Source organism: Gouania willdenowi, chromosome 11 (assembly GCF_900634775.1).
Source record: "Gouania willdenowi chromosome 11, fGouWil2.1, whole genome shotgun sequence".
In the NCBI taxonomy this organism is placed as follows: domain Eukaryota; kingdom Metazoa; phylum Chordata; class Actinopteri; order Blenniiformes; family Gobiesocidae; genus Gouania; species Gouania willdenowi.
The window spans coordinates 19,658,902-19,730,990 of record NC_041054.1 but is presented as its reverse complement, the minus strand read 5'-3'; the positions used below and the strand labels follow the sequence as shown (position 1 = coordinate 19,730,990).

At 39.0% G+C, this 72,089-nt stretch overlaps 2 protein-coding genes across 6 annotated transcripts in view; both read left to right on the top strand.

The window, feature by feature from the left end:
• Positions 1 to 6,426, top strand: part of topaz1 (testis and ovary specific TOPAZ 1) — a 16,833-nt gene extending 10,407 nt beyond the window's left edge. For all 5 annotated transcript variants that reach the window (XM_028461352.1, XM_028461353.1, XM_028461351.1 and 2 more), the window contains 12 exons: positions 21 to 78; positions 191 to 342; positions 533 to 625; positions 696 to 820; positions 929 to 992; positions 1,987 to 2,158; positions 2,252 to 2,352; positions 2,456 to 2,621; positions 3,834 to 3,986; positions 4,107 to 4,310; positions 5,269 to 5,455; positions 5,559 to 6,426. In XM_028461352.1, the coding sequence (XP_028317153.1) occupies positions 21 to 78; positions 191 to 342; positions 533 to 625; positions 696 to 820; positions 929 to 992; positions 1,987 to 2,158; positions 2,252 to 2,352; positions 2,456 to 2,621; positions 3,834 to 3,986; positions 4,107 to 4,310; positions 5,269 to 5,455; positions 5,559 to 5,757 (1,674 nt within the window). In that variant the 3' untranslated portion in view covers positions 5,758 to 6,426. The remainder of the gene's footprint in view (positions 1 to 20; positions 79 to 190; positions 343 to 532; positions 626 to 695; positions 821 to 928; positions 993 to 1,986; positions 2,159 to 2,251; positions 2,353 to 2,455; positions 2,622 to 3,833; positions 3,987 to 4,106; positions 4,311 to 5,268; positions 5,456 to 5,558) is intronic.
• Positions 6,427 to 12,151: 5,725 nt separating this feature from the next.
• trim71 (tripartite motif containing 71, E3 ubiquitin protein ligase) lies at positions 12,152 to 60,140 on the top strand. Its single transcript, XM_028461453.1, has 7 exons — positions 12,152 to 13,889; positions 37,609 to 37,776; positions 45,725 to 45,859; positions 51,736 to 51,978; positions 52,923 to 53,420; positions 54,634 to 54,774; positions 55,602 to 60,140. Exons 1-7 carry the CDS (start codon positions 13,161 to 13,163, stop codon positions 56,172 to 56,174), a joined length of 2,487 nt encoding a protein of 828 aa, XP_028317254.1. The 5' UTR covers positions 12,152 to 13,160; the 3' UTR covers positions 56,175 to 60,140.
• Positions 60,141 to 72,089: the final 11,949 nt, after the last annotated feature.

The window sequence follows — 72,089 nt, the reverse complement described above, 5'->3', positions numbered from 1 at the left end:
TTTCTTCTTTATACTGTTAGTTCTGTATTGAAACCGTGGGGAGGTTCTTAAAAAATCCAATATGCCTCCATAAAGCCGGTGAGTTATTTCCTTTAGCGAGATTTTATCTATTGATTTCATCAATGAGTTTATTCCTTGCAGTACAGACTTGCATTGTTTGCTCACACTGCATCTCTCGCCCCGTCCTTAGAAGCTGTGTATACAGGATACTACAGAAACAATGCACCGGGAGCGTATTTCAGCAAGCCGTGGTTCCTGGCCCTCCTCTGGACTCTGCTTAAAGCTGGCATGGTTGCAGAAGTCTTCTCGGTCCTCAGCGTACACCTGGCTCACAAGATAGTGGTCAGTGTGGCTGCTTGTCTTATGTCAACTTTGATTTTACTTTGCACTGCTGAGTGTTGTCCAGCAGAGGGCACAAATGGCTCCTTCAAAGAGGAAAAACCCTTCAAAAGTTCATCCAAAATGAGTTGGTGTCTTTGTGGGAACATAACAGCAAATAAGCAAACTTCTTTTCATGTCCCCCTTTGTGCAGCCCAGCCATGACTTCTTGCTCGCCCTCTTTTGCCACGTGAGAAAAAAGGGCCTCGTCAGCTTTGGGCTAGAACTACTGCAGCTCACATTAAAGGTATGTCAGGTCCAACATAGTGTTTCTCACGAGATTGAATGAAAAACTGACCGTATCTGTGCATTGATAGATGGTGAACGCTGATCTGGACCTGAGTTTGGACTGCCTTGACTGCATGAAGACCGTTCCAACGTTTAAGCAGATTTTTCCTTCAGACTCGATAGTTTCACCGCTTTCAGTTGCTGGTAACCACAAGTAGGTGAAACTTCTCTTCTGTGACTTGGTTTGTTGTTGTTTTTTTTTTTTTTGTTTTTTCTTTTTCAGTAATTGGCAGCTCAGTGACTTTGTGTGTGTTTATAAAAGGTTGATGAGCAGTGCAGCCTTTCAAGAGCACCTGAGTTTAGCGAACTCCCTGGTGGAAATGGAGGTTTGTTCCTTTATCTTTTGTCCACAATGGCCACCTTTACATGAGAGCTTTAATTCAGAATAAAAGTTAAATCCTCTTTAAACTGACTTTGTAAACATCTAATTCCAAATGAAAATGACAATTCCGAATTAAACTTCAATCTGAATTAAGTGGCTGGTTCATTCTGAACTTAATTCTGAATGGAATAATTCCACGATGACGCGCTCATGACGACATAATCAAAAATAGCCGCCCTAAGTAGGGTTGGGCATTGTTTTGATTTTAACAATTCCGATTCCAATTCTCAATTTTGATTCCTGTTCTAAACTATTCTCGATTCCGATTCTTTGAGTTGTGCAGGTCAACAGGTTTCCAACTGTAACTGTAAAACTGAAAACAACTACAAACAAGTTGACAGCAGTCTAAAAACAAAGAGCTGCAGCTCAGGTAGATGTGAAACTAAATAAAATAAACTAAAACCCTGGAGCAGTCATGTGACAAATCAACCCTAGCCCTAAGCAAGCGGGACTCGAGCCAAGACTATTTATGTGATAAGAACCTTAGAAGATTTGAATAAAATGAAGAGTGGATGGACGGAAGCATATATGGAAAAGTGAAAAGTGAAGCATTGTGTTATTGCTGAGCTGCTGCTTCAAAACTACAATCAAAATAAAATTGAAAGTAGTTCTTATTATCTGGTCTTTTATGTTGTAGCAGAAAAGAAAAGGTTTGTTGTGTGTTTTTTCCTGATAGACGTGAATACTGTCCAATCAGTCCTAAAGTGGAATTCAATAAAGGCAAATAAACACGTTTCCATGTAAACCTCAATTCGGTATTACTATTTCCATGACAACACGAAGCAGAAGACTTTAATTTGGAATTATTTTTTTGGAATTATTAATTCTGAATTTAAAAAATAAATAATTTAACTGTGGCCAGTGTTGTAGAATTAAAAAAAAGTGTTTTTTTTTTTATATATATTTAAACTTTCCTGCTGATATTTTTTGTTTTTCAGTTGTCCATCAAGCAAGAGGACTGGACACACATGGGGGAGATCTTCAGTTCAATCCGCTGGTTCAACCATCACCCAAACCAACTGGAACACATCAGCGGTCGCATTACCATCGCACTACTGGCCGACGGCAAAGACAAGCAGGCTGTGCCTTTCGCTGCCTTCGCTGAAGCAGGTAAAGCCCTCTCGCAAAAGTGTTTTCTGTTTGTTAATGTTGGACGTGTGTCCTTTAATAACGGATGTGTTCTGTTTATCATTCTTTGCTCAGCATGTCAGAAAGAAAGTGAGGATAGTCTGATCAGAAAATTTGCAGGTCGAATCGGAGTCTCTCTGCTTTTGCGATACCACAAAACAAGTCAATGGGCAAAGGTAAGTGGACAGTAAACTCACGTTGTATATTGTGCTTCATCTTGATCATGAACATCAAATGAGATACTCAATTAGTTTGCATTTTGTGTGCCTGCACTGATAGGGTCGTAAGGTGGTTGAGTTACTGTCATTTTACAAAGTCAGCTACTCAACAATGAAGAGTTTGTTTGGTAACGAAGACGTGGTGTCGCGCTGCAGCTTGATCACAGTGGCCACGGAGTTCTTCCTCCAGAGTGGGAGTGTGGAGGCAGCGCTGAACATCCTCAGAGGTAACCACTGTGACTCACCATGTTTACTAAACTAAAGTCTAAGAGGACTTTAACGACTACTAGGGGTGTGTATTGCCTGGCATCTGGTGATACGATTCGTATCCCGATACATATGTCACGATACAATATATCCCGACAATAAAATACAAAGGCCGAAAAGCTTAGAGTTTAAATAATCATTTGTCTTCAAAACAAATGTATTAATTTACACTTCAAATATAATCTAGTTAAAGTAAAATGCAATGTAAAAATATCTGAGCTGGCACATGGTATTTTTTTGCACTGGTCCTTATTACCCTGTATTTTTAACACAGTATAACAAATATGATCAAAAAACATATTTTAGATAGAAAAAAAGTCTCTGGGGTTGCTAGAAATTTGTGATACAAAAATGGGGTCATGACCCGAAAAAGGATGGGAACCACTGCTTTACTGTAACCAGGCTGATGCACCGCTCTGTCTTTCATTTGTCCATTTGGGCAAGAAGTGATGCATCAGTCAACCAAGTCCATTTAGTCTCTGTGTGTATGCTTTTAGTATTTCTAAACCTTTGTCCCAAGCAACGACTCATTTTAATACATCCTTCACCTCACTAAATATAGAGAATAACCATCTAAACTCAATATTCTTGCTTTAGTTCAATAAAAATAAGATTCTACCACATTTTGTTTGTTTGTACAATGGAACTCCAATGGAAAGTAATGAGCTACTGTCCCACTGCAGGTCATCTACCCATGATGCTTTGCAGCATTTCAAGATGATGAATCGCAGACTCTATAAAGCCCATCTTTAACACAATACAATGGATAATATGATGCATAATAAGACTCCTTTTTTTAAGCACAGATCTTATTAGTTCAATTAGAAGCCTTTAGGCCAAACTTGTAAAAACGGTGACAGGTCCCTTTAATAAAAACTTTAAACATTGTTTAACATATTTCCCTCTTCATGCAAGCTAAACAGGTTCAGTCATTACATGCTTTGCCTCTGAATAAGAGACAGTTTAACATCCTGTTGCTCTCTTTTTTTATTTTTTCCCCTTTATTTTCCTTTTTTAACACCTTTAGCTTTTAATGCAGAAGCAAAGGGATCAGGTAATTGATGTTGGCTGTATTTAAAGTGTCGGGGACCTAACATCTGTGTTGAATGTTTTATTTCTAAAAACCAAAACAGAAAATTAGGGGTGTACTGGTTTGTGCATGTTTATCTTAGAAAATAACTGGTTCCTGAGTTCGTGCCTGTGGCCATGTGAGCCTGTTGATCTGGAGAACAGGACTAATATCCTGATGAATCTGTTGGAGAAAACCTCCCTCAGAGATTCGTTAGAGGTGCTCTCCAATCTACCTGGAATTAAGGAGTCAAACGGTGAGCGGGGAAATGAAACTCGTACCATTATTCATGTCCATGTTTGTAAATTCTATGATTTTGTTTTCATTAACTCACATTCACTCCATGATACGCTGAATACCTTTTGTTCCCACTCAGACTTTGTAGATACCTCCAGGTACTGTTCCCTGTTTAACGCTCACCTACAAATGTGTGTGGAGAGGCAGATTCTTCCTGTCGCTGCAGATACCGTCGCCTTCATGATTTGTAAAAAACTTCCTGTCAAATACACACTGCTGCAGGTGTTATTACACAAGTTGGGCAAGCAGAACATCTGGCTGAGGGCGCGTGAAATCTTCAGAGGTAAGTGTTGTGTATGTTTGATTGGATAATTTCTCTCTGAATTAAAAAAAGATTAGTATAGAGAAGTGAACTTAAAGACAATGTAAATAAATCAAGGCAAAAGTTCATTCTTTTTATGACAGCTTTGCATGTTTTATTCTTGTAATTAAATAAATGCATTTATTTTATTGCATAATTGTGACCATTGTCAGCCCTCCCTAAGGAAGGGAAAGAAAACTTAAAACTGAAGTATGTACTGCTTTTTTTTTTTTTTTTGGCATCATTTTGTCAAAAATCCATAATCATCTTTAAGCACATTGTAATCCAAAGTGTTCTGAGTGGACAGTGAATCTCTGCTCCTTCTCCTGGCTCTGTACATGAAGTTCAGAATCTAGTAGTGTGACGCTGGATGTCAGCCAATCATAGATCTTTCTACAAACACGTGTGCTCCATGAGCTGTTATGGGCGTTCCTATTGGCTGCTCGAGTGAAGTCAAGCGTATTCACATACCATTGGTAGTAAAAGTGTAATGACGGACGCTCTAGCAGAAGTTCCCATCAGTAACTAGAGAGTGATACGTGCATTCATGTCAGAGTCTCTAATATGCCAGAAAACTCTCAACAACACAAGATAAAGTACCTACATTTGTCACTAGTCTCTACTGTGAAAAAAGTCACTAAGAGCTCCACAGTTGTGCGCGTTAACAAAGATACCGGTAAAAGACGATACAGAACAGGGAGGGGAGGGTGGTTGTTTCTATATAGTTCTCATGATTTTACATACTGCAGCTTTAATTAGAGGGAAGCTATAGAAAGAGAGTGCAGTGTTACACCTTGGTAAAGGGGAGAGGAAGTTAGGGTGGATAATGAAAGGAGTGGGGGAAGTCAGCAGAGTCAACTATTTTGGTTGTGCTGAAAGTGTAATGTAATGCTACTGTTGTGCACATTGTGTGTAATCAACTTATGTGTTGATGAATCAGATTCTCTGCGTGAGGGCTACTACTCTGGGGTGTCTGCCCCCCCAGGACTTTCAACGCTGAATGTCCCCTGTTGGCTTTGTGAGGTAGAACTTGCACTCACATTTGAGATGTTCATCACCGTCAATGCTCGCACCATAATGAATCCTTCAGAGACGCCCACTGCTCAGCTCAGCATTACTCTCAAAAGGTAACTTTGGTTTGTTTAAAAGAAGGAGCCTCGTTTCGGGCATGGGTCACTTTCTACTCAACAGAGAAATCGTCGCATCCTCTCATGCAGCGTTTTTTTCCAGGACTCAGAGCGATGAGAGCAAGTACCTCGCCTCTGGCAGCCATCTTCTCGCTGCCGCAGGTATCCTGCAGCCTAAAATCATAATCCACTACACAGCAGTAAACTCTTCCCAGGAGCAAACGTTCATAGTGGAGCTGGCCTCCGCTCAACGGTGGCTCAGCCACAACCACTCACGGGCAACAGAGTTGTGGACGCGCTGAAACAAGCCTGTATTTCTCCTGCTTTCTTTTCCCTTTCCTTAGAAACTGCTTTTTATTCTCCAGCAACAGTTCACTCACAAGATTTAAACGTCTCATGCAGTCAGGAAAACAAGATAATAGAACATTTCTGTTGGCAACGTGTTCATAGTCCAATTCAACTTTCAACTGAGAATTCAAAAATCCCCATGAAAAAACGACAGCTGATGTTTTCCTTTTAGTGCTTTGATATCTTTTTAGTTATCTTGTTTTCTGAATTCTTCTAGCTGATTTTTCCACTGTTTGTGGAGAAAAGTCTGATTGTGAATTCTGGCATATTTTTGTAAAGTTGTTCTAAATGCTTAAGGAAGTGTAAATAACAAGATGAGTATATGTTTGTGACAGTGTTAAGTTGTCTTGTGTTACTCTATAATAATTTTATTAAAAAATACAGTCAGTTAGTTTGTAATGAGTTTTTAGATAAAGAAGTCTGTTAAGACTGTTGTTAGTTCCTTTGGTTGGCTCTTGTAAAACTTGTTTTAAGGGATATATTTCCAAACTTTACACCACAATATTAAAATTAAAATAATTGATGAAAAGCCAAGCTATTTTTCATTCATTTCATAATTTTATTAATTTTATTTTTTAATGTTCATCGTTGCTGCCGTGTCTGAAGGTAATGTATCTCTCTAGTCCCTGTAATAACAAGCAGTTAGGAACACTAAACAGCCAATGAGTAAACATTTGACATTTATCTCAGGATCTATTCCCACATTTGTTGTTGTAGTTAAATAAATATTCATTACTTTCTGTTGTTGCCATTTCTTGTGAAAGTTCTGAAGAAAACTGGGGATTTATTTTGTGTAATTGTTTTTTAAGGTTTCTACTTATGTATTCTGTTTGCAAGCTGTTGATGTGTATGGTTTTTAGGGTTGTCTTCCTGCTTTTAGGGTTGTTGGTTTAAACCAAGATGTCAGTGCTAAAGCTTCTTGAGCACAGAATTCCATGCCTTGCTCTGAGTAAATTGAGAAAGGCTCTCATAGTGATTTGCTCTAATTTGATGAAAAGATGAACCTATCTTTAATGAGTGTACTGTACTGTTTAGCACAACTCACACTACATTCATACTAGGAAATGTGTTTTGCCTAAAGACACGACTACCGATGCCACTAGAGCAACTGTCCCCCAGTGTGGCACCTGGAATTCTCAGTGGTCTCCCATCCAACTATCAGAATCAGAATCAGCTTTATTGACCAGGTACAGTTTAGAACAATACGAGGAATTTGACTAGGTAGTTGCAGTGAAAGGAGACACATCAACACACCGGAGCAGCCATTTGCGGCGCCCACTAACCTTGCTTAGCTGCTGAGAAAAGACGAGATCGGACAATGACAGGCTGGTACGGCCAAGTAAATAAACAACAAAAATCACACAGGATAGATGGAAAGTGTCTAAAAGGGCAGAAAGATAATGAAAAGCAAAGGACAAAAGTCAGTGCCCTGTGGAACACCTTAGAATGAAGTGGATATTATCCACATAACCAAGCAAGGTGTTATCTCAGTGACAGGTGAATAACAGCAGATCATAGCCACCATGAGTGGAGATGAAAAAAAATACCAGAAAGACATCCAGTATGGGAGAAGGAAGCATCAGATGCCCAATGGCTAGTGGATCCAAGAATTGGCCACAGCAAATTCCCAAAACAATAACCAGTAACCATGTCAATGTCAGAAATCCATGAAGAGCCGGAGCACACCGAGCGCCGATATATATACGTACTGGATGAAGAAGCTAACGACACTCCATGAACGCCTAGCAGCACAGATGAACCGCTGCTGGGTGATGGGACTCACCAACAATAACTCAGATTCATTACACCATGGGCAGAGACAAAAGTCCCAATTGATTTTAGTTTATTTTAACACACTAGAGTGTACAATGATTGAAATGTTCTGTTGACTTTTTTTAAAAAAAAAAAAAAAACCAAAAGTGATAAATGACAGAATATTACTTGGGTAGTAACCAAACAGTGAATTAATGAGCAGTTAGGAACCAAAACTGGGGCCTACTAGTGAGTAGGGACATAATAAAAAGTAACCACCTGTGAGGCACTGCACATCACGCAGATGTATAGTATAAGAGGAGAAGCCACCACCATGGGAAAAAAAAGACTGGTCCACATGGAGGCCCACGGCACCGACCTTAAAACAAAATAGTGGTTTAACCAAGACAAAAGTCACAAGTACCAAATTAAGGATTTTGATGTATGAACTGACTAATTATTGTATTGTCACCTGATGTCAGAATTGCGGTTAAATGTCTTCTAGGACATGAATTTATCCTTTTTCAAGATATTACATGAAAAAATATTTTTACTGAGCAATGCTACTGTTAGTTTGTAGTAAATTTGTCCAAAATAATAAAATAAAAGGCAGATAGGAATGTTTTCATATATATATATAGATTGAAAAATGTTCCCAAGTACCCCTTGCAACATGCTCCTGTACCCCTACGGGTACATGTACCCCTGTTTGGGTATCACTGTGGTAGAGAATCTGAGTTTATGGAAGACAAACATACCAGGATGAGCAGGATGGTTTAGATATATATATATAATCTCCAGATTTAAAGAGAGCCTATATCCTCTGCCTCCACGTCGCTCACACTAACATAACCCTTTAGAGCATCCAATGTAGCTAGCAGGAGAAAGTAGAAGTGAAAGAGAAAACATGAATCATGGTGTAAAGTTACTAATTTAGTTGTAGATCTTTCAGTCCATCCAAATACACAAACTCCAAAAGTATTTACAGGCCTCACAGTTTTTCCATGAGTATATCAGATGATGGCAGTCTTTTAATCACAAGCTATTGAAAATAATTCCATTTTTCCAAAATCCTTACATTTTCCTAAAATTATTCCACAAAAATTCCCCAAATAGAAAATATGTTTTAACACTTATTGCTTGGGTGACACCCTCTGTACCAACTCCACTGCAGTAGATGAAAAATAAAGGGAAATATTTGGAGTTTTGGTTTTATGCTACACTAAGCACTAATCCACCACTGGAGGGCAACAAAACACTTTCCTTGCAGATGTTTTGGGGAATGAAATCAGGCTCTTTCTGCTCAAGACAAATTCCTACAGGAAAAAAAATAAATAAAAATCTTCAGGATCTGAGAGAAGCTGGCACACTTCATAGATCTACAGACCAAAATCAAACATCTGAGAAGTACTTTGCTGAAGAGCCATGTGGATGTATCGTGGTGATGTATGAGACAACCCTGCAAGAAGAGGTCAGAGTCAAGTAAGACAACTATGATAGACTATGGTTCATACATGTCCATTCATTGAGATGTTATTCTCTATTAGACACCATGCATGGAGGAGAAACCAGGCCTCTGTGCTTCTCCTAACGTCAGATTAATGGGTTTATGTCTTACAGTTCTCATAGAAAGTCCTTCATACAGTGTACCATTATTATAGGCTTGATGTTTCATCTGAAGCATGAAACAATGAGCCTTTCTCCAGACTTAAATATCCTTATTCTGCCGTCAGGATCATGAGCTGTGTGACCAATTCTGCTCATATCCCTATGAAGGAGGCCTGTGTAGAAAACACACTTAAGGATTACTCTTTTCTTTTTTTTACTTTGACATATCTTCATAACCTCTGACATGTTTTTAAGCCATTCATCCTTTTATCGGCCCCTTTGCAGACTATGATCACCATTTGAGGTTGTTGTAAATCAACCAGGGTCTTCTTTTTTCTTTTTTTAAACTTGACTCAGTGTTTTTCCTTCTCTTTAAACCCCATTAATGGTTTAACATGCGTCACAAGTGTCATATTAAGTAGCTGCAGTTTCCTACATGACTAGTTCCCAAACATGAAAACCTGACACCGCAGTTTTGACTCTTTTCATGAGCTCTTTTCTCATTTTCAGTGATTAAAAAAAAAAAAAAAAAAAAGCAGAAACATCATCATAACATAAAATTATAAAGATTTGCCAGATTTCTTCTTTACTGACTCATTTATCTTAGATCCAATAGCGAAACATCCATTAACCCAAAAGGACCTGGGCCACAGTTAAGATGTGTGTAAACCTCTAAATCGGGGGTGTCAAACTCATTTTAGTTCAGGGGCCAAACACGGAGCAGTTTGATCTCAAGAGGGCCACAGATTTTTATGCAAGGAAATGAGCAATTTCAACATTATTGTCGCCTAGTTTACACTTGTGCCAATACATAAAATACAAAATATGTCAGAAACCGACCAAATCAAAGCATTAAGTGACATATATCAGTCCCAACCGGGTACTTTATATTTCCTATATTTGTAACCAATTTCTATTTCATTAAGGAAAATGTTATGTAATAACATTAAAAATGACTGCGATCATGCGATATTAGAACCAGGAAAACTGAACCCTTACAAATATTATTGAGTTTCATTTACACAATGATTCATATTTTATCTGTCATTTTGACTTTTTTCCGTGGGCTGAATTGGATACTCCAAAGGGCCAGAATTGGCCCCCGGGCCTTGAGTTTGACACGTACTCTAAATGAAACAACTTATCTGACACATTTTTTTTTTTTTTTTTATTTTGGTAAAAAGTGCCCATGCTACATCTATAATCTGCCCTGAGAAAATGCAATTTATTATTCCCTTGACAAATGCATATATATGTTTTTCATTTGTTAATTATTGCAGTCATATATCAGCTGTCATGCATTGTCAAGTCTAAACAAATCTGAGGAAGCATTCAGAATAATCACTACGGTGGACGAGCAACATTTGCCTAAAGATAAACAACAATATTACTGTTGCCAGAGTTTGAATAGGTAGATTTTAAGTTGACTAGACCATGAGTTTTTATACAAATACATTCCACACATCACATCATTTCATCAGATGACCAGAGACCAAATGTCAATTAAAAAAAAAATAAAAAAAAAAAATCAAACATGTCATTAATAATATGACTTGACATGATAACAAATGAAGCTGAAAACATATTATCAAATAAGCAAAGTAATGCAAGTATTCTTGAGGAAGGAATGCATAAATAAATTGCGTTTTCAACCGTAAAATTGTTGTATTTGTAATTCTGACTTCATTATTGTCATTTACAAATATTATATCAATCGTTTATTTTTTTCTTAGTCTGGGCTTCCCTGCTCAGGATGCTGCCCAACGACTTGACTACGAATAAGCGGCAGAAGATGGATGGAATGTATTTTTTTTTTTAATTCTGTCAAACCAAAAGCTTTCCCACTGTTAATTTTGTTGGTGTTGATGATAATATTTCTGCACAGTATTAAAATTTGTATTTTTTTATTATTATTATTATTATTATTATTATTATTATTATTATTATTTAATTGAATTCAATTTTATTTGTATCTATCAATCTAGGGGGGAGGACAGAGAGAGAAAATTAAACAAAAAGAAATATTATATATTTGCTACAAATGCAGTCAAATTCTTTGTTTGAGGATAATGATGAAAATTATCTTTGGTTAAAAAATGATATTTTTTAATGTAACTTTTTATTGAATTTCAGCAGCAAACAATAAATGGAAACATTTTACAGGTAGATGAAATAAATATATAAAGAAAAGAAGGAAAAAAAACGGGTAAAATGCCAGGGGTACAAAATACAGGAATCAATAAATACATATTTCAGATGAAACAGTTGAATAAATGAAAGTAGTCAATAATACCGAATGAGATATAGCAGTTTATTTTATTTTTATCTTATTTGAAAAATACAAATTTACAACAAGTCAGAAGTGTACACTATGCAAAGATACAGAAAAGAGACAAGCAAGCAAGAATCATACAGAATTGAAAGATAATATCAATAATAATAATAATAATAATGGGGTATATCAGTCATCATCCCACTTCAAAAGAATATTGTTGCATATTGTCACGGTTTTGATGCTTGTTTTTGTATGAATAAGGGATAAAATCTTGATATATTTTTTAAATTCACAAAGAAAGCTTACAAAGAGGGAAGAAGATTTGCTGAATTTAGATTTGTGAATGTTAATTTACCATATAAAATTACAATGAAATGTTCAAAGTACACAATGATACATTTATAATTAAAGTGAATATTATTAATCTTGCGCTTTAAGTGATTTTCAATTTAAGCCCAGAAACTAATTGAATAAATATAGTAATAAAATAATAAAATGTGTAGGGATTCTGGTTCGTTATTGCAAAAACTGCATTTATTGTTTTTGTCTTGAAATTTGGAGAAATACAAGTTGGTTGGTAAATACTGTGTAAGATTTTAATAAATACCGAACCATAGTGTATAATGCAGGAAGGACAGTGTGACGTAGGTCCGAGCGTCCACCGCACGTTACAAGCACGCGACCGCCCCTCGGGAGCGAGCGCGAGGGTACCGGTGGGTAGTGCAGGGCGGAAGTGTGTCCATGTTTTTTTCCGTCAGTAGGAGAAGAGCAGCCCGAGGAGCTGCATCGGAGCCAGAGGGCGTCCACTACACCGTAGGATGTGCTAGTTTATCCTCCGGAATTAAACACCACCGAGCAAGACGCAGGACGCAGCCTCACGCGGTCGGTGGAGCGACTTTTGCTCCGTGGTGTAGAGCTACGTATTCGGTCCCAGCCTGGCCGGGGGGAGCCAGCGCATTCCTCCACGCAGAGGGGGGCGGAGTGGGACGCGGCCTCGGACGCCTCGGCTGATGGTCGTGCTTCGCTCCGGGACTGGACGGGTTTACAGGTTTGCTCGCTCAGGGAGCTGCAGCGCGAGACCGCTGCTTTGATGAGTAAACCACCGTATCTCGGTCCGACTACTGACCGACTGCTGGCTGCGACCGACGCCGCCCGCACGGACCCCGATGGTGGACTAAAGTGAAGAACCGCAGTAAACGTGCAGGGAGAACCACCTGGAGAGGAGAGAGCTTTGGGACCGTGTGCTGCTTCAAGGGCTGAGCCCTGTAATCATGCTGCCGAGCTGCTGGGGGAGGAGAGACGGAGAGCCCCGGACTTCCACACCGATACACGCTGGACTCCGTTTCAGGTTAATTTAACAGGATTCATCTAATCCGAATCGGATTCTTTCTCTGAATCGTCACCATAGTGGAGAGAGCTGGACTGGGATGGTTCCCTGTAGACGCTTTTGGTACCATAAAGGAAGTTTTATTTTTGTTACTGTTTCCAAAGTATTTTGAAAAACTGTCTACCTCCTGACTTTAAATCCAGCTTGAACTTTTAGTGAAGAGAGAGATCAATGCTAGGTTTTCACTGCTGAACTGAACTAAAACACCTCATCAATCTACCTCAAATGCAACAACAGTATCTTCTCCACAGCACAACAGGCCCATGGGTGGCCCAATGAATACCTCATCCTCTCCCTTCTATGTGTTGTGAAGAGTGAGCCTTAGAATCGCTCAGATGGCTTCCTTTCCAGACTCAGACCTTCAGACTTGCCCGCTTTGCAAAGAGCTATGTGGCTCTTCCACTCCCATCTCCTCCAGCTCCTCTACCTCATCTTCCTCCTCTCATACCTCAACCTCCTCCATCCAGACCACCAAAAGGCTCCATGTCCTGCCCTGTCTGCATGCCTTCTGCCGCCAGTGCATCGAGGGACAGCGAAGTCCAGGCGACCCGCTGAAGCTTAGGTGCCCTACATGTGACCAGAAGGTGTCCATTTCTGAGGCGGGGGTGGACTCCCTGCCGTCCTCCAACTTCCTCTTCAGTAACCTCTTGGACGTGGTGGTGAGTTCAGAGGAGCAGATCCAAAACAAAAATGGCCACCACCACCACAGAGGAGGTCTAGGCGGAGGCTCCTCTGGCTTCCATCACCCCCATGGAGGCTTACTGCACCCACACAACCTAGGAGAGCCTCAGTGCAGCTCCTGCGATGAGGAGAACCCAGCTTCCTCCCACTGCCTTGACTGCCAGGAGTACCTTTGCGATAACTGTGTGCGGGCGCACCAACGCGTCAGGCTTACCAAGGACCATTACATCGAGCGCCTGGGGGAGAACCTCCACCTCGGCCGGATCAACACAAATGGCAACTCGGGCCAGTCTGTGTCTCTCGCCCAGTCCCTGCAGAACAACTTCGCCTTGCTGTCCCTGTTTCAAGATCGCATGAGCTTCTGCCAGCACCACGACAGTGAGGTGAGTGGAAGACCAAAACCAACCTAACCGTAAAGCAGTGTCAAAGATGCACTCTCAAATGTTTTTCTCTTGATTTGGCCTCTAACTTGCCTAAACATACTCTCCTCTAGTGTATTATCATTATGTGTTTAGGACCATACTGGAGGCCATATGGCCAAAGGTTCAAAGGGAGCTGAGTGGCTCTTCACCTAGTTCCCTGGAGACAAACAGGCACGTGCGTGGAGCTGGATTTTCACCCACAGAGATCCTGCACACACACACACACACACACACACACACACACACACACACACACACACACATGCACACACACATTCGCAGAGACACATGCAGGGTCTGGTTAATCTGTACCACACCAGGGCAGAGAGAGGCCCCTGTAGTAACGGCACACATGTTTCTATGACTGATAGAAGTCTTGTAGCTGGACATATTGTGGAGATCTAGTAAAAATGTATTTGAATTCTGGGCTTTGTGTGATCTGGGTGAAAGAGAACTACAAAGGCCTATAGCAGCAAAGCAGCTTGGTCTTGTGTTAGTCATATGGTCAGAAGGATCACACATAGCATAAGAAGGAGGTCATGGGTTGTCTTTTGTTGTACTTCTGCTGGTTTTTCTTACGTACCTTAAAGAAGTTCTTCCTGCTGGTTAAAAAAAAAAAACAACCAAAAGTTACATTTGTGGCACAGTTAATGGAAACTATTCCTTTCTACGGTGGCTCATTAAATTTCAACCAATTTTTTTCATGCATCATAATCAGATGAGTGGCGTATTTAGCGTTTAAGGCAGATACAGTTGCATGTGTAGCCTCGCTGCCTGCCCCAGCAGTAAAAGCCTGCAGGCACAGCAGGATGCCATTCATGTGAGTAGACACTAGCAAAACACACAAGTTCTGGCCACCATAACTTTAAAGATTGTGTGCACAGAGGTACCACATTGACCTCGTCATTGTTTGTGAAACGAGGGGAAATAATGTTCTTTTACTTTGAACTGAGCTGTTTTGACAAAAATGAATATTTTCATTAATTGAGTAAAGCTTCAGTCATAATGGAACACTTAAAAAGATTGTTTTCTGGTTCTGGAACCCTTCAGAGGAATTCCTTAAACAGGATACACACACAAAGACAATCACGCTGTAGGATGGCAAACAGCAGAATATTTGATGTCTTATAAGCTTGTCCTGTGGTCTATGGCGTGTTGAGAGGGAAGTTGTCCTATATTTGCCTCTGAAATGGTTTGAGGCCGACAACCGTAAATATCGAAAAAGTTTAATATCTACGACCAAAACTTCTCATGTGCGGGGAAAGCTGACAACTCCCGACTCATGAACCGGTGATTTGTCACGTGGAACAAAATGGTCACAGTTACATGATGTTTTTTTATTATTTCTGAGCTAATTATTCTGAATTAAATTATTTGAAATTAAAGTGTTCTGCTTTGTGTTTACATGGAAATAGTCATTCCATATTGAGGTTTCCATGGAAAACAGGTTTATTCTGCTTTATTAAATTCCGCTTTAGGTCTGGGGGTTGGTAAGGCTTCTGATTGGACAGGGGGCGAACGTAACGTTTCACGTCTTGTCAGGAAAAAATGCACAACAAACCTTTTCTTTTCGGCTGCAACATAGAAGACCACATGATAAGAACTGTTTTCACTTTTATTTTTATTGTAGTTTTGAAGCAGCAGCTCAACAATAACACAGTTTCACTTTGGTCGACTGAGCAGGAGAAGGTAGATAGGAACTAATCGGCGGTAAATAAAGCCCAGCAAAACTTCGGAAAACAATATAATAAATATTTGCTCCCTGGTAAAAATAGCAGCTTTAAAAACCGGTACAATGATAAACTTCGTGATATTACAGCCTGTACATGTAGTACGGGGACGCATTTACTCCGTCTCCGGGTTTTAGTATCACCCGTAAGTGCCTGTGTGGTTGTGAATGTCCGCATGTTCATGCTTCCATTCATCCACTCTTTATTATATCCTTATCTTTTAAGACTCTTATTAAATAAATAGTCTCCGCTGTAGTCCAGGCTGCCATCTTGGATTACGTCATCACTGCGCATCATCTCGACAGGAGCATGTGCAGAACAACCGGAATTCACTTAGAGTTGAATTAAACGTTTTCAAGATAGAGGAAATATTTAATTCGGAATAAACCAGCCACCTAATTCGGGTTTAAGTTTAATTCAGAATTACGTTTCCATTCGGAATTGAGTGTTTACCAGGTCAGTTTAAAGAGGATTTAACTTTCATTCTGAATTAAAGGGCAATTAAAGCTCCCATGTAAACGTGGCCAATGTGTCTATCAAGAAGCGAGCTGACTGAGAAACACATAATGCTGGATTCCAGGAAACTCAGAACTTGGCCTTTCCAGATCAAAAGTTCAGCGACAACACGTCGAACTATCTCAAACATGGCTGACTGCTATAATATTTGTGTTTTTTAATTTTCTTTTTTCAGGTAGGACAGAAAATCCAGAGTTGCTTGGAATGCAGTATTAGATCATGTTGTTGGATTTCATTTGATCACGCAGGAGTTCTGTCTCGGAAGAAGATGGGTTGTTGGACAGATTCGTTATGCGTGTGCTGTGTTTTATCTGAACACATGCACACATGGTACGATCAGAACAGTTCTATGCCGAATATCTTTTTAACCTCGTGTGTGTGGGGGGTCTGATTTTTAAAAAAAAAAAAAAAAAAATTTGGGTTGACATGGGTTCACACCATCTTTAACTTGCTTTAAACGGGCCACAGTTGTTTTCTCTGAAAAGTCTGGGTTGTGAGGCCAGGTGTGAGCGCACAGTAGGACAATAAAGCAGGCTCGGCCCCAAATGGAGACAAAAGGTCTCAGCACAGTTGTAAACAAACAAACATCACCTTTAGCGCTGCATTTTTGAGGCATAGCAAGGCACAGGTGATACAGGACGTTAGGGTTGTACGATTATAGTCAAAATGATGATCGCGAATATTTGGATACATTTTGTAATCACGATTATTCTCCATGTTAGTCTAAACGTCTGTATTTGTTATTTAACTACTTTTTAACATACAATATGTGAACAGTTTAGAATGCTTAAGAAAAGCAATAATGATGAATACAAAAATGTACCCAATCATTTTAAATTGACTATGGGCTAAATATATAAATACACTGCTACACACTCATAGTGGAACTCTATGAAAACAATTATAGTGTATAACAAAAGGTTTAGAACATCAGGTTTTGAGCAAGAAACAGCAGCCTGTCAACATTTACTGACTTGAGTGTCCTATTAATAATAACTAATTGGATATGTTTTTCTTAAAGGGGGGTATCATGTGTTTTTCATGCATATATTACCATTCTATAGTGTACTCAATTAACTATGCTACCTAAAATTGTTTGGAAAATACAGCAAAAAATTACTTAAAAGAAATTTCCCTCTGTTGCAACACTGTTCATGACGCTTCGATTTCGCCTCTGTCTCTTTAAGAAACTCCAAGCTTATTAATCCACTTTCAGAGTAGACTGATCGACACGCAGCTCTCTCTCTGCTGTTTGCTGCGACTGAAGCTGTTTTGACGGAGTGAGGGGTGCAAGTTTTTTAATTTTTTTGAATTTTAATGCATACATAAATGAGTACAGACAACATAAGCTAGGGGTTTCTTACAAAAGTAAATCTGCAGAGGCAGGTGCTGTGGGTTCAACTGAGGAAGATAACATAGGATGTGCCTCGTCCCCAGGCGGAGCCTCGTCCCCTTGAGCAAAACAGCAGTGAAATGGCTGCTGGCAGGAGATTTAAAGGTTTAAAAATACGTGAATCACTCTGAGCAACACTTGAGGTGTGTTTTTCAGGATGAAATGACACACTAACATGATATAAAGCTTGAAAAAAATATGTTTACATGATTTACCCCCCCCTTTTAATAGAAACCACATGACTCGCTGTCATCATTCTAGTTTACAATGTGTGAAGCTTTGCTCGCTTGTTATTAAGGCAGCTTAATAAAGCTTTAATCGTGTGTTCGCTGACTACTGGGGCCTGTTTAGATATGCAGGAGAGCCCACATTTTAAATGTCAAATTTGCCGACGATCAGATAATTTTAACCATGTAAGCCAAAATCGTAGTCACTATTAAAATTTTAATAATTTTGCAGCTTTACAACACGTGTGAACATTTCCTGAACCAACAAACTTGTGTTTTATGCCTGTATATGGACTCTTTTAAATAATGAGCAAAATGTTAAGCATCTCTAAAAAAAAAAAAAAAACATCTTGGTTACAAACCCGTCTCACATCTTTCATGGTTTTTAATAAAGGAAATATTACCCCCCCCGCCCACTACCAGTAAATGTGTAGGTTCAGTTTTCCACTGAAGGCTTCCTTTCCCACTCACTCGCTCAGTCTGTCTGAGTCCGGGGGGAGTGGGGGGTGGGGGCACTGACACAGGAGAAGGCCAAGCTTTCTTTACCTATAAGCTCAGAGGGAGCTGAGCCATTGTCCTACAGCCACCCAGCTCTATGTTACGTCTCCATGTGGATACTCACTCATTCTGTGATGAAGACCAGCTCAGCCTGTATTTGTGTTTGTTCTCCTAATCCATGCTACCCTACAAGTGTGGGTTACATTGCCTTTTAAACCTTTTCACAGTTAATGTATAAATGTATGATTCAGCCAAAGCACATTTTTCACCAAAACAACTCGAGATCTTCTGCACTTCATCGCACTTGATCCGCATTATAAAGATCATTACTTGGGGAAATTAAAGAAACGCACACAAGGAATTACGCACGCCACAATGGATGCACAGAACCTGGTGCTCTCAGTCAGTTATAGGTATGTAGATTATTATTTAATGTATACATAAGTGGGGTCAAATTGAACATTTTATTCCCATTTTTATATATTGAGCATTGTTGGAACGTCGGCGCTAAATTAATATGTTCAGATATTTTTAATTGATTTATTCTTTGCAGTATTGATATTGATTTACAAAATTGCAATGCTTTAATTTTAGTGAGGTTAGTACACATTTGTAACCATTAATGCAATGGTGCTAATAATTGGCATAATCATTTCTTTGATCATTTTCAGTTTTGGCCGAAATGTTACATTTGAATGCATCCCTAATCATCATATATTTACACAATATTTTTTCTTGGTAAACTTGCATTAGAATGTGTAGCAAAGACACGGCAATATCAAATCTCACACAAAATTGTCATTTTCCACAATCACAAAACATCGGATGCCCTAGGTGGCTGTTTTAGAATGAATCGTATGGCCGATAATAACATTTGGTTCTTCTGATTTAGGCATTTAAAAAATTAATCAGTAGTTTGTTTTAGGGATGGGTGATTTGGACCAAGACTCATATCTCAATTTTGGCGATATATGATATAAATCTATATATTTTTAACCCATTTATTAACAAAAATCTGCACAAAATGTGTAACTTTTGGCTTTTTCTCCTATAAGGGACAGCACGTGTGAGTGAGTTTTGTAGTGTGGCTTGTTTAGTGAAGGTCTGGGTTAGGAGTAGACTCACTCAGAACTCCTTTTACCGTGCTTTCCTGCTGTTCTGAGAAGTACCAAAAGCAGCGACTCCTAAAACAAGTTTTTTTTTTGATACTAAATAAGCTATGAAATCGAAATATATCGATATAGTCGACATTGTAATTTTCCATATTGCGAAAATAGAAATCTTGATGTGTGTAGAATCTCGATATATTGCCCAGGCCTACAGTATGTTTGCTTCTTTGTTTAGCTTCTGTTCTATTCTTGGTATTGGATTCTTAGACCTCTGACTTACTATTGTTATTATTACAATTAATAGGGAGAGTTATTTATTTCCCCTCCCTGCATGTTTGGCACTCAGCTGGCTGTCAGCTGGAGCTTTCTCTCTGTATTCGGGCACAACTCACTTTTACTGGTGCTGGTTCTGCAATCTTGGTGTTTCTCTCTTGTTTTGTAAGCTTGGCAATGGATTTCACTTGCATTCAAAACATTTCTGGGATGCTCACTGTTCATTCTGTGTTGGTGATTTGAACCCTATATAAAGAAATTCACCACAGGGTTATTTTTTTCAACCATGAAAAAAAAGATGGTATGCATTATGCAGGTATGGCAATCAAGAGATTTGTGCAGCATTGATTTAGCTGAGGGTGAAACAGGGTATCGGGTATCTCCGGCATTTTCTATCCAGACCAGCACACTGCATTATCAGCGACACCACGTAGAAGCTTAAGTCGGTGATGCTATACTTGTGGCTTTTTGTCTTAATTTTTTTTTTAATCCCCTAGAAAACTTTAAAAGGTGGGAACTTTTTAATCCCCTTTTTACCTATTTTCTTTGGCATTTTGCAACTTCCTTTATCCAATTTTTACCCCTTTTCAAAAAGGCATTTTGCCTTTTTTCCTCTATTGTTTGCCGCATTTTGCCGTTTTTCACTATTGTTTGCCACATTTTGCCCATTAAAGCCACCCTTTGCCATTACATACCACCTGGTTCCTCTTTATTTGTCCATTTTTTGCCCACTCATGACTGCTTTTGTCCCATTTTAGTCACTTCTCACTCTTTTCTTGCCACGTTTTTGCCTTTTTTGGACCATATTTGGCCACCTGATCCCATGTCTGCCTTCACTTGCTCGGCTCACTGACTAATTGTATGTGGGCAAAGTGCACGATGGAGTGGATATATTGGCCAACTTAAGCAGAATAAATGTCAGTTTTTACTCATCTTGAGCGCGAGCAGCCAGTGAATGACCCGCGCTGTGTGTGAAGTGGAAATAGAAAATGGGATTACATCAAAGGAGCGCCCTTTGCTCGCTGTGATGTCGGCCTCTGACACCACGTTACACACGGAGCACCGCCTGAGACCACTAATGATATGATAATCCTACAAAATGTCACTCTGCGCTTTAGATTGAATTGTTGTCTCGATGGCTACGTGCTCTCGCTTCTACACGTGCTTCTCAGCAACAACTCACACAAATGGGTCTTTTCCTAGCGTAGGGTGGGGGTTAGCGGAGCGGCTTTGCTAGCGGTTGCCTGGCAATGTGTGGAGCTACGAGGATGAAGCTAGGGTGAACTAATCAGCTTGACAGCCCACTGACGCTCTGTGCAGTATTCAAGTAAGAAAGACATGAGTTGTGTGATTGCACTGAAGGGTCTGGGAATGTTATCATTATAGTGGATTCTTTTTTTTTTTTTTTAAAGAAGGAATAAAAACATTTTACTACTTTATTACTGCGCAAATCCTTTAATAGAAGGAAAGATGATCAGTCAAAAGGCTCGCTCGCTTGGTTCTGTGTTCCCCTGTTCCACTCCCCCTCGCTGGAGCTCACAGGCCGAGAATGTTTGTAAGGAAACCTAACCCAACACTGACGCTGATACAAGGCCAGAGGAATTCCTGTAACTTGAGTTTATACCTCATGGGCTCTCTTTCCACTTCTCCTTCTCACACACACACATTGGGTATTTCCTCTGTCGACTGCTGCCTTTCTCATCAGGCCTTTCTGTCTGTTCTGTGTTAGAAACAATGGACATAATAAATGCAGAAAGTCTTCTCAGCGTGATTTAGCAGCTGTTGGTGTGCGGGGCCTAGTGATGACTTTTCATCACTAGGCCCCGCATTGCACGAGTGTATGGAAGCAGCAGGGTTTTCCTTTTCAAGAGCATCTCCCCATCTGTTGGTAGTTATCCTTGGAAGAGCATTTGTGTGTGTGTGTTTCCACACAGCCAGCAGAGCTGGATTATACGAAGTTGGACTTCCAGTGTTTTAATGTGCAACATGTGCCCAGTAATTAGAGAGCATTCCCAGTTTCCTGTGTGTTGTGACTGTGTTTTATGTAGACTAAAGGCGAGTGTATGTGTGTGCGTGTGTCCGAGCTTTGATGTGCATTTCAGGACGTTGAGCCGTGTAAATTTAATGGATAGAAAGGAAAGCATTTATCACATTCTCTTTGACAACAGGATTTAAAACCCATTCAAAAGCTAGACCGTGCTAGTTCTTACTCAGTGGTTGGGCCCGAATGGGGTTTTAATTGGCCATTATTTGACCTCACCCCACAGGATTGTGCTATTAACACATTTGCCTTTAAAGCCCTATTTAAGGGACACTGCACAGCTTCTAGTTATAAGTCCTCCCAGGACTGCTCTCATGTGTTAGCGGGTGGGGTGAATTGTTAGCACAATAGCTTTGTTTCGCTATTTAAATGTTATTTTTAAGAGAGAAAAAACGAATTATTGTATTCCTTTTATTTACACTCAGTCAAAAAACAGTCAATGGAGCGTAGCGTTAACACACCACCGCAGTGAAAGTATTGATACTAAAAGAATGTATTCGGATACGATATTCGTTTGCAAAAGTATCAATACACTGTACACAGTATCATTTTTGCACAACTTTTTTATTATTATTTAAACTGTAGTTTTGTTAATTGTTACATGTTGTAATAGAGGGTTTTTTTTTTGTTGCATTTTTCTTGTTGATAAAAATATTTCTGGTAAATTCTGGGGTAATTTTTTTTCCATTCCTGTGGCATCAAAAATAACATTGAATACTTTTATTACTTATTTTGTATTGTGGAATGTTAGAAAAGGCTTGATAAAGTGATGTTCCTCAAACAGAGAACAATAGTCAGCAACAGTAGCTTACTTTGTTGGAGTGTGAACCACAGTCACCTATGGATAGAAGTGCTGGAGCGGAAAATTTTATCGGATCACTTTTATCGGTGATTTCAGATGCAGTCCGATAAAATCCAATAGTTGTTGGTATTATTTCAATTATTCTTTCTCAGTCTGTGTGTTTTTGGTGTTGTTTGGTTGTTTCTCATGTTGTTTTGTATGTTTATCTGTTATTTTTTGTGTATTTTGTTGTGAACTTGTGTGTTTTTCTGTCATTTAGTGTCTTTGTTGTTTTGTATGTTGTTCTTTTTTTAATCAGTAAATTTTTCTCTTTTGTGTGTTTTTGTCGTCGTTTTGTGAGTTGCTGGTAATATTTAGCATGATTATCATTTTTAACTAAAAACAAACATTATAAAACCCCATATTTAAATGCTTTCATTTGTTAATTTCCCCTTTTTTCTCACTCTCTCCAGCTCTCTCTCTCAAGTACCCCTTGTAGTGCCATTGCGTACCCCCATTTGAGAAACAATGCTCGAGATAGATGATCAGTAAATGCATGTTTTCTCTAGTATTTTAGTGTTGCACTAGCTAAGAATAGCTTGCAGAATTATTTTCTCAGACCTTTCCAACAGGCTAACTGATTGCTTCACCTCCCTCTCATGTCTCTCTGGTAACTTCACCTTGTTTTTAAGGTTTTCCCTCATTATCCAGTTGTTGTATCAAACCGATCTTTCCCACCACTTTTCTTCTTCCTCCCCACGTGTTTTTTTTCTCTAGTAGAAAGCACACAACATTCAGTCACATGCTCGCTGGGTAAGGAGACCAGCTGACTAGTTTGTTTTCCTTCTACGCTGTCCAATCCGATCGCTGGCTTGCAGCCACCGCCCACTCCCCGTGTCATCTCTGGCAGTGTTTCAAAACATCGACAAGACTGTCCGTGGGTGGGTGTACAACACGTCGCATGCACGGCACCAACACAGTCAGGATTGCCACAAGAGGGCGGAGCAGTGGGCCCGAGTACTGGAAAAGAGGGAAAAATAACAGCGGGGAGAGGAAAGAGTCTGAGGGAAGGAAGAGAGGGATGAGGGAATGTTTGTGAGCAAATCATGGAGACTGTTTGGAAAAAAATGAGGGGAGGTGTCTGGGCTCCACATAAAAGGAGCTTTTGTCTGCCAGATGGTTTTCCTGGGAATGTCGGGATCAGGTATTCCACAGCTTATCCTGCCTGGACATACCAGACTAGCTTAGGTTTGCTACTGACTGGTCAGTCTCTCTTGATTCCCTCCTTTTCATCATTTTCTTACTGTAATGTGTGGATAAGCTTCATAACTTACATAGTTTTACAGGTGGTTAGCTTTAGTTTCAGCTGTTGTCCCAGGTTAATGGGTTGCATGCTAACCTTTTCCATGGTTTGCCCATGTCTTAAAACAGTGGTTCTCAACTTGGGGATAGGCACCCAGAAGTGGGACCAGTTTTCAAAGGCACGCGCGTATTTCCTTGTCCCCAGCAAGGAATATGTTGTGCACACTGTACAATTTCTTCATTATAAACCTGTTCATATTGATATGTGAAAGTTAAAATTTTCTGTGCTTTGGAAGGCTTTTCTTTTATTAGCTAATTTTTTTTCTGATAAGGAACCGATGCTTGATTTAATTTGCATTAAGTGCATAAAAAAAGCTTTCAGTTTTCAATTGAAAATACCTGTAAAATAGAGAAAAATTTATATTTCTGTCAATGTTGACTAGTATACAGTGGGGTTGTGTTTGGTGATATTTTGTAATAAATCTGACTTGGTTAAAACACAGGCTTTCACCTTGTGACTGATGTAGGGATGAATGAGGAAATGTCTCTTTGTGAGAAATCATGGCTAACTTGATGAAACCAGATGTAAATGAAGCCTTTAACGTTGGTTTGTCTCAGGATGTAAACAGTGTGCGTAAAGGAATAATTTAACTGTGCTCCCTTTAGGCAGAAAACGTCAGTTTTAAAATAGAAATTACTGTTTGACTTGCAGACATGGGGAGAAGCCTTTAGGAATGTCACCCTAAAGTGTTTGCTTGTATTCCTTCCTCCTGACATGTTGATTCTGGCTGTTGATGCACAGTTAGAGGAGGAGCTCCTTGGGGCCTAAGGCTCTGACACACATTTTGAATGGCGACGTTTCCCACAGGTGGAGCATTTGCTTGTGTCGGATGCAAAATTTGATCCAGGTTTCCGATACGATTCGATTCACAATACTGGGTTCACGATACGATTCTCTCACGATTTATTTTACAAAATGGGACTGTACAAATGATGACTGAAAAATATTCCTTTATCTTTTTCGGGAAACAACTAGAAAATACTCTACTATTTTCCTTTTATTTTTCATTGTCAAAAGAATCCCTAACGTGGGTTTGGATCCCACAATTGACATTTTTTTTAATTTATTTTAACATATTTAACACGGCAAATTAAACTTTTAAAAATACATATCCGACAAAAACATTTTAAGGTTAGAGTTTGGGTAAGGAATAGAGTTACAGTTAGGTTTACATTTAGGGATAGAGTTACAGTTGGGGATAGGGCTACAATAAAAGGGTTAGCGGGGTAGCTAAAAATAAATATGAGCTACACGGAACTTTAAGTCACCTGGTGCACCTATCACGTGACCTAAACTGGCCATTGAGGGGCGCTGCGTATCCATAAAGGGGCAGTCTACGTATACGTTTAACGTACCCGTAGCCACGGTCTATAGTTTTTCAAGCTGAAAATACAAGAACCTAGTCGAGACTTGCAGGTCATGGGCTTTCAAGATGGCGACTTCCGACTACTACGGCAACAGTGTTTGGCCAAAACACACAAACTCACCCAGACCTTTACAGTCTTTAACACGATCCCAACAGGAAACAACAGTGACCCCAACTTACAATGTATTACATAGACAGCACAAGGAGTGTGTGTGTGTTTTTGTTTACTATGAATTAGTGTTGGAGCAGTCGAGTCCGAGACCTTTAAAATTTGGTCTCGAAACCAAATTTTAAAGGTCTCGGACTCGGAAGCATTTTGACTTGGTCTTGTCTCGGACTCAAGATTTTCCATCAAGACCGTTCGAGACCAGCATTAATTCCTGCTATTTTTAAACTTTTTTATAATGTGATAACACGGAGAAGAACAGGATAAAACAATCCTTTATTCATTCTTTAATCCACCCCGTATAATGACCACAACCTTCCTTAATGTGACTGAGTGACGTCTATGACACACTCGTGTCATAGACATTTTGTCCGTCAAATGTATTTAAAATAAACTAAAATTAAAGAGAGAATGTTATTTAACTGTCGAACCTTGTCATAATTTTATTTATTTATATATTTTTTTAAATTGAAAAAAAAAATGTTTATGGTTTCGGTCTCGGCTCCCGAAAGTCTTGGTCTTGTCTTGGTCTCGGGCAAGTCTTGGTCTCGGATAGTGTGGTCTTGAACACAACACTAGTATGAATAAATGTTACTTTTTGTTTTTAGTTTGCCTTTGTGTGATTACATCATTGGAATCAGTTTTATTAAAGTATCTTATACAAACTGCATTGTTTTGATGCCATAATTTGCCTTAATACACTATGCATTGTAGCAATTTTTAAAACGAGAGTCGATTTTGAATCGAATCGTGAGACCCCCAAAGATTCACATCCCTAATTGATTATGTCGACTAATCGTTGCAGCTTTAAAATACACTGTGGGAAAGTCCATCTAAGGGGAAAAAAATTGCACCCAAAACAAAAATCTGGGTCCTGACAACAGGAATAAGCCTTGAAATATGGAGAAGCTCACATACAACCATTGCTGATGGTTACATATTTTTCTTGCCTCTTTTCCAGCTGCCCTGTGTGTTTTTTCTTCTTCTTTTTTCCTGGCACCATAATGTCACATTTGCACACCCCACCCCTCACCCTCCCTGTGTGCACGCAGGCAGCGAGTGCTGCATGGAGGGATTTCACTGGCTGGCCGAGCCAGTGCCCTCTCCCCCAGTTCCCAGTGCGTCTGTAGAGTGGTGGGGAGGGGTAAAGGAATGATGCTACTACAGCCTACTGCAGCTCCCAGTCAGCGTGCATTACTATTACTGGCTTTGGGGTTTTATATTGTTCATCTTATTCATTATAATAATCCATTTGTAATAACGAATTCATCATATTGAATGTATATTTTTAACTTTGTCCATTTATGTAGATGGAGAACCTTACTCTTTATCAACAAACTAAATACCAATACTTGTGATTGTGGACAGCAGATTATTTAAACTTGTATTTGCCTTTTAAAAGGTTTATTATAATAGCAAAAAAAATAAGGATGCCTCAAACAACCATTGGTTTTTATTGTTTGAATTAAAAAAAATCAACATTTCTGCTTCATCTTTTTAATAAAATATATAAATAAAGTAAACGCCTATGCTAGGCTAATGCTATCGTTAGGTTAATACTAACACTAGGCTAATGCTAATACTAGCTAATGCAGAGCAACGCGGGCATTCACCTGCATCCTCACTTGCATTTTTGTCAGGAAATGCAAATATTCTAGTTTAAACTTGTATTTGCCTTTTAAAAGGTTCATTATAATAGCTGTATATCAGATTCAAATAATAACAAAAATAGGATACCTTTACCAACCTTTAGTTTTTATTGTATGAATTAAAAATCTACATTTCTGCTTCATATTTTTGTCAGAATATCTTTAAGTATTTTTGATATATCTCTGATGTAAGGCTGCACAATTAAACACATTTTAATTGTGATTACGATGAAATCACTGTTCATCAGTGATTTTTTTAATTTAACGTGAAGACTGCTGCATATCTTTTTTCTTTTTCTTAATGTTTTTTTTTTTTTTTACTTTGCAACATACATACAAGACAATGATAAAAACAACTCTATAAGATCCCGAAACGACATTTAAAAATATTTACACATCCTCCTCTTTACTTGATGAAAGCTTTTCTTTTGCACTTGAAACTGTTCACATATTGTTTGTTAATAATGTTTTCCCTAACAGGATGAATAATTGTGATTAAAAATATTGATCAAAATAATGGTCATTATAATTTTGGTCATAATCGTGCAGCCCTTCTCTGATGCTTTGTTTTCTATTGCAAACTGCATTGTGTTTGTGTCTATGTGTGCAAACTCCTAAGGGACAAGTTTACCAGGAAGAAATGTACACTGACAAACATCCTGCGCACTAATGAAACACAATAACTCCCTTCCTCCCAGGTAGCTGAGACCCATTGGTTTATGGCAGGCAGTGCAGCTTCTGTTCCAGCCTATTGACTGAGGCTTTCACTCTGTTTATGTTCACATTGCACGTAGAGACTCACGGTGCCTACATGCTGGAGTGTAATAAACGTGTTCTGCCCCTACGCTCCTCTGTTTTCACTTTGGAATTTACAACTTGGTTTGCTTGAAGCCACGCCCACTTCACTTCATATCGAGTCGATTTCCAGCCCTCTGTACCCATAGCTTGATTTCAGTGTCAAAATCCATCCAAAAATCTGATCCGTTGTATTTGTACGGCCCCTGTTATGTTTCATTTGTCTTTTTTTTTTTTTTTAAATTCTGAATAATGCTGAACAATTAATTGCATTTGCGATTTTCTCGCAATATCAAAAACGCTATTTTCTAATCGCAAAGGCTGCAATTTTTTTTTGGACCGACAAGCTACATCCTTATCGGTCCTGTTACCGGTATTTTTAAGGTTGCATTTATCCTCAAGCCTCAGACAAGCATTGATACTGCCGTGCTGCCTGTCAGTCCTCCTTAAGAACCCACATGCGGAGCTGACTGATGGGAGGGGCTACTGTAGACAGTGCTCGCCTGTTCACCTCGCTTCATGAGTAGGCGTGTCTGTGGACGCTATCTACACATTTATTATTGTTTTCAGCCAAAAAACTGCACATTACAGTAAAACACACTATTTAAGTGGCTATTGTGATTTTGAGTCAGAAAAGTGTGTGCCGCTGCAGAACCAGATGTGTTGGATGTGATGTGTGTGCGCCGTGCGGGGTTCTCCACGGCTTAGCCTTTAGCCTAGCCGATAGTCCTCTGTGGCAGACACGCCTCTGCGAGTGCTGCCAGGCAAACCCACTGCTTTGTGGGCCGCTGGGTCGTCTTGCCGTAGCAGTCCTAGTGCATTAAAATTTACATTTCATATTTATTTAAAGTTTAAATGAATCTGAAATTGTTCATTATGAAACAGATTTATTGCTTGTGTTCATTGAAAAATACATGACAAGATGCCCTTGAAAAAATAAATGCATTTTGAATCGCAATATTGAGGAAAAGTATTGCAATTAGATTATTTTCCAAAATCGTTCAGCCCTAATTCTGAATCTTTTTACTCATTGTGTGAGTTCAGGATTTTCTTAACAGAATCTAAGGCAGTTACAGACCGAGGCAGGCAGAAGGGGAACAGGACATGTCAATGCTGCACTTTAGGAACAGATTGTATCCTGTATCCAGAGTCAATATTATTGACTACGGTTTCAAGAGGCTGACATGTTATGCAATCTACAACCTTCTCTGTGTGTGTGTGATGGGTGGACAGTTGAGATGTTGGTGACACATAAGCAGCAAATAGCATTAAAGATATCTGAGGTGTTGGTACAGCCATTTGTTGTATGATGGCTAGTGGTCATCCTGGTGTTTAGTTCATACATAGCTCTCCACATACAAGCAGAGAAAAACCAGAAACCCATATTTGAATGAATGCAATGGCTAAAACTAGGGCTGGGTGATAAAAGGATGATGATATATATCGCGATAGAGATGTAATCAATATCACCAGATAATGTTGATAATTTCACTGATTTCTGTTAGGAAATAAACACGGAAATTTAAATTTAACGTCTATAGTCATCTGTCAAATGCAATATTTTTAAATTACATTTCATGTGTTCACTAGACAAAGCTGGCCCCATTACACAGGAATGTAATTTGTGATTATTACATCAGAATATCCTGTTAGTAGGGCTGCTAAAGTAATCGCGATTATTTTAGTCATAATTGAAATCACGATTATTCAAAAGATTATTTGTCAACCAAAAAGTTATTTATTTTTTGTACAAAACAACATAAAATTTATTCTTTAAACATAAATGAAATCCTTCAAACACTAAAATCAAGTATTTTCAATTTTGCAAAAAAGGAAAACACTTCTTGTACGCTATGTGTCTTTGCTGTTGGTCTTCATCATCAAACCTAAAGTGTTCCCATATCAGAGAATTTGACTTGCAACTTGTTTACCAAGTGTTTTTGCTGCGCTTCTCCTGCCATGTTTTAAGACCACTGGCAACAACTTTCCTCATGTTGACCCGCAGGCTAGCTTTAGCTTTGAGAGGGGCGTGGCGGAGGGGAGGAGCTTGCATGTGTGTGGATTAAACAATTCAAAGTTAGTGCTAATAATGTGTGTGCCAAGCTTTATTATTTATAGATATCAGAAATAGTGGGTTTGTTATATTTAGTGAATAAAACATGTAAAAATAAATAAAATAAATAAAAATAAAAAATTTCTAATAATAATTTTTTCTCAATTATTTTATTTTTGTAATTGTTGGGTGTAATAATCAAAATCGTAATCAAATTTAGATTAATTAAGCAGCCCTACCTGCTCTCAGTAGATTAATGATTAAATCATTAGGAGATATTTAGCAACCAAAATAAACAAGTTTTGGCAGTAGTGGTTTATATTAAACAGTAAAAACACTACGTTATTTTTGGTTTTCATGTGATTTTTTATTTTTAGAAAATAATTTCATTATAAATGAGGGGATGAATGCTAAAATTGCCCCATAATATATGGGTATAAATGGGTATCGTGCAACTATAGCTGTTATATCGTATGGCTAATCAGCCGTTTGGTTTGAGCTCTTAAGGTTGTGCTTTGGAAAACATCCATTGTCATGGTAATATTCACTGTTTTATTTGGCCGTTGTTACAAACGTGTGAAAGCTTTAAGGACGAGAGATTTAAATACCAAACACACACATGACGTAATTTTATATAATATATAAATATTCACGTTACATTCTTACACTGATTGGACAGAGCTGCTATGCAAGTAACTTAGGTTTCAATGTCCTTGGGCAGGACACGTTAACACATAAATAGGCCTACGCTGGGATTGAATCCCCAACCTCTCTATCAGAAGACTACCCTACAACTACCTAAATTGACTTGTTGTTCAGAGAAAATGGTATTGAACTTTATTTATTTATTTTTTTGGGCTTGAATGAAAATTGAATCATGGAGCAAAATTTTAGCATCTGTTGAATGCCATTAGGATGCATTTTGGGAAATAGTCTGAATCAGAATCAATCAGAATACTTTTAAAGTAGAAAAGTTTTTTACAGATCAACTGCAATAGACAGAATTTACTTTGACCGATCCTTAAACAAGTCTTTACACTAGGGATGTAACGATTCACTCAACTCCCGATACGATTCGATTCACGATACTGGGTTCACAATATGATTCTCTCACGATTTATTTTACAAAATGGGACTGTAGACAAATGACTGAAAAATATTCCTTTATTTTTTGGGGAAAAAAATAGAAAATGCTGTACTATTTTCCTTTTATTTTTCATTATCAAAATAATCCCTTGATAAATTATTCAAAACAATGCAATTTAATTAAAAACAGATCTTGAATTAAATAAAGGAATAATACAAATGAAGAGGAAGCCTATTCATTTAAATTCTGGTTCTATAGTAAACAATGAAAAACTGCATAATAGTTTAACAATTCGACTTAAAAAAAAAAACAGTCATTGAACTGATTTACGTCAGATATTTGTTTGGACCAGCAGAGGGTGCTGGTAACCCAGTGGTCGGTTGGCATGTAGTTATTCTAGCAGTGAAGAAGAGATGCTATGCTAGCAGACAGAGCTAATAGAAAAACGTGACTTTTACAGATATTCAGGTAATATTACAGATATTCTTTCGGTGCTAAAGCGGTGAAGAATCATTTATGAAGATATTTAAGAGTAGAAGGCGGCCAGAAAGAAAGTAGTAGCACATTCTGCCCGCCACATACTCTGCTGGACAAGCAAAGGGATAAATATATATCGATGTCAGCCGTGATACATATGAATTGATTTTTAACTGACTTACGATTAATCGTTACATCCCTACTTTACACAGTGACATTTTAAACGCAGTGAATTTTGTGTCGTTTGTGGTCAACACAAAAAGAGCGGCATCTCATTAATATTAATGTGTAAAATGTGATTGTATTTTGAATTACAACAACAAACATCAGTCACAAAAACAACAACAATAATTAAACAGCTTCTTAGTGCGGCTGATATGAGCGTCCTATAACAGTAATGAGCCCATCCCTCATCAGAGGCCATTCCCTCTCCTGCCCGTCCCCCAGCACTCTTTCCATCATCACCCCCCCCCACACGCACACACACACACACACACACACACACACACACACTGTCACCTTCCTCCTCCATTCCAACCCTGCTGCATTCCTCCCTTTTGTGTCTCTGTCCCCCAGGAATTTCAGAGTCCTTGAAGGGGGAGGGATGTCACAGAAGCCGTTGTCACAGAGTAGTGCTACACTTTAGGGGTAGGTGTGGAGCAGAAGGAGAGACGGTAAGGACTGTAGAGCGGGGGTTTAGCCATATTCAAAGAAGGGAAGGAAGTCAAATAAAGGGGGAGGTGTGTGTGGGGGCGTGTGGCTCATTAGATTATGCTGCTCCCCAGGGTATCAGCTCATATTGATGGATTGATTGCAGGCCCCACCCTTTCCACTCGGGTCATCTGCCACTGAAGGCCATTGATCTGCTGTCTCTTTGGGAGATGATGCCCAGTGCATATTTAATTAATCTGCCATTACTACCAATCAGCCTTCTGACAAGGGCGTTTAAAACAAAGCTCAGTTTGGAACAGGAAACATTGAATGACATTTTTTTTTCCCAGAGGGAAATATCACCCACCTGGATTTTTCTTATATTATTATATCACAGTAGCTGTGTTTCCATTACCCTTGGAAATGCGCAAAATCTAAATAGCGCATTAAAAACTGAACCTGAATTTTAAAAAACACTCAAATATCACTAAAAAGTTTTTACGCTTTCATGAGTAGGAATTTTAGACATTTCGATATTGAAATGTGTCACAAAAGTGCCATCAAAACACTTTTTCCACAAATACACGTCACAGAACGTACCTGGTCACATGACCACTTCTCTCTGAGAAAACATGACGCGGTACGTGTAAACAGAAGAGGAGACTGGTGTCATGTACTGAGAGCACATCGTATTGGGATTGTATATGTGCATATGCACGCACATGCGCACTACCGAAAAATGAATTTTTGCTATTAAAAAAAGAATAAATTTTTGTTTATTTTTGTTTTCACAGTGAACAGACACGTTTTATTTGTTTATTGGATTATGTTAGGGTTAGGGTTACAATCTCAGGTAAACTCAGTATGTGACACTGGGACATTTCTTAGCATTATACTTCAAAATTATTACTGCCACATTAGATGTGAAACAACAACAAATAAACAACAAAGGAATACAGTGTCATAAGGAGGTTTGGAGAGTCCGTCTTCCTGCTGCAAAGTCTCGCGGGATGAGATTTAACGGGAGTTACGAGGCACCTGCCCAAAACAACCTTCAATGGAAACGCGTTCAAAGCGCAGTTATACTTTGTCCACATTTAGAAATATCGCTTTTATTTTGCAAAAATCTGTAATGGAAACCCAATTATTGTCTTTATTTCTATAGCTAAGTGTGAGAAAGTAATAAGTGTAATCACTATTAAAGAAGCAAACAGGTTTTAATTTGAGCCCAACAACATCCTGTATTACAGTAATTTGAGTTTAGACAATGTGAAGTGGTAATTGAATCATTTTATCGAATTCACCCACAGATGAATACTGATTCAGTTTTACTAGCCTTTCAGTCTGCTTTTCTTTTCTTGGACAAATATTTTTGGAGTAGAAATATTATTTTGCAGTATTCGGCTCTATTTGGATTTCTTTTTCCCGCCCTCTTATTTTGCTGCTTGTGTTTGTATCAGTCGGAGCTCGACACTTCAATCCGTGACTAATTTATTCATGCTGCCACTCGAACTTCTTTGTCACCTTTTGTTCACTCGGAGCAGTAAAACACATCTTTCTTAGAGCTCAGCTGTTTTGCATGGACACAGGAAGAGGCAGGAACAAAAGTGATTTAGGAAGTCTTTATTTTTGACTTTTGTGGCTTAATTTAGTCATTGTTTTTTTCTTCAATGTATATTTTAAAAGCCCATATTAAGATATTTATATAGAATACATTTTACACATCAATAGTCAATGGCTTTTCTTGTTCCCGCTGCTTCTTGAGGACTTGATTAGCATCAACTTTTCCTTGTTGCTAAATCTTTTGTCAATGATGCTAATGCCAAAGATACTCTGATGTGTTGTAAACCTTGACCAACCCAAGACATCTTCTTTACTACGTCAGCTAATATCTATTTCATTAATCAAAATAACGAGATCTGCTTACATCAGCGTGATGGTAAAACATGACCTAATCGTATTAATGTGATTATCAATGTTATCGCTATTGACATGGAAACCATAAGTGTCCGATGTAATGGGCTCCTCTTCTAGTCTCCTGGGAACAAGCTGTTTTTGTTGTTGACCAGGAACATTAGTGCCAAAATATTAAGTTACCCTGGTTTTCTAAATATGCATGAATAAGATCGATTAACATTTCATTTTATTTTACTAAATTAATGTAAATTTAGAAACTGGAACATTTAATGATTCTTCTTACATTCTTACAATAAAGAAAAGTGTCATAAATGTCAGATACCTAGGCAATAACGCTGCACATTAAAAGGTTCCCCATTCGGTTTAGAGTATTAAATTAATATTAAAGTATTTATGTTTGTGTCCTTAAAAATATGTCATATGTCAAAAAATACTTTAAAATAGTAGTAATTATTACAGGCTCTTCTTAATGTTTTTTTTCTAAAAACCCGTTTAACTTTAAAGGTGCTAATAAATATAACGTATTGTTATAATGACATACATTTATATTCCTGTACTTTAAAAAAAGAATACAGTTTTGTACATTTTTGGACACATTTTTCCTATTTTCAGCACTAAGAATAACAAAGTTCTTAAACCAGCGCACAATAATGCTACACTTACATAGCCATCATTTTACCTAATGCAAATGTTTTTGATTTTTTGTTTGGCATCATTTCTAAAAAAAAAAAAACCAGTGGTGTCTTACAGACACAAGAATTGACTCAAACGCAAAATCTTAATTCAGCCTACATGCAGTATTGAATATTAGTTACAAAATACAACTGAAAATGAAGATGTATATGAGAATACATGAAGTAAAATACAGTGTGGAATAGGATAGGCAATTCTTAGGCCTATGTGTGCTATTTTGTAATTGCACAGAATATATTGGCTGTCTATATAAAGATTTCACTCTGTGGAACACATTTTTTTTTTATATAACTAACATTTATTAAGACAAAAAGGTTTAACAATGGCAAAAATTACATATTGTTGCAGTTCACTAGAGATGGACAATATTATTGGCTCACTGATATCATCAGAAGGTATTTGCCACAAAATGTAATATCGGTTGACATCGTTTCCCCCCTCATTTCTGTATTTGTTGGCTAAGGTTGACACTACGGTACATATAGTGCACTCTTTTTTTTTTTTTTTTTTTTTCGTCAAATACGCAAGTTTTTTCTTGCAGATATCACCAAATTAGCGCAAGAGAGACGCACAAATAATGCTGAGGGGGTGAATGGAGGCTGTCCTCCGGTACATGAATAAATGATGTTGAAAATGCATAAACGGCTCATTCTTGACTCATGTAGCTGTGTGTGTTACATATGTAGAGAGCAGGTCCCTGAGCTGTGTGTGTTACAGCAGTTACCATGTGATTTACAGCAGCAGTAATCCACTACATAGCATGTGACGGCACATGAAGCTGCGTGTCATGTTTATAGTTGTATGCAGAACGAGTGACTAGTAAGTAAAGCTGAGTTATTAAAGAAACTTGCCTTGGATCATTCTCCATGTGCATGGATTTGAATAGTGTCGACTCAGCAGCAATGGGTTCGGGCTTAAAGAAAGATTGGCTTTATTTGGGTACGGGCTGTATTCTGTCAGGTCTAACTTTGTAGTGTGATTAAAGTGTCTGCGCATGTGCTTGTTTTGGTTTATTGCAAAACCACATCGCCATCTATTGGCCTGGCATGTACACTAAATAGTTTCCTTGCAGTCTCATGTAAACAGAGATCGTTTTGAAAACGATGCTGTGTGAATGCGGAACTTTTTGGAAACAAAAACGGAAACCGAAGCAAAACATTGTTGTGTAAACGGGGCCCAAGAGAGGGAATCATTTTTTTCTTCCAATTATAAGTGTGCCAATACATCGATTATTAGATTAATCGCGATTCGACACGCGACTATTCGGTAACGATTCATTAATGTTAAAAAATCGATTGTTTTTCATAATAACTAAATGATAGGAACATGACCACTGCTCGTGGAACGAAAATGGTGATAATTGTTAATATCGTTGGTAATAATTGTTGATTAATCAAATCGTAGCATCCTGAATCGTTCCTTAGATGGCACACTCCTACTTCCAATATTGAATAACCGATGTGTTGTTTGAGAGAACTGAAGTTGAATTAGTTCTTTTATTTGCACATATGATGTTTTAGGTCTAGCGCTGGGCGGTATACCGGTTCATACCAAATACCGGTATATATTTTCGTAATGATATGAATTTTTGATATACCGCCATACCGGTGTATTTGATTACATAACATTATGAACGCGACGCTGCGCCGCGTTTTAGACCGGACCCTTTTCAATGTTGCACTTGTAAATAGGAAGGTAAACAGTAGCGCTCTGGTGTTAGTTGTGGTGTAAATCATACGAGTAAATGGATAAGTGCATGCGCATGCCTCTGCTACAGGAGAACAACACTCATGGACACGGAGGCACGGGTAGCTTAGTATGTCGGCAGTTTGGCAGTAATGCACAAAAAAAAGAGCGCAAAGGATCACAATTTGTAATTCCCATAATGCGGAAATAAGTGCTGGTGGAGCTGCAAACAAAAACGTTACCTTATTCACCATAACAAACCACCACACCACTGAGTATGCAGTATTTAAAGCTAGAAATCAAGCTAATGCTAAAGCTAAGCTAGCGCAGGAAAGAGCCATTGGGCTGCTGTTGCAAACCTGTATTACTACTAGTGTGGAATTATTCTACAATATTCACTCATCATGAAATACACCATCCTAAGTCAATCTACTGCAGTAATTCCTCTCTTATCTTTATTTTTCTTTATTCTCTATCCTTTATTTATCCCATATCCTTATATTTATCACTATTATTATTATTGCTGCTGGCTTGTGTTTTTGTTTTTTGTTTCGCACATCGACTACCAAGTCAAATTCCCTGTGCTGTTTTTTTCCTTAACTATATTCGACAGAATAAACTATTCTGATTATAAACACCTGATTATGCATAAAAAAAGAATAATGTCATATTGCGTGAAACGTTAGAATTTAGAAAAATACTGTGATACACATTTTTGAACATACCGCCCATCCCTACCTTACACATACATTTGCTTGTGGTATAACTACTAAAGATTCAAAGCATATCATAAATGCTTTGCTAGACTTGTGTTTTTCAGTTATTATGTTAAACAATAAAATGCTGCACACCTTAAAATGTACATAGAACACACAATATAACTATTTATGTGTTTGAAACTGTTGTGTACTGTCTGACCTCATTGTTCAAACCCGGTAAAATCCATAAAGTCATTTAAGTAACCACCTTATTCATTAGGTCACCTGTCAGTGGTCGCTGTAATGAATAAACCAGTATAATGAATGAGATTAGCTGAGATTTTTGTTCATTGGTTGCATATTTTAATGACCCCCTCCTCTCCGTTCCAAACTATTTTCTTTCTTGTGATCATCACTCTTGTTTCTTGATTACCATAACTGCAGATTGGCACATTTAATTTTGTTTTCCCTCCAAAAATGTAACTATGTCCAACCTGTTTTGTGTTTTCAGGTGTTCCTGTTTTTCTGTGAAACCTGCTCGGTGCCCATCTGCAGAGAGTGCAGCGTGGGCCGCCACATGGGTCACACCTTTGCATACCTGCAGGACGCAGTGCAGGACTGTCGAGCCATCACCATCCAGCTGATGGCAGATGTACAACAGGGACGACAGGCTGTGCAGGTGAGACAGGAAGCATTAAAGGAAACATTCACACAGCAGAAAAAGGAAGTTGTATAGTTGTTGTTTTAGATTTTATGTTTTTGATTCAGATGTTATAACAATCATCATAACCATAAAGCCCAAACAAATCCCAACAAATATAAAACCTAACATATTCTGAGCTATTGTTCAGATACAATGAATGATCCATCTTAATCTTTATTTTTAAGGAATCTGATTATGTAAAAAAAAAAAAAAACAATGATAAAAAGAGTCCTTCAGAAGAATGAAGCCTGCACTGCACCCACGCTCCCCTGCTAGAAAGACTGACCTAAAATGGACGAATGCAGCTGCGTCTCTTAAACCATACGTCAGCCCAGGGCCACCAGCTAGTGGCCCTCCATTAGCATTTCTGTGTCAGTGTCAGTTCTGCTGGGAAGCCTTAAGGTGAATACACACATAAAGTCATTGGCCACTGTTGCATGATGTTTTTTAATTCAAAATTAATAATTCCGTCTTTATTCAAATCCACTTAATTCTGGGGTTGGGAAGGGTTCTGATTGGACAGGGGGCGAACGTGACGTATTAGCTCTATTGGGGAAAAAACACAACAAACCTTTTCTTTTTGGCTACAACATAGAGGACCACATAATAACTACTGTAATTTACGGACTATAAAGCGCGGCACTATATTGGCAGCATTCCAATAATTCAGCAATTTTCCAAGAAAAATCCACACAAATGCCGCATCGTCACATAGGCCGCACTCTATTGGCTGATGAAGGTGCCCTTCAGACGACTCAGCCAATCAGAATGGGCAGGTAGGTAGTCTGCTGTACTTCAGGTTAGGTTTAACAGGGATTTCCGTGTTTTAGCTGATAAGTTTCCTTCTCCGCATGAAGTCTCCTCAATGCCCCACGTCTATACATCAGTCCATTTACAACTTTTTATGGTCACTTTTTACTGGAATCAGATTGATACAGCGCTTTGTTCATTCTTCTTACTGTGAACTACCGCATAGCGATCACGTCGAGTCAGAATACAGATGCGATCGCTTCTGAACAAACTAAACGTGGTGATTTGGCAACTTTATGCTGTTTGTTTCCTTATTTTACAAACTGGCTGACTTTTACTGTATACAGGTTGATCTGATCTCAACTCCGTCTCCGTCTGTTAGTTCTCCCTACGTATTATTGTCCATTAGCCTCAGAGTTCAGGGTGTGTTCACGACAAAATGACTATACAGAATTATTCAGTGAGTGCGCGCTTGATTTAATGTAAACAGTTTCCTTGGTCCACCTGGTCTAATGTGACAGAGCTCAATTTTTTGGTGGCATGAAGCTTGTAAAACTAGAAAAAAATCCACAAATTGGCCACGTCATTGTTTAAGCCGCAGGGTTTAAAGCGTGGGGAAAAAAAAGTTGTGGCTTATAGTCCGTAAATGACGGTATTTTCACTTTTATTTTGGTTGTAGTTTTGAAGCAGCAGCTTGGCAACAGCATAGTGTTTCATTTTCGTCCGTTGTGCAGGAGATAGAAGACCGTACTTTGGTCAATCAAAGCCAGCAACAGTTACTTTATCTCCACTCTACAGGACGTTGAGTGGAAAGAGAACCTTATGATGAACCACACGTCATTAGTGAAGCTGTGTGGGTCTGGTGCAGGGCTTCATGTCAACCAATGAACCCTGTTCTGTTTGCCCATGTCCGTGTGTGTAATATGTCCGTGAATGTCTGCATGTTTATGCTTCTGTTCATCCACTCTTTTCATTATATCCATGTCTTGTTTCTTGGTTAATGGTGTGTTGCAACCAAATTGAATAGGTGCGTTTTGCCAATATCCATGACTTTTAAGGCTCTTATGAAATAGATAGTCTCTCGGCTCTAGTCCGGGCAGCCTTCTTGGATTACTTTTATTATGAAGTAAAGGGGAAATAAGGCTCCCATTGTAAATGTAGCCATACAGGCTGTTTATGTCTGGATTTATCTTATGTTGTATCCTATAAAATTATTCTGTGGTCTGAGGTGTGTTAAGAGTGAATGTGTCTCAATAATCGGCTGATATGGGTCGAGACCATGAATAGTAGATATTGAACTTGTTTAATATTCATGACCAAAACTCCTCGCGCGTGTGCGTGTGCGTGTGCGTGTGTGTGTGTGTGTGTGTGTGTGTGTGTGTGTGTGTGTGTGTGTGTGTGTGTGTGTGTGTGTGTGTGTGTGTGTGTGTGTGTGTGTGTGTGTGTGTGTGTGTGTGTGTGTGTGTGTGTGTGTGTGTGTGTGTGTGTGTGTGCGGAAAGATGACGAGTCCCTACTCATGACCCCGTGATTGTGACGTTTAACTAAATGTAGCTAATCGATAAGTGAGCTGACTGAGGAACACTTAATGCTGTGTTCAAGACGACCCGAAAATCGACCCCTGAGTTCAGCGGCAGCACATAGAAATATCTTAAACATGCTTCAGGTGGAGTTCCATGTCACTGTTTCAAGTAGGAAGTTGTAAAATCCTGAGTTGTCTTATATTTATATGCAGCTTTGGATCACGTTGTTAGATCTTGTTTTGATCATGCAAGATTTCTGGAAGATAGGTGGTGGGACAGAGACTGTGTGCGTGTGTGTGGGTGCGTGCGGTTATTAGAGTGCACACACACAGATGCACAGTATCAAAACTGTTCAGTGCTGATTTGTGTCTCCTCTTATGTGAGGTCTGTTCTGGTGAAAAAAATATCTTTAGTTTTAGAAAATCTTTGTGTGTACCCTGCTCAAGGGTGTGGTCATTCTGGTGAATCCTGGGGCGTTTTAACCACACTAGAATTCCTTGGCGCAGTGAGTCCGCTTTGTTTGGGACATCGTGAACACTTAAAGTCTAGAGTGGATAAAGCAAGTAAATTCTAAATAAATGGTTTTGACTGATTTTAGAGTGTTTCCGATCAAATTCAGGCCTCTGAAAGAGAGCTGACTGACAGTTGCAGCACAAGTAAACACCATAAAACATTAAAAACAGCTCATATGCAGAAGAAAAGCAGTGAACAGAGGCAGGCGTGTGTGGATGTTTGAAGAAACTATCAGGAATAACCAAGTTTTAGCATGTTTAGGGCAGGTGATGCAGATTAGTTTTCCCTGAGTACTGCCTGCAGGTACAACGGTCTGTGACGCGTTGAGGAGAAGCAAGTGAGGTGCTTTTTATTGATGGAAATTATATAGTGCTTAAAAAACATGCACCTCTGTAACTTACAGGTTTTTTTTCATTGTCATTTTGGAGAGGATCAAAAAGTGTGCAATGAACTCAAACTGAACCAAAGCCAGGTGATAAAATGATCAGCTGTTCTCCGCCCGTCCGGCCAGAGTCCAGGACTGTCCTGGTGTGAGAGCAGCCCAAGGTTAGAGGTATCCAGCTGGCCATAAAAGGGGGCGAGTGGGTGGGTGGGTCACACAGGATGAGATCTGGCGTGGAGGGGGCAGGGCTGAAGGTTAAAGGGGAGATGGTGTGGAGAGGAGGTTGGGGGAGGGTGGATGAAGCCTTTAAAGGATTTCAGAGGAAGAAACCCCTCCCTTCTGCTTTTAGAGGATTGGAATACTGCGCATCAGCTATTCATTCATTCATCCTCTCACTCACTCACCCCAACCTCTGGGTCTCACACCCACACAGGCACACCCACTGCCACATTTTTTACATGATTATTGGAATAAGCGGCAGCTTCAAAAAGCAGTATTTGGTTCTTTCTTTTACTTTGACAGGTCACACTTTAAAAGATTAGAGCAGCTTTAATATTTCACTCAACAATGCTTCAGTTTTCAGATCAAAACATATTTCAGAACAATACGTTGAAAAAGTGATAACTACATATTGTGGTAAGCAGGTTATTCATGGATTCAGTTGTGAAATAACAATAAACGGGTATTCTTTAATTTCTGTAAAGCCTCCGATTTTCTATTTCAAAATTTACCCAATTCTGTTTTAGAAATTACTGCATTAGTTGTTGGTATTGGCTATTAAATGTGCCTAATACAAATAATTAAGCTTCAAAAGGATAGAAAAGATTCTATGCTGCAGCAGTAGACTGAAAGCATCTTCTGAAATTGCGACTTGACGTCCGTCTGTTTGCTGAATTTGCTACACATTAGACCTCCTGATTTTTGTTGTTCTTTGAATAAAAAAAATTCAAGCAACAATGGTAATTGTTGGTCAGGTTAAAGCTGCTGGAGACTACATGTTTCATCAGATAAAGACAGCGTAGGCCTCATAGACCAGATCATAGACTAGATCAATTGTTCAAAAAAAAAAAAGATTTCTTGTTTCCCCAAAAAAGTCTGCCGAAGTCACTTCCCAATAAATTTCTGGTGTTTCCAAGACTGAAAATTGCAAGAAAAAAATGGCGGATGTTTTTATTTTTTGGGGGGGGGGCTAACACCAAAAGATCTGAATGTGTCGCGGAGTGCAGTTTATATCACTTGGAATACTGGATAATACTCCTTGTCTGGTGAAGAAACACAAGAAGTCATGGTAAGAATAAAGTAAAAACACTTCTATACATCCGTCTACGGGCCTCACGTCCCACAATGCAGTTCGCAAAATGTTCCGACATTGTATTTACAGTCGAGATAAAAAATAAACTTTTAACTCTTTGCATCTTTTTTCAAGTAAATGGTCTTTGATTTATTGATATGAGGCCTATGTGTTTATCTGATAAAAATGATTGTTCCTAGCTGCTTTAAGGTTATAATGTGCAGTGTTTAAATGAATCAGCTAAAGAAGAAAAAAGCTGACTTTTTCTTTAAAAGAAAGTGGTTTTACGTTTGAAAACCTATGTAAACAGCCTAGCTCGGTTGCAATCACTCCATCTGCAGCTCAATGAACACTCACGCAATCTGACAATTGAGCTTTCATGCATATCGTGCTCATGCTATGTTAGGTGTGAACAACACGAGATGCACTTTTATACGCCCGAGGAAAAATATTTTTATCTGTTAATTTACACTTTGGGTCAGTGGTGTTTGTAAATGACAAAACGCCACCTTTGGAGGCGGAGTCAGACGGAGCTTGTAAATAATCTTGCATGTATTCTCAGAAAAAACGAGAGTTCCCTAATCGACTTGTTGTAATCCAGCTCGTTTGAATAAAAGTTGCCATATATGGGCCAAGGACATTTTTTTTTTTTGCTATCTTCAAAATAATGACTTCTACAAATTTGAGGACATTTGCTGAACTTTTCATTGATTAGACGCTGGTATTTGCTGATAACATTACGGAAGCTAACCCTGACCCTCCAGTGTTTCCCTGTTTGTTCTTGAAGGTGGGCCAGTGTTGTGACCTTGGTAAACACCCAAAACATGAAACACGAGCTCTTCCACTGAGGTCACATGACTTCCTGGCACGTACATCTCGTCAGCAGAGCATGTGCCTCACCTATTAATTATTCTCTGTTTGACCTTTGTCTATAGGCCACAGATGGACCTTCACTTGTCACTTTTGGTTTTTTTGAAATGCTTAGAAGATAACACACGACACACTCCATCTAAAGCAGCGATCGCGCACATTGAGAATAAACAGTAGAAAAAATGTGGCTGACACACCAGACGTGCGCACACACACCAACCGCCATCAGCCACTGCCTGCTGCACGTAGCCGTGGGAGGGATCCTGACACCACACACTATGTAAACACACACATCACACATGGCCTATGGTCTCGTCCCTTGAGGTAGGAAATTTCCACCCACTCTACTGCCATTATCTCCCCTGACCTCTGACCCTGGGCTTGTGACCTCCTGGTTGGCCAGAGCTCTTTTTTCGATCATCTGATTGGTTTGTGTGACTCTCTTTGTGCTCCAACTGCTGCTGCTGCTGCTGTAGTGTGTCCAAAGGATGATGAAGACACAGAGACACGGAGGAAAGAACAGGTGACAGAAAGCACTGAGCAAGAAAAATCAGTAAAGTGTTATTAAACAATGATGAAGAAAAAGAAAGAACAGTTGTTAGAAACACTACAGAAATTAGAATTTTGAATCAGCCTCCCCCGATGGCTCCAGGACTTCCTTCCTGCTGTTCTCTCTCTGGGGGCCTGATTTAAATGACCCTTCAGGCAGAGAGAGAACGGCCCTGCTGCCGAGCTTTGTTCTACGGGGATGCGGGGTGGGCGGGGGTGGCGGGCGGGCATGATGTGACTCAAGACAGGGGTTGCAGATCATGACCTGTAGAAGTTTAGCTGACCTTTGCTCCCTGCAGCCAGTATCACAAAGGGAGCGTTATCCCACCTCCCCTTCGTTCCTGTGAGGTCCAGTACAGCCTCTGACCCAGCCTGAGGAACAGCCTGATAAAACCCAGAGTGGGGGTGGGGGGGGAAGCCGTGGTAGGTAGGACAGGACAAAAATGTGCTTTAGTCTCAGCAGCAGCAGCTTGTGAAGACTGAGGTCTTCATTTGGTTTTTGTGTTACCAATTAGAGCTGGGCAATATATCAAGATTCAAGATATGTATTGAGTTTTCTATTTTAGCGTTTATAGAAAATTACAATATTGCCTTTATCAAGATATATCTTTTTTTTTTTTTTATTCATACAATCACACAGTACAAATAACATCATACAAGTATTTAATGCAAATACAAGTATTTAATACTATTCTTAGAGTGCAGTCAAACAGTTTCCTTCTTTACAATTTTTCCATATTTCTGACATATATTTTATAATTTATTTTGTATTAAAATAGTCATTTTAGGAGTCGCTGCTTTTGTTTCATCTCAGAACAGCATAAAAAGCCCAGTTAGATGGATTTCTACGTCTAACCCAGACCTTTCCCTAAACAAGCCACACAACAGAACTCACTCACACGTGCTGTCCCTGAGAGGAGAAAAAGCCACATATTGTGCAGCTGTTTGTAAATAAATGTGCCCGTGTTGCATTTTGTATCAAAATCAGCAAATTTAACCCAGATTTGTCTTTGTGGTAATACTTTATTGAGTTAAAAATATCAAGATTAAAACCCCTGCGTTGATCCTTTTAACATCTATGGAATATAGTGAAACTCAGATCTGTTGTATCCAGAGCTGAGCTGGAGATAATTGTCTGAATAAATCTAATTTATGCAAGTTTACATGTAGGCAATGCACATTTAATTTTGTAGTGCATATCATGGCCAAGGCACTTCAATGTGCTTTACATGATTAAAACGTGCAACAGAAAACATTTAATAGTTTAAAAATCAATAATAACATTAAAATCAGCAGTAAAAACATGAAATCAACAATAATATGATTAAAAATCTTTCTCTGTCATATGCAGTAGAGAAAAAGCATGACTTTAACTCGGATTTAAAAATGTTCACATTGGATGCCGATTTATACACCGGCAGCAGAATTTTAAATTAAATTAAATCTATTCTGAGGCTGACTGGGAGCCAGTGTAAGGACTTTAAAAGTGGTTTTCATAAATGTAGACATAAAATAACAGGATAAACTTTTATTTTGTAATCTCTGCACTAGGATGGTTTCCTTACAAAACATAAATCTAATTGAATAAATACATTGGGTTGAAACATACACAGTTGCATATTGTTAAAGAAGCTTCCCTTATTTAAGAAAATATCTATTTGTTCATTCAGTGGGGGTGGGGGTGTTTAAATGACATGTGGTAAAGCATCTCTGCATTACAATTCCAACCTCTTCCTGTCACCGGGTTGTAAAATTCAGGGGACACTTTGTAATAAAAGAAATGACTCTGTCAAACAGGAAATGATATCATTTTAGGATGTGAGCAATGGCTTCCTATTTTGGCTTCCCTTTCCTCTCTAAATGAGTCTAGATGTGACAAAGGAACATATCGACTAAAAACTGCAGTGGATTCCAGTGTTTTTTTTTTAAATGTTTGATCATTCTTAGACTCAGATGCACCCAAGTTTGTCTCATTTCACTGGTGATGAGTAAAGGGTTCGCCTCACATCACTAATGCTGTATGTGTGTATGTGTGTGTGTGTGTCCAGTTGAGCATGGAGAAGGTCCAGGCCATGGCAGAGCAAGTGGAGATTAAGGCTAAGGTGGTGCAGACGGAAGTGAAGGCCGTCGTCCTACGACATAAGAAAGCTCTGGAGGAAAGAGAATGTGAACTTCTGTGGAAGGTGAGCACGACAGTGTCTGATTCTAACGTAAACTAAAAAAATCGATTCACATAAGAATCGCGATTCTAATCATCCACAATTCTGAATCAATTCATAAACTTCAAAAATGTATTTAAAAAAAAAAATATCATTCTTTTTATTTTTTATTTTCCAAGAAGATCCGCTTCGAGTCTTTACTCAGGAAACACTGTAAACTGAACATACAAATATACATTAGTGTTCTCATAAATAGAAAATACCACTATACAAAAAGTCCGTTAGCTTCATGCTAACATCTATGGGAAAACCCATGTATGTGCTCATGCTAACATTATATAGGAGTGTTATCAAACAGTACACAAACATACTCACAAGTATATGGTTTTTCAAGCCAAAAATACAAGAACCTAGTAGAAACCAGTAGCCCATGGGCTTTCAAGATGGTGAATTCCGACTACTACGGCAACAAACTCACCCAGACCTTTAGTCTATAACACAATCCCAACAGGAAACAACAGCGACCACAACTTACAATGTATTACATAGACAGTACAAGGAGTGTGTGTTTAGGAGTTTGCCTTTATGTGATTACATCATTGGAATCAATTTATTTAAAATGATCTTAAACTGCATTGTTTTGACTCTGTAATTTGCTTAAACACACTATCCATTCTATCAATTTTTGGATCGAGAATTGGTTAAAACGAGAATCGATTCTGAATTGAATCGTGAGACCCCCCAAAGATTCACATCCCTATAAACTTACAGGTTAAACTAAATCAAGGGATTATGATGGTATTGATGATAATATTAGCAGTGATGCCTGTATTGTTATTTTCCTCTTGGTGGCGTATGCAAGTAAATCTGTGCCATCACTTTGAATTTAGCATCACAATCAGATTTTGAATGTCAAAACAATCAAATTTCTAGCATGCTTTTTATTCACTTATTTATTTATTTATTTATTTTAATTCATTATTAAAAAATTCAACATGAAATTATTCGGTGTCAAAAATTTTACCTGCAAGTCCAAAACAACATCCGGGCAACCAAGGAAAAGCAATAGATCCCCCCCCTCAATTATCCAACATCCAGCCAATCAAGTTACTCCCCATTGGTCATGTGACACTGACGCCATTAGAGAAAGTAACAATGTCGGCAAATAGGAGCGATGGAGCTTCGGTAAGATTGTTTACTTCATTTGCCATTTGTAAGAATTAGCAATAAATGTTGGAGATTTAATTGAGGAGGGAATCTATTGCTTTTCCTTGGTTGCCTGGATCTTGTCTTGGACTGCAGTCAAATTTTTTGACACTGAATTATGTGATGTAAAAAAAAAAGTATATTAAATTTTGTGGGCGACCGTGGCTCAGGTGGTAGTGGGTCGTCTTCTGATCGAGAGGTTGGGGGTTCGATCCCAGTACCTGACTATGTGTCGAAGTGTCCTTGGGCAAGACACTGAACCCTAAGTTGCTCCCAGTGGTCGACTAGCGCCTTGCATGGCAGTCCTGTCCCACTGGTGTATGAATGTGAGAGTGATTGGGTGAATGAGCTGATATGTAAAGCGCCTTGAGACTGCTTCAGTGTGGGGATAAAGCGCTATATAAAATCAAGTCCATTTAAATTTTTTTTAAATTTCTAAAAAATAAGTGTCAAGAGTAAAAAAGCAAGCTATAAATTGGATGGTTTTGATTTTCAAAGTCTGATTTTGATGCTAAATAAATTCAGCTTTAAAAATGCAAATTCAAACTCTGATGGCACAGGTTTACTTCCATAATGGCATCCCATGAACAACATACACTTTGTTTACTTTTGTGGAAATGTTGTAATTAACAGCGCACCATGAAATTTGGCCGTTTGAAATCAGGTTTTTTCCCCTCACTGAGCTATTTCTGTGCTGTAGCTAAGATGTCATTTTGGGTGGATGCAAACAATTTGGTTCCATCTATTTGGAATAAAAAGCATCTTAATAGACTTGTTTCCACAGTGGGATCAGGCATTGTGACTTTCTGTTTCCATATCTGAGCCCAATACTTCATTGTCTCAGGCAGTATTACTATGCTCTAACCCAGTATTATATATATTATAATTATGATGATGAAAATTATATTGATTAGGCCATGAACTGAAAATACAAGGGTCAGTCTTGGTCCCACACTAGGCAGGAGATGACTGGAAATTATAAAAACTATGGAAATAAATAGTTTTTTCATAGTATTCCGAACAAAATGTTGTAGTTGTAGTTGGACAAAGGGAGTACTGTACTTGGATTCGGAAATAAGAAAAAGGGGAGCCATAAAAAAGTGTGAGAACCACAGCTTTAACCAATCAAACCTCTGTTTGTGAACAAAGTGGTTTTAACAACAAATAAGTCCCAAGCTCTTTCCTTTGCATCGTCTTACTCAATTAACGTCTGAAACTGTGAATAAACCATATAGCCGTGCAAAGACAAATGCTTTGTATAGCCTGTTAGCCATTAAGCTAACAAAAAAACGCAACATGGGCTGATGTGCGCCCTTAAAATGTTTAGCTTACTACAGTTTGCATTTCAGATGTGAGTGCAGCTGTGCTGGAGGACTGCCAGCTACCAAAAAATCACACAGTGTATCCCAGCCCGTAGTGTATAGTATCACTAGCTATTCTTATAACCCTAATGTTGGCTTCATCGAATTGAATGCATATTAAATCCCATTTGATGACCAACCCTTGCAGAGAAGGTTGAGTGCATACTAGTGCCGGTACACACTCTCTGTTGTCATCAGTGTCACTTTATTAGGCCTGAAATCTGAAACGGACTCTTCCTGAGTCAGGCCGGATAATGTGAATGACTCAGGCAACCTTTCCCGCGTTGAAAGCCAGAGCAGTTGACACCTGGTGACAGAAGAACAGCCTCTGAATCCACACAGGGGTCTCACTGTGACTCAGCGTTGGATCAGATTCTTGCTGATATCTCTGACGCGACACTCAATGTGTTCCAATAGGATGTTCTGTGACTATATAGTGAAAAATCCTCTTTCTCTCTCTGAGAACCGCTCCAGCATCCGAGAATTTCTAAGTGTTAGTCCACCACAAAGCCAAACTGCTGTCTTTGTCCTCTGTGACTATGAAGTGTAACCCTAGTCTCACAAATGCAAATTGCAGTTTCACTTTGGCCAAGTTCTGACAAAAGACCCCTCTCACGTTTGGACTCTTTGTTTCTTTTCGAGTCCCTTTTTTTACTATCAAGTCTTTTTAGGCACAGAGGCTATTGTGTCACTTTTTTTTGTTAAGTGATAAGTAAAAGCTCGGGCTTCTCAGGTTTTCTGTCTCTCTTTAAAGTCCCACCCACCGGCTGCACTGTAACTTCATCCGGCTTCTCACAGTAACACAGTTCTGTTGTAGTTGAATGGGTTAATCACAACGTTTTCTCGGTGTTCTAGTCCTGTGTAAGTATCAAATTATTTACTCATTGTGTGAAGTCGTTATTTAAAAAATGTTTATTCTAGTGGCTTTTTGCACAATACACACACAAAAACCCAATTAAACCATAAAGGTTGGAATTTTTTTTTTTTTTTTTTTTCCTTTATCATTTTCTGCAACGGTATATGTTTTCTTTCCTTCCTACAGAGGCCTCACATTCTTTTGAACAATTTTTGCCTGTGACTAGTGTTGATCTGCAGACCATGATAGTATTACCTATTATTCATTTCCCTTACAGCCCTGTCGTAGACTAAGTAATGCTGCCACCTAGAGGGTAGAGTTGCATGGACACATTGAGTCTAAAAAAAAAAAAAAGCTAGACAAAAAACTATCAACAATTAAATATTTAAAGTAAAATATTTATTTTTCGTTTATAATTTGGTTGAAACAAACAATATATAATATATAAAATGTGCTTCTGCATTTATCGAGATATCTAGAAACAGTTGTAAGAGCTGAGCTAAGAGGAACACAATTCTGTACTCAAAGCTGCATTTCAGTTATCCAGCATCTAAGACTCTTTAAACAGCACATGACACCAGTATGTACATCATATGTTTTAACACCATCTTATTCTATGAAAAAGTCATGCTGATAAATGGTGATAAAAGTGCCAAATGAGGGGGCGTGGCCTTACGAAATTTAAGAGATTATTTTTACTCAGCCCAGATAAGACCACTCCTAAATCTCTGCAATAAAGACTACAACTCGAGATGGAAGGAAATAGAACTCTCATTGACAAAGGAAAAACCAATCCAGGCACTACCAGCAAATCAAGATTTAGCAAGAGTTATAGATGATATACAAAACCCCTGGATAAAATGTCTGTTGAAAGTCTGGAGGGCCATCAGGGAGGAATACAATTTACAGGAAAATTTCAAACTAATACACTGGTGCGCCTAATCAGTCAGACTCCAGATTCCAAAAATGGATAGCTCAAGGAATTACAACTCTGTATTCAGTTACTGATAAGAATCACTTAATGATTCAAGATATTCTCTTGAACAACAAGATAAATTTAGATATTTACAATTACGCCACTACAATGACAAGACACTTAAAAACTATCCCCTAGATTCAGAAGAACCCATATTGAAATAATTTATAGCAGCATACAAATCAGACTTAAAACGGGGAAGCATATCTAGGTTGTATAAAGGCTTTGTAGCTAAAACATCTAATTCGACAAAATACATGAAATGGGGAAAAAGAAGGCAATGTTATTATCTCAAAGGAAGAATGGGAGAAGTGTTGTAGATCTCTATGAAAATGTACCAACTCACTCACATGGAGAGAATTTGTTTGGAAATGCTCAGTTAGATATTTTATCACTCCAAAACAGAAATCATTCTCAGGATCAGACTCCAAATGTTGGAGACAGTGTGGGAGTCAGGACGCCAATCATCATCACATTTTTTAGGAATGCCTGCCAATTAAGATTTTTTGGTCACTTCTTCACAAAAAGATGGAGAGCATATTTAATCTGAAAATACCTTTCAATTTTCAAACGTTTCTCTTTGGAAAGGTGGACTTCTATTCAGGGCACTTCAACAAGTCCTTGTTTAACATTCCTATAACAGCAGGTAAAAAGACTATAACCAGACACTGGCTGCATCCTGACTCCTCCTGTTGAAGAGTGGGAAAACATAGTCAATGACATTTATATCATGGAAAAAATCACATCCTCCCTCAGATTACAAACAGAAAGGTTTACCCAGCTTTGGTCAAAATGGAAGTAAGCCATCTTAAATATAAATGTGTTTCTTGTTGAAATGTCTCAGTATCTATTTGTATGCTATATGTGTGCACACTCCTCAATTGAATTGTAAATGGTTATTAAAGTAAAAGACTCAAAACAAGGGAAAGGGAGAGAAAAATGTTTTCAGTAAGTCATGTCAGAGACATTTTTCCTTTTTATTACAGTTTTTTAATATATGTAAACATGACTGTTGATGTGTAAAATGTCCTTGAACCTTTCATAAAGAATAAAAAAAAAAGTGCCAAATGATGCTCGTTTTTCCCGTAATTTTAACGTAGTCTTAGCCATGTATTGATTCCTAATTCTAAACTGGTAAATGGATGACTGACTGTTACCTGTGCAATGGATCTAAAAAAAAAACAAACTGTAGAGAGGAGAAATCACTATACCTCGAGAGAAAACAAGAAATGGTGTAAACATTCCAAAAACTGCTCCGAGATGATATTAAGTGCTAATCATACCTATGTCAGTCATTGCGTGCTATTTCTAAAGTGGTGCAGTGGATTCTCGCATCTCTGAACCAAAATCCTCCAGAAGGTTCTCCTCACGAGCTTCTTAGCTTTAAGAAATGTAATAAAGTGTTTTTATATTTAAGTCTGAGAGTAGGAGTACAATGAAGAAACTGTGTTAAGGACTTGAATTTTGACCCTCCCTCTTCGTATTTCCTCTCCTCTCCCAGGTTGAGAAGATCCGTCAGGTCAAAGCAAAGTCTTTGTACCTTCAGATAGAGAAATTGCACCAGAATCTGACCAAGATGGACAGCACTATCGCTGGTGTCAGCCAGGTGCTGGACGAAGGCCACCAGTTAGATGTGCTGTTGGCTCGGGAGCGAATGCTCACCCAGATCAATGAGCTCAAAGCCCTCAGAGGACTGCTGCAGCCACAAGAGGATGACCGCTTCATGTTCACTCCTCCAGATCAGGTGAGCACTGGCATTGTGTAGCTGAATTTCACACCCAGAGGGCTAACCCTGGATTTCCACTGCATCTGTAACTGCTCCCAAACGGCTCCGCTGTGTAACTGCAGCGCAATCTGCTGTCCGACAATCCCCACCGCCTACGGTTTTTGCTGTGTATCTGTTGCATCAAGGACTCACAAGATCCCACTAATTTACATGTAATAGCACTAAATATATATGTGATTCAACCATGGATAAACGCAATATTTATATGTGAAATGCGATTATAAAAGTGCTCGCTTCGGGCCAAACGTGGTATCAATGAAAATGTGCTTGGTTTTTAGGTAGAGTCCGAAATGCCCCCACTAAAGACGAAACGCGCAATTTTTGGCCTTAAAATAAAATAATTTTGTCGAAAATGTGGAATCGGCGGAGAGGTTTTATTCCTGTGAGTCTAAATATGTGCTCAGTTTTTAGATAAAGTCCGAAATGGGTCCGCTGGAGGCCCCGGAAGGTCGGGGTTTTCCTCTGCCAGGGTAACTTTGGTCAATGGATGGAATTACGATCTGCCTTCAACGCGGAGTATTTTATTTTAAAAATAATCTGGATATTTTATTCTGTGTCCATGCACTACTTCCTGTCCTGCATGGGCTTATTTTTGGTAAATTTCTGCAGCAAAGCTCTGGCTTCCGGCAAAAATCGAAGGGCTGTGTATCTGCTGCAGAGAACTCCAGCATGCACTAGTTACGGAGCTGTGCTGGAGCAGATTCGAATGCGATGGAAATTGGCACATTGACTTTAATGAAAACCTATTACCTGCATTGCTGTTTCGGAGCAGTTACGGATGCTGTGGAAATTGGGGTTTAGTCATATTAGCTGTTTTAGATTGCATGGTTTTCTCAAGGGTGTTGATGAAGATGACAGTAAAGGAAGCGTGAGTAATTTGTGTATTATATTTGCTTTCACAGGCACTGTACATAGCCGTTCAGTCCATGGGACTGATCAGCAGTGGAGCCTTTGCCCCAGTCACCAAAGCCCACGGCGAAGGAATAAAAAGCGCTCTCCGCGGCAAGCCTGCCTCCTTCACAGTCATTGGCTACGACCACGACGGCGAGCCGCGTCTTTCCGGCGGGGACACGGTCTCTGCAATCGTCATGTCCATCACCGATGGCAACTTATCCGCCGCAGAGGTCGTGGACCATCAGAATGGTTCATACACCGTCAGTTATCTGCCCAAATGTGAGGGGGAAAACCTGCTGTCTGTGCTGGTGTGTAACCAGCACATCCAGGGCAGTCCCTTCAAGGTAATGGTGAAGCCTGGACGCAGCTACTTGTCCCTGGGCTCCCAGGTGTCATCCTTTGGGTGTGAGGGGGAAGAAGATGGTCAGCTGTGTCGACCGTGGGGCATCGGCGTCGACAGGGAGGGATACGTGGTGGTGGCTGATCGCAGCAACAACCGTATACAGGTAGGCTTGATTGGTCTGATCGGAAAGAGATTGATTGTCAGGGAAAAGCTTCAAATTAGAGGTTTTAAATGAACATATTTTAGCCATCTGTGAGGACTGTTTTTAAGTTTGGTGAATGGACCACCAAAGTTGTCCCACAGCGCTCGACAATATCAGAGACACTAACGCTTTCACTCACTGATGGTGACAACTCATGGTTCAGCCCATAGGACACTTAAACACACGGACAGCTGTAGTATGAAGTAAACTATTCTTTGAATAATTTACATTGAAAAAAATTATTGTAAATTAAAAAATGTTTTTACTGAAGTAAAATTTGAAAAGTATGCTAATGTTGAATTTTAAATGTCTGTTTTGAATCAGTTTAGATGGGTGATCACGTTTATTGTCATATGTACAGGTATATGTATTTCATGTATGTATATGTACCTGTTACATATACATACATGGAATACATGCACAGCATTGAGGGTTAAGGGGCAGTGATGGCCAACCGGGAATTCAAACCAAGCGCACTTCCTTAACCATGAGGCCACCACTGCCCCAAATTGTGATTAACTCCACCGCGCTCCTATTCATGCATTAATACAACATGCATGATTGTCAGGTAACGAGTACTAGTAAATATAAGTTGATAGAGATTTCTTAAAACCTTTAATTCTTTATTCATTACCAGTGTTTTACAATTCTATTTCATACTTTTGTCCAAAGCGACATACATCACAAGCAAGACTTTAGACTAGAGGAAAAACCCTTAGTTAGTGCAGCAAGTATTCCAAGTTTGATTGGCTGCAGGTGCTGCCATCGAGTACTAGACGTGTTTTTCTTTTTGTTTTTTTATAACACATTGTAACCACAAGTAACAATTCAACAACAATATCAACAATGTCATTAGCATTACCATAATGAGTCGATGAAGACCATTTTCTTCTCTGATAGACTTTTCCAATATGCTGAAAGTAGTGTGGCATTTATGAAGGATTTCTTCCTATGCTTGTACTTCTGATTGTGGGGGATTGTGTATTACTGTTCTGTGTTTATGTTGAAAACATTTACTGATGTTTAGAGTGGACTGTGAAAGTCTGTTAGGAATCATTCAGTAGAAGAGAACAACAACAACTAACAATGACCTTTGCATGTTTGCAGGTTAAAGTGAGATGTGCTGAGGACTTAAAGTCATATCTCTCTCTTTCTCTGCCTTCCCTCTCTCTAGATATTCAAGCCTTGTGGTGCCTTCCATCACAAGTTTGGCTCACTGGGTTCTCGGCCCGGTCAGTTTGATCGTCCAGCTGGGGTTGCCTGTGACAGTCAGAGGCGAATAGTTGTTGCGGACAAGGACAATCACCGTGTACAGGTAGGAGAACCTTCCACTGGGTTGGGGTCAATTACAATTGCGTCTTCAATCATCTATCTTCAGTTATGATGACCAGCATCGTTTCCAATTACAATTACCATTATAATTTTTCAGTGAAATTCAATTACAATTACGTTCTCAGTTACCAAAGTTCAATTACAATTAATCACATTTACTGAGTCTGAAATTAATAATACCAAAAAACGTAACCGTCCTTTTATGTTAGCGTTCTGTTAACAGCTGTTTTGTTGGCCGCATTACAATAATTTAGCAATTTTCTAAGAAAAATCCACACAAATGCCGCAGCCTAACTTAGGCCGCGCTCTATTGGCTGATGAGGGTGCCCTTGAGACAAGTCGGCCAATCAGAACGGGCAGGTAGGCGGGCTGCTGTACTCAAGTTAGGTTTCACGGAAGTGTCCGTGTTTAAACTGATAAGTTTCCTTTACTACATGAAGTCTCCTCCTCACTGCCCCACGTCTACATATCAGTCCATTTACAGCTTTTTATGGTCACTTTTTACTGGATTCAATTACACTTATAAGAGCAACACAATTTTCCAATTACAATTATAACTACGCCATAATTGTAATTAATTATCAATCACAAGATTACCATACATTTAAAATTGACCCCAACCCTTCTTATTAGCGCAGCTCTTGTCAGTATCCTATGCATGCAGAACAGGACCCATCCAAGAAATATGGTCCAAGGTGGAGAAGAAATGAAAAGGTTTATCTTAGAAAGTTGTGTATACTTTTGCAAACACAGGCTACCCTCTGACTGTTAACTGACACACAGCTCTGACACATGTGCTCTGTCTGACAGGTGTTTACTTTTGAGGGCCAGTTTCTGTTGAAGTTTGGTGAAAAGGGTACCAAGAATGGGCAGTTCAACTATCCCTGGGATGTGGCTGTCAACTCTGAGGGTAAGATCCTGGTGTCCGACACCAGGAACCACCGCGTGCAGCTTTTTGCCCCCGACGGCTCATTCCTTAACAAGTATGGCTTCGAAGGGGCCCTGTGGAAACACTTTGATTCCCCCAGAGGAGTAGCCTTTAACCACGAAGACCACCTGGTGGTGACCGACTTCAACAACCACCGGCTTCTGGTCATACGACCTGACTGTCAGTCCGCTCGTTTTTTAGGCTCTGAGGGGACCGACAACGGGCAGTTCCTGAGGCCTCAGGGCGTCGCCGTGGACCAAGAGAATCGAATCATTGTGGCTGACTCCCGAAACCATCGAGTGCAAGTGTTTGAACCCAATGGGAACTTTTTATGCAAATTTGGCACCCAGGGGAACGGCTTCGGACAGATGGATCGACCCTCAGGTGTGGCCGTTACGCCAGACGGAGTCATTGTGGTCGTTGACTTTGGAAATAATCGTGTTCTCAAATTCTAAAAAAAAAATCTATTTTTGCATTCTCTCCCTCCGTTTGGCCTTTTTGCAGTTTTTTTTTTTTCTTTTTTTTTTTTGATGAAGGAAATGGAGGAGAGAGAATGAATTAAACAGAAAGAAGGAGGAGAGCTCAGAGATGGTAGGGAGCACAAAGTACGAAGGAAAATGAAAACAATATTTTGATTCTCATTTTGAATGCATCTCTATAAACCAGACATCTGTGGCATGAACAACAAAGGGGACCACAACAAACTGTTGATCGATAGAATAGAGCCATATTTCCTGTCCTTTGCCTCAGCTGCTCCACACTCTCCCTGCTAGCTCTCCTCTTCTTTATACATCTCAGGGAATTTCTCACTTCTTAAAATCTTGTACCCTCTGCTCCATACATACCTACCTCATTTAGCTCTTTATGAATGTACTCATAGTCAGCGAGCAGAGGTTGTAGTCTGCGAAGTTTTACAAAGAAGAAAAGTCTACCTCTGTGCTTTGTTATTTAAGAGAGACAAAAAAGAATAGACTCTTCAGTTGATGTTTGCACAGGATTAAAGGAATTCTTTGCTGTGCATTTTGAAATCTGAGTTAAAGTGAACTCCGGAATGTTGTTGCTGAGACAATACTCAGACCGCTGTGGAGGCTGCATAATTTCTCCTCATTAGAAGGCTTCGCTCAGAGAGGATGCTTTGGTACAGTAGAGTCCTTTGTGTTTTTAGGCTAGTTCGTTTGTTTTTTCCCCCTATCGTGTATGCATCCACCTCTGTCTAAATAGTTCTGTAGTTTATAGTGTCCTGGTAGCCCAAGAAGTCTCTGAAGCAATGCCAAACTTATTGAATCAGAATTAGCTCAGGTTTATGTATGGCTTCTTTCTAATTAGCAGTCCTTTCCATGCTCTCCCGATTGCTTCTCTGACTTTTATGACTATTAAAAAAAGTTCAGGAAATAACTATTTTAATAATTCCTGAAATTTCTTTCGAGATTATCCTTTTAAAAAGTTATCACAAAATCCCCAATCATGACTTCTAAAACCAGATAAATAAAAAGATCTTATGCAAGGAGAGTAGCCTCTTCTCCAAATCGGAGGACCCAAAGAATGGTTTTGGAGTTGAATCCTTCAAGATCAGGACCTTTTAGTAATCTTATATCTAGAAATGTAATCATGTACTTGAATGACACCTTTTTTGACGAGGAATGCTGTGTGACAAAAGCCTCGTAGGTTGAGATCCAATTTGGCCGTCCAGAGGACGTTGATGATATCAAGGCCTAACATTGCAATCCTGTTTTTTGGGGTTTGGAATGTGGTTGAAAGCCACTCCCTTTGGCACCTGGGGCCCCTGGGTTTAGTCCAGTCCAATGAGAGGGCATCACTTCAAGGGGCCCCACCCTATTTATTAATGAGTAGAGTGTTGCAGATGCCTTCAGATTGAGTAAGTGTGGACTGATTCCTCTAAAGATGAAGGTCAAAAGACCACATACTAAAGTCAACCAAAGTTAGATTATCTGCACAATAGCCAACGTCGGCAAATAATTATACTTCTCATTCTTTTTTTGTTTTTTGAAAAAAAAAAAAAAAAAAATCCCCTTTCAAGCATTTTTTTCGAAAAAGTCATTATTCTTGTAAAAGTCTAACGTGCATTAAACTCATGGAGTTCTGTCAGATTCCTGTCTCTAACAGGCTTTGAGTCACAGCTCATTGTGCATTAGAACTTATCAATGAGATGCTGATGTGTAGAGAACACCAAAGAAACTGTTTCTGCCCTTTCGCTGAATTTAGCTTTCACCTCATGCCATAAAGTCACTGTTTTACCTCAGGTGGCCCATAAACGCCCTCTCTTAAGTAGCATCCAAGCCTAGCCTCACAGCTATCCCAAATGAATGACCATAGAGAGCGGTAGATAATGGTTCTAAATGCAGAAAATACGGTGGGATTTTGAATCCCCTTTTGCTCTTTGATCCAATCTGTGTTTCACTGAAAGCACTAGACAATTAAGGTTCTGGAGGCCACTTCCTTTAAGTCTGGCATTGAATCTTGTGAAAATACTCACCGGCGCTCACCTCTGAGGTGACGCCTTCTGCACACGATCGGGATTCACTTCCTCATATCTCAGAGATCTATGACCTCATGGTCAATTTACCTCCTATCTTGTATATACCTCAACTCTTTAATATACCTCAAGTATGAACTTTTATCTGCTGCACACTCAAATACCTCAACTTCTTATATATCCTTGATACCTCATTTGTACTCGTTTTATTTAAGCATACCTCATACGGTATTTAAACCTCTGCAAGTAACTCTTCATGTGTCACTTCATGTCCCGTGGCTCCCGGACCAAAGATCATGGTACTGTGATGAGTTGAAGAACAATTTGTATTGTGGTCACTGTTCAGTTTTTGCAACCCTTCATCAATTGTTTGTTGAATCTACTGTAAATTGCCTGGATGACGTCTGCCTTTGTGTCACCAAGAATCCAAGTAGCTGACGTAAGCGTGCCAAAACTATCCAGTTAGGGTATGTGCCAAAATGGGGTTGGCATCCGGTCCGTGCTGCTGTACATGACGAGTGACACAGATGGGTATGTAATCGACTCTGATGTTAAATCCGAGCACCCAGGGATGAATCCCCATCCTCCGATGGGATGCACTTAAGAGGGCTGGGCCCCTTCTTTGAATAATCTGTACCTCAGTACAATTGACCAACTTGCAGATTTCTCTTGGACTCTGTTACTGCAGCGTGGTGAAGGGAAGAGGGAATGACCTCATCAGAGGAGTTTTTAACATGTCCAACTTTGAATGCACACAAAGTACCTCAGATTTCAGCACAATTTAGTCAGATTTCAGTGTGGATTGCGGGACAGTAGACGAAGATATTCAGACGACTCCTGGCCGCTCGAGCCATGCTGTGTATGAACACGTCGGACCATAGTTTGGTATGTTTGACAATAGGCTGGTTTGTTTTTTGAGTGTCATTCAGTCCACAAACTTTGCTGCTTTCACACCAAATGCTAGTTTCAACTCATACGATTGTTTTTCAGTATTAATCGAGAAAATGTTTATTCATGTCGCATCAGGTTTGTTTAGTTTTTAAAGAAAAAAAGATTGCAGAATTCTATCTTTAAGATCTTTAGATCTTCACTCTTAAAGAGGAAAAACTGTGTTTTAAATTTTCATCTGTTTTTTGTTTTTTTTCTCTCATTTTGTTGCATGCTTTAAAAAGTCCTTGTATTATGTCTCCCAAATAGGTGTTGAAAACTCAAATCGGGGTTGGTAGCTGATTTATCAGGATTGTTTTATGGAGATGTATGTATACCCAAAGATATGTATGTATGTGTGTGTGTCTGTATGTTAGGATTGCTTTGGATAGAATTACTCTTTTGACCTTTGCGATTGTATTTCCTGTTCTCCGGTGGCTCCTCAGAGCACACACCTGCTCAGCCAATCACATCTGGGCTGTTAAAAGAGGGAGGCCCTCACCTGATACTTCTATAGTTCATCTCTTTACTCGTATAGCAGGCGTTCTTGCAGAGTGTCTCGTCACAGAGATATTTGGGGAATTCAGGTAAAAAAGATGTTAGCGACCTCAATAGCAGAAATGTATCTTGCCATCTCTCTCTCTCTTCTTTGTTTTTTTTAAAGTAGAACTAAAGTGGTTGTTTTGTGTTGGACCTAGTCAATGGAAACAGCCTAGTTCACATGAAAAGCAGCCCAGGTTCTCCAGCACAAACTAGCAATCACCTTAGCATCAGTTAAAGCTGCTAATCGTGCGATCCATTGACTGTAAACCCTGCTTTGTACGTCCACTTTTTTTTAAAAGAAAACATTGCTGGCCTCTCTAACATTTTCGGCAAGATCGAGACAGAAGAGCAAAGCTACATCAGACTAAGATGTGCAACGTCATAGACCTTTACAAATGATTGTATACTCTTAAAAACTGGGGGAAAAAGGTTGGAAATTTGAAAAAGACATAAAAAATAAAAAAAAAAATAAAAAAAAAAAAAAGCAAACAATCTCAGGTAGTTTTCAGCACCCGTGTGCTGCAAGTGTCTCATTGAATCGTGTCCTGTAGTGATGATAATGTGGTGACGTTTATTTCTCTGTTGACCTCTCTGGTGTTTTTTGTGTCCCATTTACTTATTATGAAACAAATTATTTCTCAGTTCACTTCATGCTTTTGATTAGATGTCCTGGCTTCCCCCTCCCCTCCTCCTCATTTTAGCCAAGTCAATAGTTTCCTTTAACAACAAGTACAAATACTTCTCACCACTAGATGCTCATTGACCCTTTTAGAATATATTTTGTGAAGAAAAGGGCCCAATGGTATCTTGTTGATGCTCCCTAGCTGCAGCCGGCTGCTGGTAGCTTTTAAGAGGCACCGGAGGAAGGTTACGATTTGTGTTCCACACCAGCAATACAGTGCGTTGAGGGTTTATGGGGAAAAGTGGTCAAACGATAACCTGCGGCATTCATTGTTCATTAAAAAAAACAAAGCCAATTCTGCTCATTTTCTCCTAAAGTTGTGACGTCGCCGGTGCCTCCCGACGCTCCCAGCAGCCTCGTGTGCAGCGTGGGTGTAGTGTTTGTGCATTGCACCTGCGTCGGCAAAGCAGGAATCCACTGAATGTATACTTCTCACAGTCCAAGAGGCAGGGCGAGCCAGAGTGGTCAGCTGAGTTTAGATGGATGCTGCTGCTGCTGGTGCTTTCTCATCCAGTCTGCTATGTTTGTGTGTGTGTGTGTGTGTGTGTCTCTAACAGCTAAACCTCATGTGTGTGTGTCTGCCAGCACACATTTTCCTGCCCGCTGAACACACACATCCACATGTTGTGCTGAATGGAAGTGCAGATGTCAGGTCTTCAGTCTAAATAATGCAGAGAGACTATAATATTTAGGCCACCTGCTGCTCGCTCTGTACTCTGTGGACTTTAAACATTTCCTATGCAGTTTTTTGGTGGTTTTTTTTGTTTACACTTAAATAAAGTTGTATTTCTTTGACTTCAATTTGTGTGAGTCCTTTGCTCATTACACACACACACACACACACACACACACACACACACACACACACACACACACACACAGCCTTCTTAGGACATGACTGCATGCAGAGAGGGTTATCAAAGCAATAAATGGTATACACACAATAAAACCTCCATAAACCAATTGGATGCTTCCAGCAGGGTTGGGGTCAATTATAATTGTAACTGATAATTAATTACAATAATGGTGAACTTACAATTTGTAATTAAAAAATATGTTGCTGTTGTATTTGTAATTCAATTTAAATTTTTAGTTTAGATAATGGATTTGTAATTCCCCAAAAAAATTTATAAAAATTGTCATTTACAATTTATTGCAAAACTGGGGAACTATGTTACAGTTTTATGTACAGTTCTACACATATGTAGATAACAATTATTCAAATATGTTTTATTTTAAGCTTTACCACATTTTACCATTGAGTTCTAGGGGTACATTGACACAAAAAAGGCTCAGATGCCCACACCAAAAATATTAAAACCTATGTTTTCATTGATTAGGAAGCCTAGCAAGGTAACCATTAGATAGGAACGAAATTAGATGATAGATTTTTTTGTGTGTGTGTGTATTTTACAGCTGATTTAGGACTCGTCATAAGAGATGCTAACACAAGAGGAAGGTTAACTTTTATTAGCTTATATATTTCAGTTGTTATTAATTGTAAATTAACTTTAGTAATTGTAATTGACTTTCTGAGGAATTTAATTGTAAGTGGAAAAAATCCTGGCCACTGTAATCGTAATTGAAAATGTAATTGTAACTATATGTAATTGATCCCAACCCTGGCTTCCAGTGCCTCTCTCGATGGTTTACAGGCCTCACACGCTATTAAAGTGAGTATGGACTGTGAATGAAGTCTACAGATTTAGAGCACTGGGTCTGACTCCGTCCATCTATAGGACCCACCCCATACAAATTTTATTCTTCATTTTGTTCAAGAAAGAAAGGGTTTCATTGAATCTACAATCGCTTCACTTATAAAGCCAAAATATGCATCTTAAGAACACAATGCTGGACATGACTCAATTTCTTTCTTTCATTACCCCAATAGATGACTAGATTTATTAAAATAATCAATAACCCTGATACATGTCTTAGTCAATACTTTTGATGCATGTAAAGCTACAAGCATGATCAGATTTCCTTCACAGCAGATTGCTCTGGATGCCAAAGACATCTTCCTCTATCTGACTACCTTGTTCCTCTGACCCCTCCACTCTTCACCATTTGCTGGTCTTGTGATCACCAACAGCATGACGGGAGTTCCAGGGGCCCTGTGTTCTCTTCTGACTCCTGTTCCAAGAACCATTATCTTCACCTCTCGTCGACTCCTGTCTCAAGTCGACTCGAGCCTCGTTCCCCCAATAATGATTCTATGCACAAGCAAATATTCTGACATCCTAACCTTAGCCTATAATAGGTGTCAGTTTTACCAATCCATGCAAAATAATTTAAAGTGTATAACAAATTCATACCAACAAAAATGTCTATAATCAACCGAATTATGCCCGGAAGAATAAAATCTTTGCAGTGGCAAATCCTTGTAACGTGCCAAAAATGTACCCCCGCCCCATATTTGGGTACTGACCCAACTTGATGTACTTGGACTCACCGACCATCTACAAAAAACTGCCCAAAACTCGCCTGTTTCAGCTCGCCTACAACCTAGAATAGCACTCCCATCTTTGTCCGTCTGTTTCAGTTTCTAAAGCGTCTTTGAGTTTCTTGAAAAGTGCTGTATAAGACTTATTTATTATTATTATTATTATTAATAATAATGTAGAATACTTAGAAGCTCTAATTTAATCAAAAATAAACGGCTAAGTAATAGGAGCATTCAATCTCCAATATTTTACGATGAGCTAATGTCAGCATAAAGCTACATTGCACGAGGTAAGGAGTGCCTATTTCCATCGTCACGTTAATGGTGTAAATCGAGGACAACTTTACGCAGAGCCAAGAGCACCACAAACACACCTTTCTCCCTCAAATCAAATCCACTAAAAAAAGGAAAGTCGCTATTGGCTGTTCCAAAAGTTGCTAGAAGTTGTCATTTGCATGTATTTCACTATAAAGTGGAGTCTGCAATCCTGTTCAGAAACACGTTTTTGTCGTTATTCTGGGTGAAAATGGTCGTGAGAGTAAATGATACATTATTTATTCATTAAAAGGAACAAAAATATACAAACCTCTGTTGCAGCTCCAAGCCTGACCAATCCCTGCCATTTGGTCCGAATGGAAAGAACCAATCATGTGCCATCATGTCTCGTCCTGTGGACTGGACCCTTAAGTTTATAACTAATAAACACATATATATATATATGAATGTTATATTTGTTGAGAACATCCTCGTTTCTTTATTTTATCTATTCATTTTACATTTTAGGAAGTTATTGTTATTGGGGTAAAATAATTTGAGATGTGTAGATGCCTAATAGCAATAGCCATCCAATAAGATAAATGTTTTGTTGGTTATTATAACTAGGATATTCTTTTTCCTTATTTTTTTTATTGTTATTATTGTTATTTTTCTTTTTCTGTTTCCCCTCTGAAGGATTGCCATGGTATTGTGGTCCGTGAGGGTGTGTGCTTCAGAGCCAGGAACATTGTCTCCAGGTGGGACACGCCAAGCTGGATGGTCTCAGGGTCAAGGCCTGACAAAGCCCAATCCATTCCTTTAGGAGATGAACTCAGCTAACTAACCATACTCACAAAGAAAACACGAACAACAACTACAACAAAATGTAGAAATATTGGAAAATTGGAGGAAATAAATCTCAGGTGTGAAGCGGAAGAAGGGACTCTAGGGATTCTTAAAACATACATAAATGAATCAATTATGGAATTAAATGTGGCGCTGGGAGCAAATTGGTTTTTCTCATATTGTAACCACTGACTGATATTCGTGTTTGACTATTTAAATGGGAAGGTTAAAAAAAAAGAATAACATTATTTCATATAACATCCATCTATGAGTATGCTTTTACTTTGTATATATACATATATGTATAAAACAACAGCTGATCTCACCCAGTGCGTCTCAAAGTATGTGTTGCGCCCTCCTGGTGGGGAATGGAGATATGACAGGTGGGAGCGCGACAAACAGGAGGACATTTTTAATTAAAATTCTCTATTTGTACAGTTGGGGTACGAACAACCCCCTGTGCTATCGGTACGGTTACCAAAGTACAAGTACGTAACGTCTTAGGGTTAGGATATAACCCAATATTGCAACAATTTTTTAAGGTTAAGTTTACGGCTAGGTTCGGTTTAGTCTTGGTCACGTGACCTAAACTGGCCAATGACTGACCTATCACGGGAGCTAAACTGGCTAATGAGGGGCGCTGCATACGAATAAAATGTCGGTATATTGATATGGCAATCGTACGGATAGCCACTGCCTTTTAAAAGTGTCTATTTGTACAGTTGCCGTACGGACAACCCCAGGTGCTATTGGTACGGTTACCAAAGTACAAGTACGTAGCGTCTTAAGGTTAGGGTTAGGTTATAACCCAATATTACAACAATTTTTTGAGGTTAGGGTTAGGTTTACGGTTAGGTTAGGTTTAGTCTTAGTCACGTGACCTAAACTGTCCAATGACTGACCTATCACATGACCTAAACTGGCCAAATAGGGGCGCTGCGTACGCATAGAACGTCGGTATATTGATACGGCAACCGTACAGATAGCCACTGCCTTTTTAATTTCATGCCAACCTTCTAAAATACTTTTCTTCATTGACAACAAAGATCATTATTACTAAACAAAACATTAACACACAAAGAAATTAATAATGAGAAACCTAAAAATGTAGCGTTACGCTTAACATTCACAATTCTGTTTGAATTTGTGCTTTTTCCTTCAAAAAACATTTAAAAAAAATAAATAAAAAATGTTTGGTCCAGCCAACTTGAGGTCAAACTGGCTCGTATGTGGCCCTTGAACTAAAATGAGTTTGAGAACCACTGATCTAATCTAATCTAAGCCAGATGTAATATCTGTGGAGGTTGGTTGTAGTTTCCTTTTCTTACAACTAGATGTCAGCAGTGCTTTATTTCTACCTCACCTCTAGAACAGATCAATGGACTGGTACTGGGGGGCAGATGGTGGGCACAACAATCCACTGTATTTATGTAATGCAGTGTGTGTGTGTGTGTGTGTGTGTGTGTGTGTGTGTGTGTGTAGAGGCTAATCTTTGGTTCCTTAGTTTCTTCTTCGACAGGTTAAATAACAACATCCTGTTCATGGGCAAAGACAACACAACTGCGCCCTCTTATGGCAGAACATATATTCTTGCTTTCTTTGTAAATAGCCCAACATTTATAAATGTATATAGTTTTAAACCAAGATATGACATATAAAATGTATCCTTTACTTTTAACCAAAATATTCGAAATATGAAATACAAAATAATATATACTATATAAGCATGAATTATTCCTAAACATATTAACTGTGTAAAATGGTGCTTACAGTGTGTGTGTGTGTGTGTACCCCCAGCAGATGCCATGGTGGTCTCCATTCTGTGTTTGTGTGTTTGCATGCCTGGGCCTGTGTGTGGTGGCTGTGTGGGGACTCTCTGAGGGGCCAATTAGCTTTGCCAGTGCCAGAGACTGAACAGACACAGCACTGAGGTCTGACTGTTGCTGACAAAAACCATCCCAGAGCATCCGCCGCCTTTGCAGAGGCTCATTGCATTTGCATTCTCATACTCTCCTTGTTTCATTTGGATTTGAGACGATTGAAACATTTTGAGGGATTTCACGGCGCGTCATCAACCTCGTCATCAACCCAGTGTCACGGTCTGGGTTTACCTCCGTACTGAGATTCTCCTACCATCTCAGTACCTGACTGTTACGTACAGAGATGATTGTTGTACTGATTTAAAAAAAAAAAAATGCCTAAAACATCACATCAGTTGACCATTGATAAGAAATTGACCAATGATTAAAAAAAATATATGATTGTTATGATCAGATTTATATGAATACAACAGCTTATAGACCCAAGACTATGTTTTTGAGGGCAGAGTCTTGATTGATTGAAATTACTGATTGATTTGTCTCACTAGTGTTTACTGAGATAGAAAACTGCCAATCATTTCTAAACAAATTAGAGACTCAATTTGTAACACATGACTGACTTGATTTGTCTCAAATGATAGAGAACACAATAAAGATGGTATTTGATGGAAGAACGCTTGCTTTGATGCAACACGGTGCAATCAAACAATTTCTCCCCCCAAGACTGGAAACCTTTCCTTCTGTTTTTCTTCATCTAAAGAATGTCATCAGAATGGTTGCAGTTATATAAGAAACTGCCAGTGTTCAAAGACAAAGTTGCACAGGTGAGTATTTCCTTATTCTTTCCGTTATTTTCCCTTTCAGGGTTGCCACGGTAGATCATTTTCCTCTAATCCCCCAATGGCTGCATATTCTCAGTGGATCCATCAACCTCCACATTGGCTTTCCTCCTTTATTCCCTGTATGCTTCATCCTTATCCCTTTCCGTAGGGCTGTTATCCTCTGTTGGTACTACAGCTCTGATTGTTCCTTTGTTCTTAAAGAAACACACTGTCCTCATTAGTCACTAACCTGCTCTATGTGCACATCCACGTCTCTTTGTCCTGTTCAAACCCTGAGATACTTCATCATTTACACTTATCTCCCTGACCATCCACCATACCTGTCAAGTTTTGAATTTGAAAATGGACATTTTATGGCGCCCGCTACGAGCCGTCCCACCACCCCAACCAAGTTCAAGTATCCCTTATATTTTAAGACAGGTGTACAAAAAATGTAAAATACCCACTTATCAACCACTTACTAAATACAATTATGTGATTAGAATCTGGTTGGTTGACCTTTATTAACATTGAAATGCTGTGAACATTCCTACTATACTAGTGCTGGGTGATATGGACCATAACTCATATCTCAATATTTTACTATATAAATCTCGATAACTTTATTTCAAATGAAGTCTGACCAGAAAAACAATTCCGCGTAAAATTTTCCGACAGCTGCACAATATGAGCCACTTTTGGCTTTTTCTCCTGTAGGGGACAGCACGTGTGAGTGAGTTCTGTAGTGTGTCTTGTTATTGCGAAGGTCTGGGTTAGGACACGCCCAGTGTTCATCTAACTGAGCTTTACATTCTGTTCTGAGAAATAAAAGCAGCAACTACTAAAACAAGTATTTTAATACCAAATAAGCTATAAATGATATACTGTATATCTAAATATATACAATATTATAGTTTTCTGTATCGCCAAAATAGAAAACTTGATACATCTTGAATCTCAATGTATCGCCCAGCCCTAATTCCTAAATTATAAAACAGTCTAAATAAAAACATAAATGTGTATATGAAGCACATGTGTTTATTTAATATACTTACAGTTTATATACAAGTCAACACGTTGCATATTTACTGTTAATTTCACGTTGCTTGTCTTTAAGTTAGACATTTACATTTTATTTTCATTACATATTTTCTTTTAATTTCCCATACTCACTCATGTGGTTCTCTGGTATTCACTAATGACTTATTAGACACATTTATTACAGACTTTACATTCTTTAACACTTTTTTAAAGGAGTTTATATTTGTGGTGCTTGTGATTGGCTGATTTTTTCTGCTGACTTAAGATTTCTAAAATCTCAGTGACTAATCTTATATAACATGTAACTGTGTCCCATCCTGCTGCTCTTTAGGAAAGTAAACGCTCTGTCACATTTTGCAACGTATTTACATCAGTTCTTTGTTTTTTTCTTACATCCATCTCTCTTCTTAGTTCCTGGCATTAACCCTAATACTAATATGGGAAGATGATGGAAAAGGGGTAAATCGGGAAACATGACAGATATGCATCCAGCACCTAACTTACTTCACTCTTTAACTTCCAGTATACTTTGGCTCTGCTTTCAGTCTTTTCTTGTTCTTGTCTGAGACCAAATTGTGCTGTCTTCTTTGAAATGGCATCTCCTGCATCACTCTATGTTCTTCTGTCATCCTGGAGTAGGTGTTTAAAACTGCCAATTCAAGCCTTTCGGCAAGATCCACCCCCATTTGTCCTTCTGCATATAGATATGCCAGTATAACATACCTGCTGTCAACCAGTTTGATCTAAGCTCACTTGACCATATAGATAATTACCAAGTGGTAAACCAACATTTCTTCACCAACTCCAGACTTTTCCCATTGAGATGTTAAAGATTAATCATATTTGAAGCCTCTATCATTAAATAATCATCATAAAACAAAGTAATTATGATAACATTGAATATTCACAAGGCCATAAGGAAAGGCAAATGTATTTGTATAGTGCATTTTAGCCACAAGGCAATTCAATGTGCTTTACATCAGTGTTTCTTAAATGGGGGCACGTGATGGCGCCACAAGGGGGTACCTGAGACAGAGAGAGGAATGTTAACAATAAAAGCATTAAAAACATGGGGTTTTATAATGTTTGTTTTTAGTTAAAAATAAATAATCACACTGAATATTACCAAGCAACTCACAAAAACACACGAAATACGAGAAAAATATACTGTATAAATAAAAAGAACAGACAAAACAAAAACAAAATAATCAAAATGACACCAAAAGCTTCAATAAAAATACTTATTATTACCAGCAACACACAAAATGACAACAAAGACACAATAACTGAGAGAAAAATACACAAGATCGCTACAAAATACACACAAATTACAGAAAAAGATACTAAATGACACCAAAAACACACACATTGAGAGAGAATAATTTAAACATTACCAACAACACACAAAAATGACAACAAAAACACACAAAATAACGGAAAAATATACTGAATAATAAAAAAAGAAACAAACAACATCAAAATACACAAACGGACACCAAAAACACACAAAATGATGATAGAAATGATCTTGATTAGAACATGAATTGAAAATACAAAGGAGGGGGATGACCATAAATGATCAAAACTATAAAAATAAATCTATTCAGGGACACTAAATACTGTTTCATTCCACTTATTTACACAACGAGATTCTTTAAAATATGTCATCGCTCATTCATTCCATCTGTAAGCGCCATAAGTTTGATTATTATTGCTTGGATTATAATTTGCTAGAGTGAAGCGGATAATGGGTGTGTTTATAGTGGGATTATTTCCGGTGATTATTCCTATCTTATTTTGAAGGTTTGTTTGTAATTCTGCAAGACTTCCGTTGTCATGTGACCAGAAAACAGCAGAGCAACACCGTAGTTTTACTGTGCCGATAAAACATCGTCATGTCGTCACTCTAGAGTGGTTAGGAAAGAAGTATGTTTAAGAACATATAAGATAAGATATATTAAGAAGAATGAAGAAACCACTACGCCATCATTAAGCACTATAGTTTGTATATACAGTACATATATAGTTTTTTCACAGAATTCTGAGCAAAATGTTGTAGTCGGACATAAGAAAGGGAGCCAAAAATGTTTGAGAACCACTGCTTTACATTATCAAAAGGTGCAGCAGAAAACATTCAACAGCTTCAAAATCAATAAGAACATTCAAATCAGCAGTAAAAACATTCAAATCAGCAGTAAAAACATTTAAAATCAGCAGTAAAAACATCAAACCAACAATAAAATGATTACAAATCTCTTCCTCAGTAGGCAATAGAGAAAACGAGTGCCTTTAACTTGGATGTAAAAAATATTCCACTTCTTTGCAGCATAACAACTAAAAGCAGCCAAGACCTTAAAACCTTCCCCATGGGTTTCCCTATTTTTATGATGTGTGGGTGAGTCACATAGAAGCAGAAAAAAAACCCCACACATTAGGAACGTATAGGGACGACCTCTAAAGTGTGGAATTTCTTTCTAACATGTCTTTTTATCAAACACCTTTGAATCAGTCCCTTGTGTCCTCATCATTGTGACAGTTTAAGTGTAAGTGCGTCTGTGAACAACAATACACTGAAACCACTGCCACCTTTTTGTTTGTTTTCTAACACATTCCTCATTTATCTGAATGGGATGTGAACCTAACAAGCCAACATGCGTAGCTTATTCTACTGGGACCTCGTCGACCCCTGACCAGATACATGGGTGGGTGGGAGGCGTTTTCTGACCACTCCTAGCGAGAGGCAGAGCGAGCGGCTGACGCACACTCCACACTGAGGTGACGGTTGGCGGTCGTCACAGCTCGGGAGGAAAAGTGAGGTGGGGGGAGACACGGCTACAGATGGTGAGAAATGACTCAGTGCTCATAAGCAGGGGTGTAGCACCACATCTTGAGGGGCCCCTACTGTAAGTTATTTTTTTCGCCCGGAAACTATACTTTATTCTTGCATTATTATATAAGCTTTCTTTTATTCTTCACAATAACCTAATGACTCCATATTGCTAGTATTTTAGAAATCTGTTTTACTATATTTTAGTGGTTTATTGAGTATTGTGTTTGTGACAAACTTTTTTATTTTGGGGTGGGGAGGGGGTATGACTACAGCAGATCCCAGGAAATATCTCAGACATCTCGGTCCAGAAAAGTGCAGTGCTAGGAACAGCAAAGATACTGCGCAGAACCCTCAAGCTCGCAGGCCTCTGGTAGAGGGCCCTAGCTTGAAGAAAAAAGAGACCGCCCACGGTGGGTGAGGAAGAGTTTTTTTTATATGAAAGAATAGAATCATGGGGACACTCTAGCCATTTACTTAAGACTTGGTGGCAAAATCTATTTTAAAAATCCTTTTATTTCCAATTAAGATTTGACTTGCAAAAGGAATGTTCCAGCATTTAAAGGAGCACAGGGAAGGATCAAGAAACAAGACTTCATAGTGACAGGACGGCTGATAGTGTAATTGCAGTCAACAGCTAAGCCGGCGCGGGGGTGCTCGTGAACCCTTATGCAGCGCAGCGGATTGTCATGGTGTCATTGGTAAGTTTAGGTGTCTGAGTGACAGGCGTGTGTGTGTTTGTGTCCACTGGTGGCAGATCAGTGATTAGGAGCCTTTGTCAGTCCGTGGAGGTGTCGGTTTGTTTTCAGTGATGCGGCCAATTCTTGGACAGAAGTTCAAGTTGGTTAAGTTTAGTTGGTTTAACTTGTGCTGTAGGGAGGAATCTTACAGAATCTCTCCTTGTATGTTCTGGTCAAACTGCTCTGAGCTGGCCAGATGTTATCATACTGATAACATTTACCAAGGTCTTTCTTAGCGACTCTGTCGTTGTTATGCTTAGCACTATTAGCAACATACAAAACCCTGAGAACACAGAACAGCTACAGATTCATGGAACGCTCACACTATAACCTTTGAATCCCAGACTGGTCTGACCAAAAACCCTTTGACAGAATGAACCCTGTCCGCATTTGACCTTTAACCCTTCAACTTGACTCCATCTCATTTCATTCAAAAGGACCACAACAGTCTGTATTCAGGTCACTGGTGTGACTTCAGAGAGACTACTGCCAGCTTCACATGCTCGTGACACTGATACTGTGACACGGTTATTTATTTACTCACCGTTTAGTGCCAGACCTCCCTGCACGCCTCTGCATGCCTCTGCGGAACCAAACAGTAGTTTGGTCCACCGTGCTTGTCTTCTTTCAGCCTCCAAGCTGACTTCTTCTCATTCTTTTTTATTTCCGGTTTTGGGCCGCCTCTCCAAGCCGACGAGAACGCGCATCACCATCAGCATCATTTGACTTCACGTCTGCAGAACTACGAGGGGAAATCGGACCCGGAACAGCAGTACAAAATGTATCACACAACCTTTTCAAGGCAATAGTTAGAAATATGCGTGGATATGAATGTTTGTTTTTTCTGAAATCCTGCCCCATGCTCCTTTATATGGCCACAGTTCATTTCAATCGAAATAATGTATGAGTGTTTTATATGGAAGCATATGTG

Coding starts and splice junctions, on each gene's coding strand:
- trim71 (XM_028461453.1), top strand. CDS start 13,161: ATGGCTTCCTTTCCAGACTCAGACCTTCAGACTTGCCCGCTTTGCAAA. Junction 13,890..37,608: donor GCCAGCACCACGACAGTGAG/GTGAGTGGAAGA, acceptor TTGTGTTTTCAG/GTGTTCCTGTTTTTCTGTGA. Junction 54,775..55,601: donor AGGACAATCACCGTGTACAG/GTAGGAGAACCT, acceptor TCTGTCTGACAG/GTGTTTACTTTTGAGGGCCA.